Here is a 72,089-nt window from a genome sequence, read left to right on the forward strand (position 1 = left end):
TTGCCGATTGGTTTCAGAACGGGTTGCATCAAAATTAAGTATATTTTGCCAGACATTCATTGTGGGGAAAAAAGTGATTTTCTCGGCGAGTTAAGCATTTTGAGTAATATGCCGATTGGTTTCAGAACGGCTTGCATCACAATTAACTATTTTTTGCCAGGCATTCATTGTGGAACAAAAGTGATTTTCTCGGCGCGTTAAGCATTTTGAGTAATTTGCCGATTGGATTCAGAACGGCTTGCATTAAAATTTACTATTTTTTGCCAGGCATTCATTGTGGAACAAAAGTGATTTTCTCGGCGAGTTAAGCATTTTAAGTAATTTCCCGAATGGTTTCAGAACGGCTTGCATTAAAATTTACTATTTTTTGCCAGACATTCATTGTTGACAGAATGTGATTTTCTCGGCGAGTTAAGCATTTTGAGTAATTTGCCGATTGGTTTCAGAACGGGTTGCATCACAATTAAGTATATTTTACAAGACATTGATTGTGGAACAAAAGTGATTTTCTCGGCGAGATAAGCATTTTGAGTAATATGCCGATTGGTTTCAGAATGGCTTGCATTGAAATATACTAATTTTGCCAGACATTCATTGTGGGAAAAAAGTGATTTTCTCGGCGAGTTAAGCATTTTGAGTAATTTGCCGATTGGTTTCAGAACGGCTTGCATCACAATTAACAATTTTTTGCCAGGCATTCATTGTGGAACAAAAGTGATTTTCTCGGCGCGTTAAGCATTTTGAGTAATTTGCCGATTGGATTCAGAACGGCTTGCATTAAAATTTACTATTTTTTGCCAGACATTGATTGTGGAACAAAAGTGATTTTCTCGGCGAGTTAAGCATTTTGAGTAATTTCCCGATTGGTTTCAGAACGGCTTGCATTAAAATTTACTATTTTTTGCCAGACATTCATTGTTGAAAGAATGTAATTTTCTCGGCGAGTTAAGCATTTTGAGTAATTTGCCGATTGGTTTCAGAACGGCTTGCATCACAATTAACTATTTTTTGCCAGGCATTCATTGTAGAACAAAAGTGATTTTCACGGCGCGTTAAGCATTTTGAGTAATTTCCCGATTGGTTTCAGAACGTCTTGCATCAAAATGAACTATTTCTTGCCAGGTATTCATTGTGGAACAAAAGCGATTTTCTCGGCGAGTTAAGCATTTTGAGTAATTTGCCGATTGTTTTCAGAACGGGTTGCTTCAAAATTAACTATATTTTGCAAGACATTCATTGTGGAACATAAGTGATTTTCTCGGCGAGTTAAGCATTTTGAATAATTTGCCGATTGGTTTCAGAACGGGTTGCATCAAAATTAAGTATATTTTGCAAGACATTCATTGTGGAACAAAAGTGATTTTCTAGTCGAGTTAAGCATTTTGAGTAATATGCCGATTGGTTTCAGAACGGCTTGCATTGAAATTTCCTATTTTTGCCAGACATTCATTGTGGGAAAAAATGTGATTTTCTGGGCGAGTTAAGCATTTTGAGTAATTTGCCGATTGGTTTCAGAACGGCTTGCATCACAATTAACTATTTTTTGCCAGGCATTCATTGTGGAACAGAAGTGCTTTTCTCGGCGTGTTAAGCATTTTGAGTAATTTGCCGATTGGTTTCAGAACTGCTTGCATCACAATTAACTATTTTTTGCCAGGCATTCATTGTGGAACAAAAGTGATTTTCTCGGCGAGTTCAGCATTTTGAGTAATTTGCCGATTGCTTTCAGAACGGCTTGCAAAATGAACTATTTTGACCCAGAGATTCATTGTGGAACAAAAATGATTTTCTCGGCGAGTTAAGCATTTTGAGTAATTTGCCGATTGCTTTCAGAACGGCTTGCATTGAAATTTACTATTTTTTGCCAGACATTCATTGTGGGAAAAAAGTATTTTTCTCGGCGAGTTACGCATTTTGAGTAATTTGCCGATCTGTTTCAGAACGGCTTGCATTGGAATTTACTATTTTTTGCCAGACATTCATTGTGGAACAAAAGTGATTTTCTCGGCGAGTTAAGCATTTTGAGTAATTTGCCGATTGGTTTCAGAACGGCTTGCTTTGAAATTAACTATTTTTGCCAGACATTCATTGTGGAACAAAAGTGATTTTCTAATGCGAGTTAAGCATTTTCAGTAATTTGCCGATTGGTTTCAGAACGGCTTGCATCACAATTAACTATTTTTTGCCAGACATTCATTGTGGAACAAAAGTGATTTTCTAGTCGAGTTAAGCATTTTGAGTAATATGCCGATTGGTTTCAGAACGGCTTGCATTGAAATTTCCTATTTTTGCCAGACATTCATTGTGGGAAAAAACGTGATTTTCTGGACGAGTTAAGCATTTTGAGTAATTTGCCGATTGGTTTCAGAACGGCTTGCATCACAATTAACTATTTTTTGCCAGGCATTCATTGTGGAACAGAAGTGATTTTCTCGGCGTGTTAAGCATTTTGAGTAATTTGCCGATTGGTTTCAGAACTGCTTGCATCACAATTAACTATTTTTTGCCAGGCATTCATTGTGGAACAAAAGTGATTTTCTCGGCGAGTTCAGCATTTTGAGTAATTTGCCGATTGCTTTCAGAACGGCTTGCAAAATGAACTATTTTGACCCAGACATTCATTGTGGAACAAAAGTGATTTTCTCGGCGAGTTAAGCATTTTGAGTAATTTGCCGATTGGTTTCAGAACGGCTTGCATTGAAATTTACTATTTTTTGCCAGACATTCATTGTGGGAAAAAAGTATTTTTCTCGGCGAGTTACGCATTTTGAGTAATTTGCCGATCTGTTTCAGAACGTCTTGCATTGGAATTTACTATTTTTTGCCAGACATTCATTGTGGAACAAAAGTGATTTTCTCGGCGTGTTAAGCATTTTGAGTAATTTGCCGATTGGTTTCAGAACGGCTTGCTTTGAAATTAACTATTTTTTGCCAGACATTCATTGTGGAACAAAAGTGATTTTGTAATGCGAGTTAAGCATTTTCAGTAATTTGCCGATTGGTTTCAGAACGGCTTGCATCACAATTAACTATTTTTTGCCAGGCAGTCATTGTGGAACAAAAGTGATTTTCTCGGCGAGTTCAGCATTTTGAGTAATTTGCCGATTGGTTTCAGAACGGCTTGCATCAAAATGAACTACTTTTTGCCAGACATTCATTGTGGAACAAAAGTGATTTTCTCGGCGAGTTAAGCATTTTGAGTAATTTGCCGATTGCTTTCAGAACGGCTTGCATTAAAACTAACTATTTTTTGCCAGACATTCTTTGTGGAACATAAGTGATTTCTCGGCGAGTTAAGCATGTTGAGTAATTTGCCGATCGGTTTCAGAACGGCTTGCATTGAAATTTACTATTTTTTGCCAGACATTCATTGTGGAACAAAAGTGATTTTCTCGGCGAGTTAAGCATTTTCAGTAATTTGCCGATTGGTTTCAGAACGGCTTGCTTTGAAATTAACCATTTTTTGCCAGACATTCATTGTGGAACAAAAGTGATTCACTCGGCGAGTTAAGCATTTTGAGTAATTTGCCTATTGGTTACAGAACGGCTTGCATCACAATTAACTATTTTTTGCCAGGCATTTATTGTGGAACAAAAGTGATTTTCTCGGCGATTTCAGCATTTTGAGTAATTTGCCGATTGGTTTCAGAACTGCTTGCATTGAAATTTACTATTTTTTGCCAGACATTCATTGTGGAACAAAAGTGATTTTCTCGGCGAGTTAAGCATTTTGAGTAATTTGCCGATTGGTTTCAGAACGGCTTGCAACAAAATGAACTACTTTTTGTCAGACATTCATTGTGGAACAAAAGTGATTTCTCGGCGAGTTAAGCATGTTGAGTAATTTGCCGATCGGTTTCAGAACGGCTTGCATTGAAATTTACTATTTTTTGCCAGACATTCATTGTGGAACAAAAGTGATTTTCTCGGCGAGTTAAGCATTTTCAGTAATTTGCCGATTGGTTTCAGAACGGCTTGCTTTGAAATTAACCATTTTTTGCCAGACATTCATTGTGGAACAAAAGTGATTTACTCGGCGAGTTAAGCATTTTGAGTAATTTGCCTATTGGTTACAGAACGGCTTGCATCACAATTAACTATTTTTTGCCAGGCATTCATTGTGGAACAAAAGTGATTTTCTCGGCGATTTCAGCATTTTGAGTAATTTGCCGATTGGTTTCAGAACTGCTTGCATTGAAATTTACTATTTTTTGCCAGACATTCATTGTGGAACAAAAGTGATTTTCTCGGCGAGTTAAGCATTTTGAGTAATTTGCCGATTGGTTTCAGAACGGCTTGCATCACAATTAACTATTTTTTGCCAGGCATTCATTGTGGAACATAAGTGATTTTCTCGGCGTGTTAAGCATTTTGACTAATTTGCCGATTGGTTTCAGAACTGCTTGCATCACAATTAACTATTTTTTGCCAGGCATTCATTGTGGAACAAAAGTGATTTTCTCGGCGAGTTCAGCATTTTGAGTAATTTGCCGATTGCTTTCAGAACGGCTTGCAAAATGAACTATTTTGACCCAGACATTCATTGTGGAACAAAAGTGATTTTCTCGGCGAGTTAAGCATTTTGAGTAATTTGCCGATTGGTTTCAGAACGGCTTGCATTGAAATTTACTATTTTTTGCCAGACATTCATTGTGGGGAAAAAAGTATTTTTCTCGGCGAGTTACGCATTTTGAGTAATTTGCCGATCTGTTTCAGAACGGCTTGCATTGGAATTTACTATTTTTTGCCAGACATTCATTGTGGAACAAAAGTGATTTTCTCGATGAGTTAAGCATTTTGAGTAATTTGCCGATTGGTTTCAGAACGGCTTGCTTTGAAATTAACTATTTTTTGCCAGACATTCATTGTGGAACAAAAGTGATTTTCTAATGCGAGTTAAGCATTTTCAGTAATTTGCCGATTGCTTTCAGAACGGCTTGCATCAAAATGAACTACTTTTTGCCAGACATTCATTGTGGAACAAAAGTGATTTTCTCGGCGAGTTAAGCATTTTGAGTAATTTGCCGATTGCTTTCAGAACGGCTTGCATTAAAACTAACTATTTTTTGCCAGACATTCTTTGTGGAACATAAGTGATTTCTCGGCGAGTTAAGCATGTTGAGTAATTTGCCGATCGGTTTCAGAACGGCTTGCATTGAAATTTACTATTTTTTGCCAGACATTCATTGTGGAACAAAAGTGATTTTCTGGGCGAGTTAAGCATTTTCAGTAATTTGCCGATTGGTTTCAGAACGGCTTGCTTTGAAATTAACCATTTTTTGCCAGACATTCATTGTGGAACAAAAGTGATTTACTCGGCGAGTTAAGCATTTTGAGTAATTTGCCTATTGGTTACAGAACGGCTTGCATCACAATTAACTATTTTTTGCCAGGCATTCATTGTGGAACAAAAGTGATTTTCTCGGCGATTTCAGCATTTTGAGTAATTTGCCGATTGGTTTCAGAACTGCTTGCATTGAAATTTACTATTTTTTGCCAGACATTCATTGTGGAACAAAAGTGATTTTCTCGGCGAGTTAAGCATTTTGAGTAATTTGCCGATTGGTTTCAGAACGGCTTGCGACAAAATGAACTACTTTTTGTCAGACATTCATTGTGGAACAAAAGTGATTTCTCGGCGAGTTAAGCATGTTGAGTAATTTGCCGATCGGTTTCAGAACGGCTTGCATTGAAATTTACTATTTTTTGCCAGACATTCATTGTGGAACAAAAGTGATTTTCTCGGCGAGTTAAGCATTTTCAGTAATTTGCCTATTGGTTACAGAACGGCTTGCATCACAATTAACTATTTTTTGCCAGGCATTCATTGTGGAACAAAAGTGATTTTCTCGGCGATTTCAGCATTTTGAGTAATTTGCCGATTGGTTTCAGAACTGCTTGCATTGAATTTACTATTTTTTGCCAGACATTCATTGTGGAACAAAAGTGATTTTCTAGTCGAGTTAAGCATTTTGAGTAATATGCCGATTGGTTTCAGAACGGCTTGCATTGAAATTTCCTATTTTTGCCAGACATTCATTGTGGGAAAAAATGTGATTTTCTCGGCGAGTTAAGCATTTTGAGTAATTTGCCGATTGGTTTCAGAACGGGTTGCATCAAAATTAAGTATATTTTGCCAGACATTCATTGTGGGGAAAAAAGTGATTTTCTCGGCGAGTTAAGCATTTTGAGTAATATGCCGATTGGTTTCAGAACGGCTTGCATCACAATTAACTATTTTTTGCCAGGCATTCATTGTGGAACAAAAGTGATTTTCTCGGCGCGTTGAGCATTTTGAGTAATTTGCCGATTGGATTCAGAACGGCTTGCATTAAAATTTACTATTTTTTGCCAGGCATTCATTGTGGAACAAAAGTGATTTTCTCGGCGAGTTAAGCATTTTGAGTAATTTCCCGAATGGTTTCAGAACGGCTTGCATTAAAATTTACTATTTTTTGCCAGACATTCATTGTTGAAAGAATGTGATTTTCTCGGCGAGTTAAGCATTTTGAGTAATTTGCCGATTGGTTTCAGAACGGGTTGCATCACAATTAAGTATATTTTACAAGACATTGATTGTGGAACAAAAGTGATTTTCTCGGCGAGATAAGCATTTTGAGTAATATGCCGATTGGTTTCAGAATGGCTTGCATTGAAATTTACTAATTTTGCCAGACATTCATTGTGGGAAAAAAGTGATTTTCTCGGCGAGTTAAGCATTTTGAGTAATTTGCCGATTGGTTTCAGAACGGCTTGCATCACAATTAACAATTTTTTGCCAGGCATTCATTGTGGAACAAAAGTGATTTTCTCGGCGCGTTAAGCATTTTGAGTAATTTGCCGATTGGATTCAGAACGGCTTGCATTGAAATTTCCTATTTTTGCCAGACATTCATTGTGGGAAAAAATGTGATTTTCTGGGCGAGTTAAGCATTTTGAGTAATTTGCCGATTGGTTTCAGAACGGCTTGCATCACAATTAACTATTTTTTTGCCAGGCATTCATTGTGGAACAAAAGTGATTTTCTCGGCGAGTTCAGCATTTTGAGTAATTTGCCGATTGCTTTCAGAACGGCTTGCAAAATGAACTATTTTGACCCAGACATTCATTGTGGAACAAAAGTGATTTTCTCGGCGAGTTAAGCATTTTGAGTAATTTGCCGATTGGTTTCAGAACGGCTTGCATTGAAATTTACTATTTTTTGCCAGACATTCATTGTGGGAAAAAAGTATTTTTCTTGACGAGTTACGCATTTTGAGTAATTTGCCGATCTGTTTCAGAACGGCTTGCATTGGAATTTACTATTTTTTGCCAGACATTCATTGTGGAACAAAAGTGATTTTCTCGGCGAGTTAAGCATTTTGAGTAATTTGCCGATTGGTTTCAGAACGGCTTGCTTTGAAATTAATTATTTTTTGCCAGACATTCATTGTGGAACAAAAGTGATTTTCTAATGCGAGTTAAGCATTTTCAGTAATTTGCCGATTGGTTTCAGAACGGCTTGCATCCCATTAAATTATTTTTTGCCAGGCAGTCATTGTGGAACAAAAGTGATTTTCTCGGCGAGTTCAGCATTTTGAGTAATTTGCCGATTGGTTTCAGAACGGCTTGCATCAAAATGAACTACTTTTTGCCAGACATTCATTGTGGAACAAAAGTGATTTTCTCGGCGAGTTCAGCATTTTGAGTAATTTGCCGATTGCTTTCAGAACGGCTTGCATTAAAACTAACTATTTTTTGCCAGACCTTCTTTGTGGAACATAAGTGATTTCTCGGCGAGTTAAGCATGTTGAGTAATTTGCCGATCGGTTTCAGAACGGCTTGCATTGAAATTTACTATTTTTTGCCAGACATTCATTGTGGAACAAAAGTGATTTTCTCGGCGAGTTAAGCATTTTCAGTAATTTGCCGATTGGTTTCAGAACGGCTTGCTTTGAAATTAACCATTTTTTGCCAGACATTCATTGTGGAACAAAAGTGATTTACTCGGCGAGTTAAGCATTTTGAGTAATTTGCCTATTGGTTACAGAACGGCTTGCATCACAATTAACTATTTTTTGCCAGGCATTCATTGTGGAACAAAAGTGATTTTCTCGGCGATTTCAGCATTTTGAGTAATTTGCCGATTGGTTTCAGAACTGCTTGCATTGAAATTTACTATTTTTTGCCAGACATTCATTGTGGAACAAAAGTGATTTTCTCGGCGAGTTAAGCATTTTGAGTAATTTGCCGATTGGTTTCAGAACGGCTTGCAACAAAATGAACTACTTTTTGTCAGACATTCATTGTGGAACAAAAGTGATTTTCTCGGCGAGTTAATCATTTTGAGTAATTTGCCGATTGCTTTCAGAACGGCTTGCATTGAAACTAACTATTTTTTGCCAGACATTCATTGTGGAACAAAAGTGATTTTCTCGACGAGTTAAGCAGTTTGAGTAATTTGCCGATTGGTTTCAGAACGGCTTGCATTGAAATTAACTATTTTTTCCAGAAATTCATTGTGGAACATAAGTGATTTTCTCGGCGAGTTCAGCATTTTGAGTAATTTGCCGATTGGTTTCAGAACGGCTTGCATCAAGATGAACTACTTTTTGCTAGGCATTCATTGTGGGGAAAAAAGTGATTTTCTCGGCGAGTTATGCATTTTGGGTAATTTGCCGATTGGTTTCAGAACGGCTTGCATTGAAATTTACATTTTTTGCCAGACATTCATTGTGGAACAAAAGTGATTTTCTCGACGAGTTAAGCAGTTTGAGTAATTTGCCGATTGGTTTCAGAACGGCTTGCATTGAAATTAACTATTTTTTCCAGAAATTCATTGTGGAACATAAGTGATTTTCTCGGCGCGTTGAGCATTTTGAGTAATTTGCCGATTGGATTCAGAACGGCTTGCATTAAAATTTACTATTTTTTGCCAGGCATTCATTGTGGAACAAAAGTGATTTTCTCGGCGAGTTAAGCATTTTGAGTAATTTCCCGAATGGTTTCAGAACGGCTTGCATTAAAATTTACTATTTTTTGCCAGACATTCATTGTTGAAAGAATGTGATTTTCTCGGCGAGTTAAGCATTTTGAGTAATTTGCCGATTGGTTTCAGAACGGGTTGCATCACAATTAAGTATATTTTACAAGACATTGATTGTGGAACAAAAGTGATTTTCTCGGCGAGATAAGCATTTTGAGTAATATGCCGATTGGTTTCAGAATGGCTTGCATTGAAATTTACTAATTTTGCCAGACGTTCATTGTGGGAAAAAAGTGATTTTCTCGGCGAGTTAAGCATTTTGAGTAATTTGCCGATTGGTTTCAGAACGGCTTGCATCACAATTAACAATTTTTTGCCAGGCATTCATTGTGGAACAAAAGTGATTTTCTCGGCGCGTTAAGCATTTTGAGTAATTTGCCGATTGGATTCAGAACGGCTTGCATTGAAATTTCCTATTTTTGCCAGACATTCATTGTGGGAAAAAATGTGATTTTCTGGGCGAGTTAAGCATTTTGAGTAATTTGCCGATTGGTTTCAGAACGGCTTGCATCACAATTAACTATTTTTTGCCAGGCATTCATTGTGGAACAAAAGTGATTTTCTCGGCGAGTTCAGCATTTTGAGTAATTTGCCGATTGCTTTCAGAACGGCTTGCAAAATGAACTATTTTGACCCAGACATTCATTGTGGAACAAAAGTGATTTTCTCGGCGAGTTAAGCATTTTGAGTAATTTGCCGATTGGTTTCAGAACGGCTTGCATTGAAATTTACTATTTTTTGCCAGACATTCATTGTGGGAAAAAAGTATTTTTCTTGACGAGTTACGCATTTTGAGTAATTTGCCGATCTGTTTCAGAACGGCTTGCATTGGAATTTACTATTTTTTGCCAGACATTCATTGTGGAACAAAAGTGATTTTCTCGGCGAGTTAAGCATTTTGAGTAATTTGCCGATTGGTTTCAGAACGGCTTGCTTTGAAATTAATTATTTTTTGCCAGACATTCATTGTGGAACAAAAGTGATTTTCTAATGCGAGTTAAGCATTTTCAGTAATTTGCCGATTGGTTTCAGAACGGCTTGCATCCCATTAAACTATTTTTTGCCAGGCAGTCATTGTGGAACAAAAGTGATTTTCTCGGAGAGTTCAGCATTTTGAGTAATTTGCCGATTGGTTTCAGAACGGCTTGCATCAAAATGAACTACTTTTTGCCAGACATTCATTGTGGAACAAAAGTGATTTTCTCGGCGAGTTCAGCATTTTGAGTAATTTGCCGATTGCTTTCAGAACGGCTTGCATTAAAACTAACTATTTTTTGCCAGACCTTCTTTGTGGAACATAAGTGATTTCTCGGCGAGTTAAGCATGTTGAGTAATTTGCCGATCGGTTTCAGAACGGCTTGCATTGAAATTTACTATTTTTTGCCAGACATTCATTGTGGAACAAAAGTGATTTTCTCGGCGAGTTAAGCATTTTCAGTAATTTGCCGATTGGTTTCAGAACGGCTTGCTTTGAAATTAACCATTTTTTGCCAGACATTCATTGTGGAACAAAAGTGATTTACTCGGCGAGTTAAGCATTTTGAGTAATTTGCCTATTGGTTACAGAACGGCTTGCATCACAATTAACTATTTTTTGCCAGGCATTCATTGTGGAACAAAAGTGATTTTCTCGGCGATTTCAGCATTTTGAGTAATTTGCCGATTGGTTTCAGAACTGCTTGCATTGAAATTTACTATTTTTTGCCAGACATTCATTGTGGAACAAAAGTGATTTTCTCGGCGAGTTAAGCATTTTGAGTAATTTGCCGATTGGTTTCAGAACGGCTTGCAACAAAATGAACTACTTTTTGTCAGACATTCATTGTGGAACAAAAGTGATTTTCTCGGCGAGTTAATCATTTTGAGTAATTTGCCGATTGCTTTCAGAACGGCTTGCATTGAAACTAACTATTTTTTGCCAGACATTCATTGTGGAACAAAAGTGATTTTCTCGACGAGTTAAGCAGTTTGAGTAATTTGCCGATTGGTTTCAGAACGGCTTGCATTGAAATTAACTATTTTTTCCAGAAATTCATTGTGGAACATAAGTGATTTTCTCGGCGAGTTCAGCATTTTGAGTAATTTGCCGATTGGTTTCAGAACGGCTTGCATCAAGATGAACTACTTTTTGCTAGGCATTCATTGTGGGGAAAAAAGTGATTTTCTCGGCGAGTTATGCATTTTGGGTAATTTGCCGATTGGTTTCAGAACGTCTTGCATTGAAATTTACTATTTTTTGCCAGAAATTCATTGTGAAACAAAAGTGATTTTCTCGGCGAGTTAAGCATGTTGAGTAATTTGCCGATCGGTTTCAGAACGGCTTGCATTGAAATTTACTATTTTTTGCCAGACATTCATTGTGGAACAAAAGTGATTTTCTCGGCGAGTTAAGCATTTTCAGTAATTTGCCGATTGGTTTCAGAACGGCTTGCTTTGAAATTAACCATTTTTTGCCAGACATTCATTGTGGAACAAAAGTGATTTACTCGGCGAGTTAAGCATTTTGAGTAATTTGCCTATTGGTTACAGAACGGCTTGCATCACAATTAACTATTTTTTGCCAGGCATTCATTGTGGAACAAAAGTGATTTTCTCGGCGATTTCAGCATTTTGAGTAATTTGCCGATTGGTTTCAGAACTGCTTGCATTGAAATTTACTATTTTTTGCCAGACATTCATTGTGGAACAAAAGTGATTTTCTCGGCGAGTTAAGCATTTTGAGTAATTTGCCGATTGGTTTCAGAACGGCTTGCAACAAAATGAACTACTTTTTGTCAGACATTCATTGTGGAACAAAAGTGATTTTCTCGGCGAGTTAATCATTTTGAGTAATTTGCCGATTGCTTTCAGAACGGCTTGCATTGAAACTAACTATTTTGTGCCAGGCATTCATTGTGGAACAAAAGTGATTTTCTCGGCGCGTTAAGCATTTTGAGTAATTTGCCGATTGCTTCCAGAACGGCTGGCATTGAAATTTACTATTTTTTGCCAGACATTCATTGTGGAACAAAAGTGATTTTCTCGACGAGTTAAGCAGTTTGAGTAATTTGCCGATTGGTTTCAGAACGGCTTGCATTGAAATTAACTATTTTTTCCAGAAATTCATTGTGGAACATAAGTGATTTTCTCGGCGAGTTAAGCATTTTGAGTAATTTGACGATTGGTTTCAGAACGGGTTGCATCACAATTAAGTATATTTTACAAGACATTGATTGTGGAACAAAAGTGATTTTCTCGGCGAGATAAGCATTTTGAGTAATATGCCGATTGGTTTCAGAATGGCTTGCATTGAAATTTACTAATTTTGCCAGACATTCATTGTGGGAAGAAAGTGATTTTCTCGGCGAGTTAAGCATTTTGAGTAATTTGCCGATTGGTTTCAGAACGGCTTGCATCACAATTAACAATTTTTTGCCAGGCATTCATTGTGGAACAAAAGTGATTTTCTCGGCGCGTTAAGCATTTTGAGTAATTTGCCGATTGGATTCAGAACGGCTTGCATTAAAATTTACTATTTTTTGCCAGACATTCATTGTGGAACAAAAGTGATTTTCTCGGCGAGTTAAGCATTTTGAGTAATTTCCCGATTGGTTTCAGAAGGGCTTGCATTAAAATTTACTATTTTTTGCCAGACATTCATTGTTGAAAGAATGTGATTTTCTCGGCGAGTTAAGCATTTTGAGTAATTTGCCGATTGGTTTCAGAACGGCTTGCATCACAATTAACTATTTTTTGCCAGGCATTCATTGTAGAACAAAAGTGATTTTCACGGCGCGTTAAGCATTTTGAGTAATTTCCCGATTGGTTTCAGAACGTCTTGCATCAAAATGAACTATTTCTTGCCAGGTGTTCATTGTGGAACAAAAGCGATTTTCTCGGCGAGTTAAGCATTTTGAGTAATTTGCCGATTGAATTCAGAACGGGTTGCTTCAAAATTAACTATATTTTGCAAGACATTCATTGTGGAACAAAAGTGATTTTCTCGGCGAGTTAAGCATTTTGAATAATTTGCCGATTGGTTTCAGAACGGGTTGCTTCAAAATTAAGTATATTTTGCAAGACATTCATTGTGGAACAAAAGTGATTTTCTAGTCGAGTTAAGCATTTTGAGTAATATGCCGATTGGTTTCAGAACGGCTTGCATTGAAATTTACTATTTTTGCCAGACATTCATTGTGGAACAAAAGTGATTTTCTCGGCGAGTTAAGCATTTTGAGTAATTTGCCGATTGTTTTCAGAACGGCTTGCAACAAAATGAACTACTTTTTGTCAGACATTCATTGTGGAACAAAAGTGATTTTCTCGGCGAGTTAATCATTTTGAGTAATTTGCCGATTGCTTTCAGAACGGCTTGCATTGAAACTAACTATTTTGTGCCAGGCATTCATTGTGGAACAAAAGTGATTTTCTCGGCGCGTTAAGCATTTTGAGTAATTTGCCGATTGCTTCCAGAACGGCTGGCATTGAAATTTACTATTTTTTGCCAGACATTCATTGTGGAACAAAAGTGATTTTCTCGACGAGTTAAGCAGTTTGAGTAATTTGCCGATTGGTTTCAGAACGGCTTGCATTGAAATTAACTATTTTTTCCAGAAATTCATTGTGGAACATAAGTGATTTTCTCGGCGAGTTCAGCATTTTGAGTAATTTGCCGATTGGTTTCAGAACGGCTTGCATCAAGATGAACTACTTTTTGCTAGGCATTCATTGTGGGGAAAAAAGTGATTTTCTCGGCGAGTTATGCATTTTGGGTAATTTGCCGATTGGTTTCAGAACGGCTTGCATTGAAATTTACATTTTTTGCCAGACATTTAATGTGGGAAAAAAATGATTTTCTCGGCGAGTTAAGCATTTTGAGTAATTTGCCGATTGGTTTCAGAACGTCTTGCATAGAAATTTACTATTTTTTGCCAGAAATTCATTGTGAAACAAAAGTGATTTTCTCGGCGAGTTAAGCATTTTGAGTAATTTGCCGATTGCTTTCAGAACGTCTTCCATTGAAATTTACTATTTTTTGCCAGGCATTCATTGTGGGAAAAAAGTGATTTTCTCGGCGAGTTAAGCATTTTGAGTAATTTGCCGATTGGTTTCAGAACGGGTTGCATCACAATTAAGTATATTTTACATGACATTGATTGTGGAACAAAAGTGATTTTCTCGGCGAGATAAGCATTTTGAGTAATATGCCGATTGGTTTCAGAATGGCTTGCATTGAAATTTACTAATTTTGCCAGACATTCATTGTGGGAAATAAGTGATTTTCTCGGCGAGTTAAGCATTTTGAGTAATTTGCCGATTGGTTTCAGAACGGCTTGCATCACAATTAACAATTTTTTGCCAGGCATTCATTGTGGAACAAAAGTGATTTTCTCGGCGCGTTAAGCATTTTGAGTAATTTGCCGATTGGATTCAGAACGGCTTGCATTAAAATTTACTATTTTTTGCCAGACATTCATTGTGGAACAAAAGTGATTTTCTCGGCGAGTTAAGCATTTTGAGTAATTTCCCGATTGGTTTCAGAACGGCTTGCATTAAAATGTACCATTTTTTGCCAGACATTCATTGTTGAAAGAATGTGATTTTCTCGGCGAGTTAAGCATTTTGAGTAATTTGCCGATTGGTTTCAGAACGGCTTGCATCACAATTAACTATTTTTTGCCAGGCATTCATTGTAGAACAAAAGTGATTTTCACGGCGCGTTAAGCATTTTGAGTAATTTCCCGATTGGTTTCAGAACGTCTTGCATCAAAATGAACTATTTCTTGCCAGGTGTTCATTGTGGAACAAAAGCGATTTTCTCGGCGAGTTAAGCATTTTGAGTAATTTGCCGATTGAATTCAGAACGGGTTGCTTCAAAATTAACTATATTTTGCAAGACATTCATTGTGGAACAAAAGTGATTTTCTCGGCGAGTTAAGCATTTTGAATAATTTGCCGATTGGTTTCAGAACGGGTTGCGTCAAAATTAAGTATATTTTGCAAGACATTCATTGTGGAACAAAAGTGATTTTCTAGTCGAGTTAAGCATTTTGAGTAATATGCCGATTGGTTTCAGAACGGCTTGCATTGAAATTTCCTATTTTTGCCAGACATTCATTGTGGGAAAAAATGTGATTTTCTCGGCGAGTTAAGCATTTTGAGTAATTTGCCGATTGGTTTCAGAACGGCTTGCATTGAAATTTACTATCTTTTGCCAGACATTCATTGTGGAACAAAAGTGATTTTCTCGGCGAGTTAAGCATTTTGAGTAATTTGCCGATTGGTTTCAGAACGGGTTGCATCAAAATTAAGTATATTTTGCCAGACATTCATTGTGGGGAAAAAAGTGATTTTCTCGGCGAGTTAAGCATTTTGAGTAATATGCCGATTGGTTTCAGAACGGCTTGCATCACAATTAACTATTTTGTGCCAGGCATTCATTGTGGAACAAAAGTGATTTTCTCGGCGCGTTAAGCATTTTGAGTAATTTGCCGATTGGATTCAGAACGGCTGGCATTGAAATTTACTATTTTTTGCCAGACATTCATTGTGGAACAAAAGTGATTTTCTCGACGAGTTAAGCAGTTTGAGTAATTTGCCGATTGGTTTCAGAACGGCTTGCATTGAAATTAACTATTTTTTCCAGAAATTCATTGTGGAACATAAGTGATTTTCTCGGCGAGTTCAGCATTTTGAGTAATTTGCCGATTGGTTTCAGAACGGCTTGCATCAAGATGAACTACTTTTTGCTAGGCATTCATTGTGGGGAAAAAAGTGATTTTCTCGGCGAGTTATGCATTTTGGGTAATTTGCCGATTGGTTTCAGAACGGCTTGCATTGAAATTTACATTTTTTGCCAGACATTTAATGTGGGAAAAAAATGATTTTCTCGGCGAGTTAAGCATTTTGAGTAATTTGCCGATTGGTTTCAGAACGTCTTGCATTGAAATTTACTATTTTTTGCCAGAAATTCATTGTGAAACAAAAGTGATTTTCTCGGCGAGTTAAGCATTTTGAGTAATTTGCCGATTGCTTTCAGAACGGCTTACATTGAAATTTACTATTTTTTGCCAGGCATTCATTGTGGGAAAAAAGTGATTTTCTCGGCGAGTTAAGCATTTTGAGTAATTTGCCGATTGGTTTCAGAACGGGTTGCATCACAATTAAGTATATTTTACAAGACATTGATTGTGGAACAAAAGTGATTTTCTCGGCGAGATAAGCATTTTGAGTAATATGCCGATTGGTTTCAGAATGGCTTGCATTGAAATTTACTAATTTTGCCAGACATTCATTGTGGGAAAAAAGTGATTTTCTCGGCGAGTTAAGCATTTTGAGTAATTTGCCGATTGGTTTCAGAACGGCTTGCATCACAATTAACAATTTTTTGCCAGGCATTCATTGTGGAACAAAAGTGATTTTCTCGGCGCGTTAAGCATTTTGAGTAATTTGCCGATTGGATTCAGAACGGCTTGCATTAAAATTTACTATTTTTTGCCAGACATTCATTGTGGAACAAAAGTGATTTTCTCGGCGAGTTAAGCATTTTGAGTAATTTCCCGATTGGTTTCAGAACGGCTTGCATTAAAATGTACTATTTTTTGCCAGACATTCATTGTTGAAAGAATGTGATTTTCTCGGCGAGTTAAGCATGTTGAGTAATATGCCGATTGGTTTCAGAACGGCTTGCATCACAATTAACTATTTTGTGCCAGGCATTCATTGTGGAACAAAAGTGATTTTCTCGGCGCGTTCAGCATTTTGAGTAATTTGCCGATTGGATTCAGAACGGCTTGCATTAAAATTAAGTATATTTTACAAGACATTGATTGTGGAACAAAAGTGATTTTCTCGGCGAGATAAGCATTTTGAGTAATATGCCGATTGGTTTCAGAATGGCTTGCATTGAAATTTACTAATTTTGCCAGACATTCATTGTGGGAAAAAAGTGATTTTCTCGGCGAGTTAAGCATTTTGAGTAATTTGCCGATTGGTTTCAGAACGGCTTGCATTAAAATTAACAATTTTTTGCCAGGCATTCATTGTGGAACAAAAGTGATTTACTCGGCGAGTTAAGCATTTTGAGTAATTTGCCTATTGGTTACAGAACGGCTTGCATCACAATTAACTATTTTTTGCCAGGCATTCATTGTGGAACAAAAGTGATTTTCTCGGCGATTTCAGCATTTTGAGTAATTTGCCGATTGGTTTCAGAACTGCTTGCATTGAAATTTACTATTTTTTGCCAGACATTCATTGTGGAACAAAAGTGACTTTCTCGGCGAGTTAAGCATTTTGAGTAATTTGCCGATTGGTTTCAGAACGGCTTGCAACAAAATGAACGACTTTTTGTCAGACATTCATTGTGGAACAAAAGTGATTTCTCGGCGAGTTAAGCATGTTGAGTAATTTGCCGATCGGTTTCAGAACGGCTTGCATTGAAATTTACTATTTTTTGCCAGACATTCATTGTGGAACAAAAGTGATTTTCTCGGCGAGTTAAGCATTTTCAGTAATTTGCCGATTGGTTTCAGAACGGCTTGCTTTGAAATTAACCATTTTTTGCCAGACATTCATTGTGGAACAAAAGTGATTTACTCGGCGAGTTAAGCATTTTGAGTAATTTGCCTATTGGTTACAGAACGGCTTGCATCACAATTAACTATTTTTTGCCAGGCATTCATTGTGGAACAAAAGTGATTTTCTCGGCGATTTCAGCATTTTGAGTAATTTGCCGATTGGTTTCAGAACTGCTTGCATTGAAATTTACTATTTTTTGCCAGACAGTCATTGTGGAACAAAAGTGATTTTCTCGGCGAGTTAAGCATTTTGAGTAATTTGCCGATTGGTTTCAGAACGGCTTGCAACAAAATGAACTACTTTTTGTCAGACATTCATTGTGGAACAAAAGTGATTTTCTCGGCGAGTTAAGCATTTTGAGTAATTTGCCTATTGGTTACAGAACGGCTTGCATCACAATTAACTATTTTTTGCCAGGCATTCATTGTGGAACAAAAGTGATTTTCTCGGCGATTTCAGCATTTTGAGTAATTTGCCGATTGGTTTCAGAACTGCTTGCATTGAAATTTACTATTTTTTGCCAGACATTCATTGTGGAACAAAAGTGATTTTCTAGTCGAGTTACGCATTTTGAGTAATACGCCGATTGGTTTCAGAACGGCTTGCATTGAAATTTCCTATTTTTGCCAGACATTCATTGTGGGAAAAAATGTGGTTTTCTCGGCGAGTTAAGCATTTTGAGTAATTTGCCGATTGGTTCCAGAACGGCTTGCATTGAAATTTACTATCTTTTGCCAGACATTCATTGTGGAACAAAAGTGATTTTCTCGGCGAGTTAAGCATTTTGAGTAATTTGCCGATTGGTTTCAGAACGGGTTGCATCAAAATTAAGTATATTTTGCCAGACATTCATTGTGGGGAAAAAAGTGATTTTCTCGGCGAGTTAAGCATTTTGAGTAATATGCCGATTGGTTTCAGAACGGCTTGCATCACAATTAACTATTTTTTGCCAGGCATTCATTGTGGAACAAAAGTGATTTTCTCGGCGCGTTAAGCATTTTGAGTAATTTGCCGATTGGATTCAGAACGGCTTGCATTAAAATTTACTATTTTTTGCCAGGCATTCATTGTGGAACAAAAGTGATTTTCTCGGCGAGTTAAGCATTTTGAGTAATTTCCCGAATGGTTTCAGAACGGCTTGCATTAAAATTTACTATTTTGTGCCAGACATTCATTGTTGAAATAATGTGATTTTCTCGGCGAGTTAAGCATTTTGAGTAATTTGCCGATTGGTTTCAGAACGGGTTGCATCACAATTAAGTATATTTTACAAGACATTGATTGTGGAACAAAAGTGATTTTCTCGGCGAGATAAGCATTTTGAGTAATATGCCGATTGGTTTCAGAATGGCTTGCATTGAAATTTACTAATTTTGCCAGACATTCATTGTGGGAAAAAAGTGATTTTCTCGGCGAGTTAAGCATTTTGAGTAATTTGCCGATTGGTTTCAGAACGGCTTGCATCACAATTAACAATTTTTTGCCAGGCATTCATTGTGGAACAAAAGTGATTTTCTCGGCGCGTTAAGCATTTTGAGTAATTTGCCGATTGGATTCAGAACGGCTTGCATTGAAATTTCCTATTTTTGCCAGACATTCATTGTGGGAAAAAAAGTGATTTTCTGGGCGAGTTAAGCATTTTGAGTAATTTGCAGATTGGTTTCAGAACGGCTTGCATTAAAATTAACAATTTTTTGCCAGGCATTCATTGTGGAACAAAAGTGATTTACTCGGCGAGTTAAGCATTTTGAGTAATTTGCCTATTGGTTACAGAACGGCTTGCATCACAATTAACTATTTTTTGCCAGGCATTCATTGTGGAACAAAAGTGATTTTCTCGGCGATTTCAGCATTTTGAGTAATTTGCCGATTGGTTTCAGAACTGCTTGCATTGAAATTTACTATTTTTTGCCAGACATTCATTGTGGAACAAAAGTGACTTTCTCGGCGAGTTAAGCATTTTGAGTAATTTGCCGATTGGTTTCAGAACGGGTTGCATCAAAATTAAGTATATTTTGCCAGACATTCATTGTGGGGAAAAAAGTGATTTTCTCGGCGAGTTAAGCATTTTGAGTAATATGCCGATTGGTTTCAGAACGGCTTGCATCACAATTAACTATTTTGTGCCAGGCATTCATTGTGGAACAAAAGTGATTTTCTCGGCGCGTTAAGCATTTTGAGTAATTTGCCGATTGGATTCAGAACGGCTGGCATTGAAATTTACTATTTTTTGCCAGACATTCATTGTGGAACAAAAGTGATTTTCTCGACGAGTTAAGCAGTTTGAGTAATTTGCCGATTGGTTTCAGAACGGCTTGCATTGAAATTAACTATTTTTTCCAGAAATTCATTGTGGAACATAAGTGATTTTCTCGGCGAGTTCAGCATTTTGAGTAATTTGCCGATTGGTTTCAGAACGGCTTGCATCAAGATGAACTACTTTTTGCTAGGCATTCATTGTGGGGAAAAAAGTGATTTTCTCGGCGAGTTATGCATTTTGGGTAATTTGCCGATTGGTTTCAGAACGGCTTGCATTGAAATTTACATTTTTTGCCAGACATTTAATGTGGGAAAAAAATGATTTTCTCGGCGAGTTAAGCATTTTGAGTAATTTGCCGATTGGTTTCAGAACGTCTTGCATTGAAATTTACTATTTTTTGCCAGAAATTCATTGTGAAACAAAAGTGATTTTCTCGGCGAGTTAAGCATTTTGAGTAATTTGCCGATTGCTTTCAGAACGGCTTACATTGAAATTTACTATTTTTTGCCAGGCATTCATTGTGGGAAAAAAGTGATTTTCTCGGGAAGTTAAGCATTTTGAGTAATTTGCCGATTGGTTTCAGAACGGGTTGCATCACAATTAAGTATATTTTACAAGACATTGATTGTGGAACAAAAGTGATTTTTTCGGCGAGATAAGCATTTTGAGTAATATGCCGATTGGTTTCAGAATGGCTTGCATTGAAATTTACTAATTTTGCCAGACATTCATTGTGGGAAAAAAGTGATTTTCTCGGCGAGTTAAGCATTTTGAGTAATTTGCCGATTGGTTTCAGAACGGCTTGCATCACAATTAACAATTTTTTGCCAGGCATTCATTGTGGAACAAAAGTGATTTTCTCGGCGCGTTAAGCATTTTGAGTAATTTGCCGATTGGATTCAGAACGGCTTGCATTAAAATTTACTATTTTTTGCCAGACATTCATTGTGGAACAAAAGTGATTTTCTCGGCGAGTTAAGCATTTTGAGTAATTTCCCGATTGGTTTCAGAACGGCTTGCATTAAAATGTACTATTTTTTGCCAGACATTCATTGTTGAAAGAATGTGATTTTCTCGGCGAGTTAAGCATTTTGAGTAATATGCCGATTGGTTTCAGAACGGCTTGCATCACAATTAACTATTTTGTGCCAGGCATTCATTGTGGAACAAAAGTGATTTTCTCGGCGCGTTCAGCATTTTGAGTAATTTGCCGATTGGATTCAGAACGGCTTGCATTAAAATTAAGTATATTTTACAAGACATTGATTGTGGAACAAAAGTGATTTTCTCGGCGAGATAAGCATTTTGAGTAATATGCCGATTGGTTTCAGAATGGCTTGCATTGAAATTTACTAATTTTGCCAGACATTCATTGTGGGAAAAAAGTGATTTTCTCGGCGAGTTAAGCATTTTGAGTAATTTGCCGATTGGTTTCAGAACGGCTTGCATTAAAATTAACAATTTTTTGCCAGGCATTCATTGTGGAACAAAAGTGATTTACTCGGCGAGTTAAGCATTTTGAGTAATTTGCCTATTGGTTACAGAACGGCTTGCATCACAATTAACTATTTTTTGCCAGGCATTCATTGTGGAACAAAAGTGATTTTCTCGGCGATTTCAGCATTTTGAGTAATTTGCCGATTGGTTTCAGAACTGCTTGCATTGAAATTTACTATTTTTTGCCAGACATTCATTGTGCAACAAAAGTGACTTTCTCGGCGAGTTAAGCATTTTGAGTAATTTGCCGATTGGTTTCAGAACGGCTTGCAACAAAATGAACGACTTTTTGTCAGACATTCATTGTGGAACAAAAGTGATTTCTCGGCGAGTTAAGCATGTTGAGTAATTTGCCGATCGGTTTCAGAACGGCTTGCATTGAAATTTACTATTTTTTGCCAGACATTCATTGTGGAACAAAAGTGATTTTCTCGGCGAGTTAAGCATTTTCAGTAATTTGCCGATTGGTTTCAGAACGGCTTGCTTTGAAATTAACCATTTTTTGCCAGACATTCATTGTGGAACAAAAGTGATTTACTCGGCGAGTTAAGCATTTTGAGTAATTTGCCTATTGGTTACAGAACGGCTTGCATCACAATTAACTATTTTTTGCCAGGCATTCATTGTGGAACAAAAGTGATTTTCTCGGCGATTTCAGCATTTTGAGTAATTTGCCGATTGGTTTCAGAACTGCTTGCATTGAAATTTACTATTTTTTGCCAGACAGTCATTGTGGAACAAAAGTGATTTTCTCGGCGAGTTAAGCATTTTGAGTAATTTGCCGATTGGTTTCAGAACGGCTTGCAACAAAATGAACTACTTTTTGTCAGACATTCATTGTGGAACAAAAGTGATTTTCTCGGCGAGTTAAGCATTTTGAGTAATTTGCCTATTGGTTACAGAACGGCTTGCATCACAATTAACTATTTTTTGCCAGGCATTCATTGTGGAACAAAAGTGATTTTCTCGGCGATTTCAGCATTTTGAGTAATTTGCCGATTGGTTTCAGAACTGCTTGCATTGAAATTTACTATTTTTTGCCAGACATTCATTGTGGAACAAAAGTGATTTTCTAGTCGAGTTACGCATTTTGAGTAATACGCCGATTGGTTTCAGAACGGCTTGCATTGAAATTTCCTATTTTTGCCAGACATTCATTGTGGGAAAAAATGTGGTTTTCTCGGCGAGTTAAGCATTTTGAGTAATTTGCCGATTGGTTCCAGAACGGCTTGCATTGAAATTTACTATCTTTTGCCAGACATTCATTGTGGAACAAAAGTGATTTTCTCGGCGAGTTAAGCATTTTGAGTAATTTGCCGATTGGTTTCAGAACGGGTTGCATCAAAATTAAGTATATTTTGCCAGACATTCATTGTGGGGAAAAAAGTGATTTTCTCGGCGAGTTAAGCATTTTGAGTAATATGCCGATTGGTTTCAGAACGGCTTGCATCACAATTAACTATTTTTTGCCAGGCATTCATTGTGGAACAAAAGTGATTTTCTCGGCGCGTTAAGCATTTTGAGTAATTTGCCGATTGGATTCAGAACGGCTTGCATTAAAATTTACTATTTTTTGCCAGGCATTCATTGTGGAACAAAAGTGATTTTCTCGGCGAGTTAAGCATTTTGAGTAATTTCCCGAATGGTTTCAGAACGGCTTGCATTAAAATTTACTATTTTGTGCCAGACATTCATTGTTGAAATAATGTGATTTTCTCGGCGAGTTAAGCATTTTGAGTAATTTGCCGATTGGTTTCAGAACGGGTTGCATCACAATTAAGTATATTTTACAAGACATTGATTGTGGAACAAAAGTGATTTTCTCGGCGAGATAAGCATTTTGAGTAATATGCCGATTGGTTTCAGAATGGCTTGCATTGAAATTTACTAATTTTGCCAGACATTCATTGTGGGAAAAAAGTGATTTTCTCGGCGAGTTAAGCATTTTGAGTAATTTGCCGATTGGTTTCAGAACGGCTTGCATCACAATTAACAATTTTTTGCCAGGCATTCATTGTGGAACAAAAGTGATTTTCTCGGCGCGTTAAGCATTTTGAGTAATTTGCCGATTGGATTCAGAACGGCTTGCATTGAAATTTCCTATTTTTGCCAGACATTCATTGTGGGAAAAAAAGTGATTTTCTGGGCGAGTTAAGCATTTTGAGTAATTTGCAGATTGGTTTCAGAACGGCTTGCATTAAAATTAACAATTTTTTGCCAGGCATTCATTGTGGAACAAAAGTGATTTACTCGGCGAGTTAAGCATTTTGAGTAATTTGCCTATTGGTTACAGAACGGCTTGCATCACAATTAACTATTTTTTGCCAGGCATTCATTGTGGAACAAAAGTGATTTTCTCGGCGATTTCAGCATTTTGAGTAATTTGCCGATTGGTTTCAGAACTGCTTGCATTGAAATTTACTATTTTTTGCCAGACATTCATTGTGGAACAAAAGTGACTTTCTCGGCGAGTTAAGCATTTTGAGTAATTTGCCGATTGGTTTCAGAACGGGTTGCATCAAAATTAAGTATATTTTGCCAGACATTCATTGTGGGGAAAAAAGTGATTTTCTCGGCGAGTTAAGCATTTTGAGTAATATGCCGATTGGTTTCAGAACGGCTTGCATCACAATTAACTATTTTGTGCCAGGCATTCATTGTGGAACAAAAGTGATTTTCTCGGCGCGTTAAGCATTTTGAGTAATTTGCCGATTGGATTCAGAACGGCTGGCATTGAAATTTACTATTTTTTGCCAGACATTCATTGTGGAACAAAAGTGATTTTCTCGACGAGTTAAGCAGTTTGAGTAATTTGCCGATTGGTTTCAGAACGGCTTGCATTGAAATTAACTATTTTTTCCAGAAATTCATTGTGGAACATAAGTGATTTTCTCGGCGAGTTCAGCATTTTGAGTAATTTGCCGATTGGTTTCAGAACGGCTTGCATCAAGATGAACTACTTTTTGCTAGGCATTCATTGTGGGGAAAAAAGTGATTTTCTCGGCGAGTTATGCATTTTGGGTAATTTGCCGATTGGTTTCAGAACGGCTTGCATTGAAATTTACATTTTTTGCCAGACATTTAATGTGGGAAAAAAATGATTTTCTCGGCGAGTTAAGCATTTTGAGTAATTTGCCGATTGGTTTCAGAACGTCTTGCATTGAAATTTACTATTTTTTGCCAGAAATTCATTGTGAAACAAAAGTGATTTTCTCGGCGAGTTAAGCATTTTGAGTAATTTGCCGATTGCTTTCAGAACGGCTTACATTGAAATTTACTATTTTTTGCCAGGCATTCATTGTGGGAAAAAAGTGATTTTCTCGGGAAGTTAAGCATTTTGAGTAATTTGCCGATTGGTTTCAGAACGGGTTGCATCACAATTAAGTATATTTTACAAGACATTGATTGTGGAACAAAAGTGATTTTTTCGGCGAGATAAGCATTTTGAGTAATATGCCGATTGGTTTCAGAATGGCTTGCATTGAAATTTACTAATTTTGCCAGACATTCATTGTGGGAAAAAAGTGATTTTCTCGGCGAGTTAAGCATTTTGAGTAATTTGCCGATTGGTTTCAGAACGGCTTGCATCACAATTAACAATTTTTTGCCAGGCATTCATTGTGGAACAAAAGTGATTTTCTCGGCGCGTTAAGCATTTTGAGTAATTTGCCGATTGGATTCAGAACGGCTTGCATTAAAATTTACTATTTTTTGCCAGACATTCATTGTGGAACAAAAGTGATTTTCTCGGCGAGTTAAGCATTTTGAGTAATTTCCCGATTGGTTTCAGAACGGCTTGCATTAAAATGTACTATTTTTTGCCAGACATTCATTGTTGAAAGAATGTGATTTTCTCGGCGAGTTAAGCATTTTGAGTAATATGCCGATTGGTTTCAGAACGGCTTGCATCACAATTAACTATTTTGTGCCAGGCATTCATTGTGGAACAAAAGTGATTTTCTCGGCGCGTTCAGCATTTTGAGTAATTTGCCGATTGGATTCAGAACGGCTTGCATTAAAATTAAGTATATTTTACAAGACATTGATTGTGGAACAAAAGTGATTTTCTCGGCGAGATAAGCATTTTGAGTAATATGCCGATTGGTTTCAGAATGGCTTGCATTGAAATTTACTAATTTTGCCAGACATTCATTGTGGGAAAAAAGTGATTTTCTCGGCGAGTTAAGCATTTTGAGTAATTTGCCGATTGGTTTCAGAACGGCTTGCATTAAAATTAACAATTTTTTGCCAGGCATTCATTGTGGAACAAAAGTGATTTACTCGGCGAGTTAAGCATTTTGAGTAATTTGCCTATTGGTTACAGAACGGCTTGCATCACAATTAACTATTTTTTGCCAGGCATTCATTGTGGAACAAAAGTGATTTTCTCGGCGATTTCAGCATTTTGAGTAATTTGCCGATTGGTTTCAGAACTGCTTGCATTGAAATTTACTATTTTTTGCCAGACATTCATTGTGGAACAAAAGTGACTTTCTCGGCGAGTTAAGCATTTTGAGTAATTTGCCGATTGGTTTCAGAACGGCTTGCAACAAAATGAACGACTTTTTGTCAGACATTCATTGTGGAACAAAAGTGATTTCTCGGCGAGTTAAGCATGTTGAGTAATTTGCCGATCGGTTTCAGAACGGCTTGCATTGAAATTTACTATTTTTTGCCAGACATTCATTGTGGAACAAAAGTGATTTTCTCGGCGAGTTAAGCATTTTCAGTAATTTGCCGATTGGTTTCAGAACGGCTTGCTTTGAAATTAACCATTTTTTGCCAGACATTCATTGTGGAACAAAAGTGATTTACTCGGCGAGTTAAGCATTTTGAGTAATTTGCCTATTGGTTACAGAACGGCTTGCATCACAATTAACTATTTTTTGCCAGGCATTCATTGTGGAACAAAAGTGATTTTCTCGGCGATTTCAGCATTTTGAGTAATTTGCCGATTGGTTTCAGAACTGCTTGCATTGAAATTTACTATTTTTTGCCAGACAGTCATTGTGGAACAAAAGTGATTTTCTCGGCGAGTTAAGCATTTTGAGTAATTTGCCGATTGGTTTCAGAACGGCTTGCAACAAAATGAACTACTTTTTGTCAGACATTCATTGTGGAACAAAAGTGATTTTCTCGGCGAGTTAAGCATTTTGAGTAATTTGCCTATTGGTTACAGAACGGCTTGCATCACAATTAACTATTTTTTGCCAGGCATTCATTGTGGAACAAAAGTGATTTTCTCGGCGATTTCAGCATTTTGAGTAATTTGCCGATTGGTTTCAGAACTGCTTGCATTGAAATTTACTATTTTTTGCCAGACATTCATTGTGGAACAAAAGTGATTTTCTAGTCGAGTTACGCATTTTGAGTAATACGCCGATTGGTTTCAGAACGGCTTGCATTGAAATTTCCTATTTTTGCCAGACATTCATTGTGGGAAAAAATGTGGTTTTCTCGGCGAGTTAAGCATTTTGAGTAATTTGCCGATTGGTTCCAGAACGGCTTGCATTGAAATTTACTATCTTTTGCCAGACATTCATTGTGGAACAAAAGTGATTTTCTCGGCGAGTTAAGCATTTTGAGTAATTTGCCGATTGGTTTCAGAACGGGTTGCATCAAAATTAAGTATATTTTGCCAGACATTCATTGTGGGGAAAAAAGTGATTTTCTCGGCGAGTTAAGCATTTTGAGTAATATGCCGATTGGTTTCAGAACGGCTTGCATCACAATTAACTATTTTTTGCCAGGCATTCATTGTGGAACAAAAGTGATTTTCTCGGCGCGTTAAGCATTTTGAGTAATTTGCCGATTGGATTCAGAACGGCTTGCATTAAAATTTACTATTTTTTGCCAGGCATTCATTGTGGAACAAAAGTGATTTTCTCGGCGAGTTAAGCATTTTGAGTAATTTCCCGAATGGTTTCAGAACGGCTTGCATTAAAATTTACTATTTTGTGCCAGACATTCATTGTTGAAATAATGTGATTTTCTCGGCGAGTTAAGCATTTTGAGTAATTTGCCGATTGGTTTCAGAACGGGTTGCATCACAATTAAGTATATTTTACAAGACATTGATTGTGGAACAAAAGTGATTTTCTCGGCGAGATAAGCATTTTGAGTAATATGCCGATTGGTTTCAGAATGGCTTGCATTGAAATTTACTAATTTTGCCAGACATTCATTGTGGGAAAAAAGTGATTTTCTCGGCGAGTTAAGCATTTTGAGTAATTTGCCGATTGGTTTCAGAACGGCTTGCATCACAATTAACAATTTTTTGCCAGGCATTCATTGTGGAACAAAAGTGATTTTCTCGGCGCGTTAAGCATTTTGAGTAATTTGCCGATTGGATTCAGAACGGCTTGCATTGAAATTTCCTATTTTTGCCAGACATTCATTGTGGGAAAAAAAGTGATTTTCTGGGCGAGTTAAGCATTTTGAGTAATTTGCAGATTGGTTTCAGAACGGCTTGCATTAAAATTAACAATTTTTTGCCAGGCATTCATTGTGGAACAAAAGTGATTTACTCGGCGAGTTAAGCATTTTGAGTAATTTGCCTATTGGTTACAGAACGGCTTGCATCACAATTAACTATTTTTTGCCAGGCATTCATTGTGGAACAAAAGTGATTTTCTCGGCGATTTCAGCATTTTGAGTAATTTGCCGATTGGTTTCAGAACTGCTTGCATTGAAATTTACTATTTTTTGCCAGACATTCATTGTGGAACAAAAGTGACTTTCTCGGCGAGTTAAGCATTTTGAGTAATTTGCCGATTGGTTTCAGAACGGCTTGCAACAAAATGAACGACTTTTTGTCAGACATTCATTGTGGAACAAAAGTGATTTCTCGGCGAGTTAAGCATGTTGAGTAATTTGCCGATCGGTTTCAGAACGGCTTGCATTGAAATTTACTATTTTTTGCCAGACATTCATTGTGGAACAAAAGTGATTTTCTCGGCGAGTTAAGCATTTTCAGTAATTTGCCGATTGGTTTCAGAACGGCTTGCTTTGAAATTAACCATTTTTTGCCAGACATTCATTGTGGAACAAAAGTGATTTACTCGGCGAGTTAAGCATTTTGAGTAATTTGCCTATTGGTTACAGAACGGCTTGCATCACAATTAACTATTTTTTGCCAGGCATTCATTGTGGAACAAAAGTGATTTTCTCGGCGATTTCAGCATTTTGAGTAATTTGCCGATTGGTTTCAGAACTGCTTGCATTGAAATTTACTATTTTTTGCCAGACATTCATTGTGGAACAAAAGTGATTTTCTCGGCGAGTTAAGCATTTTGAGTAATTTGCCGATTGGTTTCAGAACGGCTTGCAACAAAATGAACTACTTTTTGTCAGACATTCATTGTGGAACAAAAGTGATTTTCTCGGCGAGTTAAGCATTTTGAGTAATTTGCCTATTGGTTACAGAACGGCTTGCATCACAATTAACTATTTTTTGCCAGGCATTCATTGTGGAACAAAAGTGATTTTCTCGGCGATTTCAGCATTTTGAGTAATTTGCCGATTGGTTTCAGAACTGCTTGCATTGAAATTTACTATTTTTTGCCAGACATTCATTGTGGAACAAAAGTGATTTTCTAGTCGAGTTACGCATTTTGAGTAATATGCCGATTGGTTTCAGAACGGCTTGCATTGAAATTTCCTATTTTTGCCAGACATTCATTGTGGGAAAAAATGTGGTTTTCTCGGCGAGTTAAGCATTTTGAGTAATTTGCCGATTGGTTCCAGAACGGCTTGCATTGAAATTTACTATCTTTTGCCAGACATTCATTGTGGAACAAAAGTGATTTTCTCGACGAGTTAAGCAGTTTGAGTAATTTGCCGATTGGTTTCAGAACGGCTTGCATTGAAATTAACTATTTTTTCCAGAAATTCATTGTGGAACATAAGTGATTTTCTCGGCGAGTTCAGCATTTTGAGTAATTTGCCGATTGGTTTCAGAACGGCTTGCATCAAGATGAACTACTTTTTGCTAGGCATTCATTGTGGGGAAAAAAGTGATTTTCTCGGCGAGTTATGCATTTTGGGTAATTTGCCGATTGGTTTCAGAACGGCTTGCATTGAAATTTACATTTTTTGCCAGACATTTAATGTGGGAAAAAAATGATTTTCTCGGCGAGTTAAGCATTTTGAGTAATTTGCCGATTGGTTTCAGAACGTCTTGCATTGAAATTTACTATTTTTTGCCAGAAATTCATTGTGAAACAAAAGTGATTTTCTCGGCGAGTTAAGCATTTTGAGTAATTTGCCGATTGCTTTCAGAACGTCTTACATTGAAATTTACTATTTTTTGCCAGGCATTCATTGTGGGAAAAAAGTGATTTTCTCGGCGAGTTAAGCATTTTGAGTAATTTGCCGATTGGTTTCAGAACGGGTTGCATCACAATTAAGTATATTTTACATGACATTGATTGTGGAACAAAAGTGATTTTCTCGGCGAGATAAGCATTTTGAGTAATATGCCGATTGGTTTCAGAATGGCTTGCATTGAAATTTACTAATTTTGCCAGACATTCATTGTGGGAAAAAAGTGATTTTCTCGGCGAGTTAAGCATTTTGAGTAATTTGCCGATTGGTTTCAGAACGGCTTGCATCACAATTAACAATTTTTTGCCAGGCATTCATTGTGGAACAAAAGTGATTTTCTCGGCGCGTTAAGCATTTTGAGTAATTTGCCGATTGGATTCAGAACGGCTTGCATTAAAATTTACTATTTTTTGCCAGACATTCATTGTGGAACAAAAGTGATTTTCTCGGCGAGTTAAGCATTTTGAGTAATTTCCCGATTGGTTTCAGAACGGCTTGCATTAAAATGTACCATTTTTTGCCAGACATTCATTGTTGAAAGAATGTGATTTTCTCGGCGAGTTAAGCATTTTGAGTAATTTGCCGATTGGTTTCAGAACGGCTTGCATCACAATTAACTATTTTTTGCCAGGCATTCATTGTAGAACAAAAGTGATTTTCACGGCGCGTTAAGCATTTTGAGTAATTTCCCGATTGGTTTCAGAACGTCTTGCATCAAAATGAACTATTTCTTGCCAGGTGTTCATTGTGGAACAAAAGCGATTTTCTCGGCGAGTTAAGCATTTTGAGTAATTTGCCGATTGAATTCAGAACGGGTTGCTTCAAAATTAACTATATTTTGCAAGACATTCATTGTGGAACAAAAGTGATTTTCTCGGCGAGTTAAGCATTTTGAATAATTTGCCGATTGGTTTCAGAACGGGTTGCGTCAAAATTAAGTATATTTTGCAAGACATTCATTGTGGAACAAAAGTGATTTTCTAGTCGAGTTAAGCATTTTGAGTAATATGCCGATTGGTTTCAGAACGGCTTGCATTGAAATTTCCTATTTTTGCCAGACATTCATTGTGGGAAAAAATGTGATTTTCTCGGCGAGTTAAGCATTTTGAGTAATTTGCCGATTGGTTTCAGAACGGCTTGCATTGAAATTTACTATCTTTTGCCAGACATTCATTGTGGAACAAAAGTGATTTTCTCGGCGAGTTAAGCATTTTGAGTAATTTGCCGATTGGTTTCAGAACGGGTTGCATCAAAATTAAGTATATTTTGCCAGACATTCATTGTGGGGAAAAAAGTGATTTTCTCGGCGAGTTAAGCATTTTGAGTAATATGCCGATTGGTTTCAGAACGGCTTGCATCACAATTAACTATTTTGTGCCAGGCATTCATTGTGGAACAAAAGTGATTTTCTCGGCGCGTTAAGCATTTTGAGTAATTTGCCGATTGGATTCAGAACGGCTGGCATTGAAATTTACTATTTTTTGCCAGACATTCATTGTGGAACAAAAGTGATTTTCTCGACGAGTTAAGCAGTTTGAGTAATTTGCCGATTGGTTTCAGAACGGCTTGCATTGAAATTAACTATTTTTTCCAGAAATTCATTGTGGAACATAAGTGATTTTCTCGGCGAGTTCAGCATTTTGAGTAATTTGCCGATTGGTTTCAGAACGGCTTGCATCAAGATGAACTACTTTTTGCTAGGCATTCATTGTGGGGAAAAAAGTGATTTTCTCGGCGAGTTATGCATTTTGGGTAATTTGCCGATTGGTTTCAGAACGGCTTGCATTGAAATTTACATTTTTTGCCAGACATTTAATGTGGGAAAAAAATGATTTTCTCGGCGAGTTAAGCATTTTGAGTAATTTGCCGATTGGTTTCAGAACGTCTTGCATTGAAATTTACTATTTTTTGCCAGAAATTCATTGTGAAACAAAAGTGATTTTCTCGGCGAGTTAAGCATTTTGAGTAATTTGCCGATTGCTTTCAGAACGGCTTACATTGAAATTTACTATTTTTTGCCAGGCATTCATTGTGGGAAAAAAGTGATTTTCTCGGCGAGTTAAGCATTTTGAGTAATTTGCCGATTGGTTTCAGAACGGGTTGCATCACAATTAAGTATATTTTACAAGACATTGATTGTGGAACAAAAGTGATTTTCTCGGCGAGATAAGCATTTTGAGTAATATGCCGATTGGTTTCAGAATGGCTTGCATTGAAATTTACTAATTTTGCCAGACATTCATTGTGGGAAAAAAGTGATTTTCTCGGCGAGTTAAGCATTTTGAGTAATTTGCCGATTGGTTTCAGAACGGCTTGCATCACAATTAACAATTTTTTGCCAGGCATTCATTGTGGAACAAAAGTGATTTTCTCGGCGCGTTAAGCATTTTGAGTAATTTGCCGATTGGATTCAGAACGGCTTGCATTAAAATTTACTATTTTTTGCCAGACATTCATTGTGGAACAAAAGTGATTTTCTCGGCGAGTTAAGCATTTTGAGTAATTTCCCGATTGGTTTCAGAACGGCTTGCATTAAAATGTACTATTTTTTGCCAGACATTCATTGTTGAAAGAATGTGATTTTCTCGGCGAGTTAAGCATTTTGAGTAATATGCCGATTGGTTTCAGAACGGCTTGCATCACAATTAACTATTTTGTGCCAGGCATTCATTGTGGAACAAAAGTGATTTTCTCGGCGCGTTCAGCATTTTGAGTAATTTGCCGATTGGATTCAGAACGGCTTGCATTAAAATTAAGTATATTTTACAAGACATTGATTGTGGAACAAAAGTGATTTTCTCGGCGAGATAAGCATTTTGAGTAATATGCCGATTGGTTTCAGAATGGCTTGCATTGAAATTTACTAATTTTGCCAGACATTCATTGTGGGAAAAAAGTGATTTTCTCGGCGAGTTAAGCATTTTGAGTAATTTGCCGATTGGTTTCAGAACGGCTTGCATTAAAATTAACAATTTTTTGCCAGGCATTCATTGTGGAACAAAAGTGATTTACTCGGCGAGTTAAGCATTTTGAGTAATTTGCCTATTGGTTCCAGAACGGCTTGCATCACAATTAACTATTTTTTGCCAGGCATTCATTGTGGAACAAAAGTGATTTTCTCGGCGATTTCAGCATTTTGAGTAATTTGCCGATTGGTTTCAGAACTGCTTGCATTGAAATTTACTATTTTTTGCCAGACATTCATTGTGGAACAAAAGTGACTTTCTCGGCGAGTTAAGCATTTTGAGTAATTTGCCGATTGGTTTCAGAACGGCTTGCAACAAAATGAACGACTTTTTGTCAGACATTCATTGTGGAACAAAAGTGATTCCTCGGCGAGTTAAGCATGTTGAGTAATTTGCCGATCGGTTTCAGAACGGCTTGCATTGAAATTTACTATTTTTTGCCAGACATTCATTGTGGAACAAAAGTGATTTTCTCGGCGAGTTAAGCATTTTCAGTAATTTGCCGATTGGTTTCAGAACGGCTTGCTTTGAAATTAACCATTTTTTGCCAGACATTCATTGTGGAACAAAAGTGATTTACTCGGCGAGTTAAGCATTTTGAGTAATTTGCCTATTGGTTACAGAACGGCTTGCATCACAATTAACTATTTTTTGCCAGGCATTCATTGTGGAACAAAAGTGATTTTCTCGGCGATTTCAGCATTTTGAGTAATTTGCCGATTGGTTTCAGAACTGCTTGCATTGAAATTTACTATTTTTTGCCAGACAGTCATTGTGGAACAAAAGTGATTTTCTCGGCGAGTTAAGCATTTTGAGTAATTTGCCGATTGGTTTCAGAACGGCTTGCAACAAAATGAACTACTTTTTGTCAGACATTCATTGTGGAACAAAAGTGATTTTCTCGGCGAGTTAAGCATTTTGAGTAATTTGCCTATTGGTTACAGAACGGCTTGCATCACAATTAACAATTTTTTGCCAGGCATTCATTGTGGAACAAAAGTGATTTTCTCGGCGATTTCAGCATTTTGAGTAATTTGCCGATTGGTTTCAGAACTGCTTGCATTGAAATTTACTATTTTTTGCCAGACATTCATTGTGGAACAAAAGTGATTTTCTAGTCGAGTTACGCATTTTGAGTAATACGCCGATTGGTTTCAGAACGGCTTGCATTGAAATTTCCTATTTTTGCCAGACATTCATTGTGGGAAAAAATGTGGTTTTCTCGGCGAGTTAAGCATTTTGAGTAATTTGCCGATTGGTTCCAGAACGGCTTGCATTGAAATTTACTATCTTTTGCCAGACATTCATTGTGGAACAAAAGTGATTTTCTCGGCGAGTTAAGCATTTTGAGTAATTTGCCGATTGGTTTCAGAACGGGTTGCATCAAAATTAAGTATATTTTGCCAGACATTCATTGTGGGGAAAAAAGTGATTTTCTCGGCGAGTTAAGCATTTTGAGTAATATGCCGATTGGTTTCAGAACGGCTTGCATCACAATTAACTATTTTTTGCCAGGCATTCATTGTGGAACAAAAGTGATTTTCTCGGCGCGTTAAGCATTTTGAGTAATTTGCCGATTGGATTCAGAACGGCTTGCATTAAAATTTACTATTTTTTGCCAGGCATTCATTGTGGAACAAAAGTGATTTTCTCGGCGAGTTAAGCATTTTGAGTAATTTCCCGAATGGTTTCAGAACGGCTTGCATTAAAATTTACTATTTTGTGCCAGACATTCATTGTTGAAATAATGTGATTTTCTCGGCGAGTTAAGCATTTTGAGTAATTTGCCGATTGGTTTCAGAACGGGTTGCATCACAATTAAGTATATTTTACAAGACATTGATTGTGGAACAAAAGTGATTTTCTCGGCGAGATAAGCATTTTGAGTAATATGCCGATTGGTTTCAGAATGGCTTGCATTGAAATTTACTAATTTTGCCAGACATTCATTGTGGGAAAAAAGTGATTTTCTCGGCGAGTTAAGCATTTTGAGTAATTTGCCGATTGGTTTCAGAACGGCTTGCATCACAATTAACAATTTTTTGCCAGGCATTCATTGTGGAACAAAAGTGATTTTCTCGGCGCGTTAAGCATTTTGAGTAATTTGCCGATTGGATTCAGAACGGCTTGCATTGAAATTTCCTATTTTTGCCAGACATTCATTGTGGGAAAAAAAGTGATTTTCTGGGCGAGTTAAGCATTTTGAGTAATTTGCAGATTGGTTTCAGAACGGCTTGCATTAAAATTAACAATTTTTTGCCAGGCATTCATTGTGGAACAAAAGTGATTTACTCGGCGAGTTAAGCATTTTGAGTAATTTGCCTATTGGTTACAGAACGGCTTGCATCACAATTAACTATTTTTTGCCAGGCATTCATTGTGGAACAAAAGTGATTTTCTCGGCGATTTCAGCATTTTGAGTAATTTGCCGATTGGTTTCAGAACTGCTTGCATTGAAATTTACTATTTTTTGCCAGACATTCATTGTGGAACAAAAGTGACTTTCTCGGCGAGTTAAGCATTTTGAGTAATTTGCCGATTGGTTTCAGAACGGGTTGCATCAAAATTAAGTATATTTTGCCAGACATTCATTGTGGGGAAAAAAGTGATTTTCTCGGCGAGTTAAGCATTTTGAGTAATATGCCGATTGGTTTCAGAACGGCTTGCATCACAATTAACTATTTTGTGCCAGGCATTCATTGTGGAACAAAAGTGATTTTCTCGGCGCGTTAAGCATTTTGAGTAATTTGCCGATTGGATTCAGAACGGCTGGCATTGAAATTTACTATTTTTTGCCAGACATTCATTGTGGAACAAAAGTGATTTTCTCGACGAGTTAAGCAGTTTGAGTAATTTGCCGATTGGTTTCAGAACGGCTTGCATTGAAATTAACTATTTTTTCCAGAAATTCATTGTGGAACATAAGTGATTTTCTCGGCGAGTTCAGCATTTTGAGTAATTTGCCGATTGGTTTCAGAACGGCTTGCATCAAGATGAACTACTTTTTGCTAGGCATTCATTGTGGGGAAAAAAGTGATTTTCTCGGCGAGTTATGCATTTTGGGTAATTTGCCGATTGGTTTCAGAACGGCTTGCATTGAAATTTACATTTTTTGCCAGACATTTAATGTGGGAAAAAAATGATTTTCTCGGCGAGTTAAGCATTTTGAGTAATTTGCCGATTGGTTTCAGAACGTCTTGCATTGAAATTTACTATTTTTTGCCAGAAATTCATTGTGAAACAAAAGTGATTTTCTCGGCGAGTTAAGCATTTTGAGTAATTTGCCGATTGCTTTCAGAACGGCTTACATTGAAATTTACTATTTTTTGCCAGGCATTCATTGTGGGAAAAAAGTGATTTTCTCGGGAAGTTAAGCATTTTGAGTAATTTGCCGATTGGTTTCAGAACGGGTTGCATCACAATTAAGTATATTTTACAAGACATTGATTGTGGAACAAAAGTGATTTTTTCGGCGAGATAAGCATTTTGAGTAATATGCCGATTGGTTTCAGAATGGCTTGCATTGAAATTTACTAATTTTGCCAGACATTCATTGTGGGAAAAAAGTGATTTTCTCGGCGAGTTAAGAATTTTGAGTAATTTGCCGATTGGTTTCAGAACGGCTTGCATCACAATTAACAATTTTTTGCCAGGCATTCATTGTGGAACAAAAGTGATTTTCTCGGCGAGTTAAGCATTTTGAGTAATTTCCCGATTGGTTTCAGAACGGCTTGCATTAAAATGTACTATTTTTTGCCAGACATTCATTGTTGAAAGAATGTGATTTTCTCGGCGAGTTAAGCATTTTGAGTAATATGCCGATTGGTTTCAGAACGGCTTGCATCACAATTAACTATTTTGTGCCAGGCATTCATTGTGGAACAAAAATGATTTTCTCGGCGCGTTCAGCATTTTGAGTAATTTGCCGATTGGATTCAGAACGGCTTGCATTAAAATTAAGTATATTTTACAAGACATTGATTGTGGAACAAAAGTGATTTTCTCGGCGAGATAAGCATTTTGAGTAATATGCCGATTGGTTTCAGAATGGCTTGCATTGAAATTTACTAATTTTGCCAGACATTCATTGTGGGAAAAAAGTGATTTTCTCGGCGAGTTAAGCATTTTGAGTAATTTGCCGATTGGTTTCAGAACGGCTTGCATTAAAATTAACAATTTTTTGCCAGGCATTCATTGTGGAACAAAAGTGATTTACTCGGCGAGTTAAGCATTTTGAGTAATTTGCCTATTGGTTACAGAACGGCTTGCATCACAATTAACTATTTTTTGCCAGGCATTCATTGTGGAACAAAAGTGATTTTCTCGGCGATTTCAGCATTTTGAGTAATTTGCCGATTGGTTTCAGAACTGCTTGCATTGAAATTTACTATTTTTTGCCAGACATTCATTGTGGAACAAAAGTGACTTTCTCGGCGAGTTAAGCATTTTGAGTAATTTGCCGATTGGTTTCAGAACGGCTTGCAACAAAATGAACGACTTTTTGTCAGACATTCATTGTGGAACAAAAGTGATTTCTCGGCGAGTTAAGCATGTTGAGTAATTTGCCGATCGGTTTCAGAACGGCTTGCATTGAAATTTACTATTTTTTGCCAGACATTCATTGTGGAACAAAAGTGATTTTCTCGGCGAGTTAAGCATTTTCAGTAATTTGCCGATTGGTTTCAGAACGGCTTGCTTTGAAATTAACCATTTTTTGCCAGACATTCATTGTGGAACAAAAGTGATTTACTCGGCGAGTTAAGCATTTTGAGTAATTTGCCTATTGGTTACAGAACGGCTTGCATCACAATTAACTATTTTTTGCCAGGCATTCATTGTGGAACAAAAGTGATTTTCTCGGCGATTTCAGCATTTTGAGTAATTTGCCGATTGGTTTCAGAACTGCTTGCATTGAAATTTACTATTTTTTGCCAGACAGTCATTGTGGAACAAAAGTGATTTTCTCGGCGAGTTAAGCATTTTGAGTAATTTGCCGATTGGTTTCAGAACGGCTTGCAACAAAATGAACTACTTTTTGTCAGACATTCATTGTGGAACAAAAGTGATTTTCTCGGCGAGTTAAGCATTTTGAGTAATTTGCCTATTGGTTACAGAACGGCTTGCATCACAATTAACTATTTTTTGCCAGGCATTCATTGTGGAACAAAAGTGATTTTCTCGGCGATTTCAGCATTTTGAGTAATTTGCCGATTGGTTTCAGAACTGCTTGCATTGAAATTTACTATTTTTTGCCAGACATTCATTGTGGAACAAAAGTGATTTTCTAGTCGAGTTACGCATTTTGAGTAATACGCCGATTGGTTTCAGAACGGCTTGCATTGAAATTTCCTATTTTTGCCAGACATTCATTGTGGGAAAAAATGTGGTTTTCTCGGCGAGTTAAGCATTTTGAGTAATTTGCCGATTGGTTCCAGAACGGCTTGCATTGAAATTTACTATCTTTTGCCAGACATTCATTGTGGAACAAAAGTGATTTTCTCGGCGAGTTAAGCATTTTGAGTAATTTGCCGATTGGTTTCAGAACGGGTTGCATCAAAATTAAGTATATTTTGCCAGACATTCATTGTGGGGAAAAAAGTGATTTTCTCGGCGAGTTAAGCATTTTGAGTAATATGCCGATTGGTTTCAGAACGGCTTGCATCACAATTAACTATTTTTTGCCAGGCATTCATTGTGGAACAAAAGTGATTTTCTCGGCGCGTTAAGCATTTTGAGTAATTTGCCGATTGGATTCAGAACGGCTTGCATTAAAATTTACTATTTTTTGCCAGGCATTCATTGTGGAACAAAAGTGATTTTCTCGGCGAGTTAAGCATTTTGAGTAATTTCCCGAATGGTTTCAGAACGGCTTGCATTAAAATTTACTATTTTGTGCCAGACATTCATTGTTGAAATAATGTGATTTTCTCGGCGAGTTAAGCATTTTGAGTAATTTGCCGATTGGTTTCAGAACGGGTTGCATCACAATTAAGTATATTTTACAAGACATTGATTGTGGAACAAAAGTGATTTTCTCGGCGAGATAAGCATTTTGAGTAATATGCCGATTGGTTTCAGAATGGCTTGCATTGAAATTTACTAATTTTGCCAGACATTCATTGTGGGAAAAAAGTGATTTTCTCGGCGAGTTAAGCATTTTGAGTAATTTGCCGATTGGTTTCAGAACGGCTTGCATCACAATTAACAATTTTTTGCCAGGCATTCATTGTGGAACAAAAGTGATTTTCTCGGCGCGTTAAGCATTTTGAGTAATTTGCCGATTGGATTCAGAACGGCTTGCATTGAAATTTCCTATTTTTGCCAGACATTCATTGTGGGAAAAAAAGTGATTTTCTGGGCGAGTTAAGCATTTTGAGTAATTTGCAGATTGGTTTCAGAACGGCTTGCATTAAAATTAACAATTTTTTGCCAGGCATTCATTGTGGAACAAAAGTGATTTACTCGGCGAGTTAAGCATTTTGAGTAATTTGCCTATTGGTTACAGAACGGCTTGCATCACAATTAACTATTTTTTGCCAGGCATTCATTGTGGAACAAAAGTGATTTTCTCGGCGATTTCAGCATTTTGAGTAATTTGCCGATTGGTTTCAGAACTGCTTGCATTGAAATTTACTATTTTTTGCCAGACATTCATTGTGGACTAAAGTGACTTTCTCGGCGAGTTAAGCATTTTGAGTAATTTGCCGATTGGTTTCAGAACGGCTTGCAACAAAATGAACGACTTTTTGTCAGACATTCATTGTGGAACAAAAGTGATTTCTCGGCGAGTTAAGCATGTTGAGTAATTTGCCGATCGGTTTCAGAACGGCTTGCATTGAAATTTACTATTTTTTGCCAGACATTCATTGTGGAACAAAAGTGATTTTCTCGGCGAGTTAAGCATTTTCAGTAATTTGCCGATTGGTTTCAGAACGGCTTGCTTTGAAATTAACCATTTTTTGCCAGACATTCATTGTGGAACAAAAGTGATTTACTCGGCGAGTTAAGCATTTTGAGTAATTTGCCTATTGGTTACAGAACGGCTTGCATCACAATTAACTATTTTTTGCCAGGCATTCATTGTGGAACAAAAGTGATTTTCTCGGCGATTTCAGCATTTTGAGTAATTTGCCGATTGGTTTCAGAACTGCTTGCATTGAAATTTACTATTTTTTGCCAGACATTCATTGTGGAACAAAAGTGATTTTCTCGGCGAGTTAAGCATTTTGAGTAATTTGCCGATTGGTTTCAGAACGGCTTGCAACAAAATGAACTACTTTTTGTCAGACATTCATTGTGGAACAAAAGTGATTTTCTCGGCGAGTTAAGCATTTTGAGTAATTTGCCTATTGGTTACAGAACGGCTTGCATTACAATTAACTATTTTTTGCCAGGCATTCATTGTGGAACAAAAGTGATTTTCTCGGCGATTTCAGCATTTTGAGTAATTTGCCGATTGGTTTCAGAACTGCTTGCATTGAAATTTACTATTTTTTGCCAGACATTCATTGTGGAACAAAAGTGATTTTCTAGTCGAGTTACGCATTTTGAGTAATATGCCGATTGGTTTCAGAACGGCTTGCATTGAAATTTCCTATTTTTGCCAGACATTCATTGTGGGAAAAAATGTGGTTTTCTCGGCGAGTTAAGCATTTTGAGTAATTTGCCGATTGGTTCCAGAACGGCTTGCATTGAAATTTACTATCTTTTGCCAGACATTCATTGTGGAACAAAAGTGATTTTCTCGGCGAGTTAACCATTTTGAGTAATTTGCCGATTGGTTTCAGAACGGGTTGCATCAAAATTAAGTATATTTTGCCAGACATTCATTGTGGGGAAAAAAGTGATTTTCTCGGCGAGTTAAGCATTTTGAGTAATATGCCGATTGGTTTCAGAACGGCTTGCATCACAATTAACTATTTTTTGCCAGGCATTCATTGTGGAACAAAAGTGATTTTCTCGGCGCGTTAAGCATTTTGAGTAATTTGCCGATTGGATTCAGAACGGCTTGCATTAAAATTTACTATTTTTTGCCAGGCATTCATTGTGGAACAAAAGTGATTTTCTCGGCGAGTTAAGCATTTTGAGTAATTTCCCGAATGGTTTCAGAACGGCTTGCATTAAAATTTACTATTTTGTGCCAGACATTCATTGTTGAAATAATGTGATTTTCTCGGCGAGTTAAGCATTTTGAGTAATTTGCCGATTGGTTTCAGAACGGGTTGCATGACAATTAAGTATATTTTACAAGACATTGATTGTGGAACAAAAGTGATTTTCTCGGCGAGATAAGCATTTTCAGTAATATGCCGATTGGTTTCAGAATGGCTTGCATTGAAATTTACTAATTTTGCCAGACATTCATTGTGGGAAAAAAGTGATTTTCTCGGCGAGTTAAGCATTTTGAGTAATTTGCCGATTGGTTTCAGAACGGCTTGCATCACAATTAACAATTTTTTGCCAGGCATTCATTGTGGAACAAAAGTGATTTTCTCGGCGCGTTAAGCATTTTGAGTAATTTGCCGATTGGATTCAGAACGGCTTGCATTGAAATTTCCTATTTTTGCCAGACATTCATTGTGGGAAAAAATGTGATTTTCTGGGCGAGTTAAGCATTTTGAGTAATTTGCCGATTGGTTTCAGAACGGCTTGCATCACAATTAACTATTTTTTGCAGGCATTCATTGTGGAACAGAAGTGATTTTCTCGGCGTGTTAAGCATTTTGAGTAATTTGCCGATTGGTTTCAGAACTGCTTGCATCACAATTAACTATTTTTTGCCAGGCATTCATTGTGGAACAAAAGTGATTTTCTCGGCGAGTTCAGCATTTTGAGTAATTTGCCGATTGCTTTCAGAACGGCTTGCAAAATGAACTATTTTGACCCAGACATTCATTATGGAACAAAAGTGATTTTCTCGGCGAGTTAAGCATTTTGAGTAATTTGCCGATTGGTTTCAGAACGGCTTGCATTGAAATTTACTATTTTTTGCCAGACATTCATTGTGGGAAAAAAGTATTTTTCTCGGCGAGTTACGCATTTTGAGTAATTTGCCGATCTGTTTCAGAACGGCTTGCATTGGAATTTACTATTTTTTGCCAGACATTCATTGTGGAACAAAAGTGATTTTCTCGGCGAGTTAAGCATTTTGAGTAATTTGCCCATTGGTTTCAGAACGGCTTGCTTTGAAATTAATTATTTTTTGCCAGACATTCATTGTGGAACAAAAGTGACTTTCTAATGCGAGTTAAGCATTTTCAGTAATTTGCCGATTGGTTTCAGAACGGCTTGCATCACAATTAACTATTTTTTGCCAGGCAGTCATTGTGGAACAAAAGTGATTTTCTCGGCGAGTTCAGCATTTTGAGTAATTTGCCGATTGGTTTCAGAACGGCTTGCATCAAAATGAACTACTTTTTGCCAGACATTCATTGTGGAACAAAAGTGATTTTCTCGGCGAGTTAAGCATTTTGAGTAATTTGCCGATTGCTTTCAGAACGGCTTGCATTAAAACTAACTATTTTTTGCCAGACATTCTTTGTGGAACATAAGTGATTTCTCGGCGAGTTAAGCATGTTGAGTAATTTGCCGATCGGTTTCAGAACGGCTTGCATTGAAATTTACTATTTTTTGCCAGACATTCATTGTGGAACAAAAGTGATTTTCTCGGCGACTTAAGCATTTTCAGTAATTTGCCGATTGGTTTCAGAACGGCTTGCTTTGAAATTAACTATTTTTTGCCAGACATTCATTGTGGATCAAAAGTGATTTACTCGGCGAGTTAAGCATTTTGAGTAATTTGCCTATTGGTTACAGAACGGCTTGCATCACAATTAACTATTTTTTGCCAGGCATTCATTGTGGAACAAAAGTGATTTTCTCGGCGAGTTAAGCATTTTGAGTAATTTGCCGATTGGTTTCAGAACGGCTTGCAACAAAATGAACTACTTTTTGTCAGACATTCATTGTGGAACAAAAGTGATTTTCTCGGCGAGTTAATCATTTTGAGTAATTTGCCGATTGCTTTCAGAACGGCTTGCATTGAAACTAACTATTTTGTGCCAGGCATTCATTGTGGAACAAAAGTGATTTTCTCGGCGCGTTAAGCATTTTGAGTAATTTGCCGATTGCTTCCAGAACGGCTGGCATTGAAATTTACTATTTTTTGCCAGAGATTCATTGTGGAACAAAAGTGATTTTCTCGACGAGTTAAGCAGTTTGAGTAATTTGCCGATTGGTTTCAGAACGGCTTGCATTGAAATTAACTATTTTTTCCAGAAATTCATTGTGGAACATAAGTGATTTTCTCGGCGAGTTCAGCATTTTGAGTAATTTGCCGATTGGTTTCAGAACGGCTTGCATCAAGATGAACTACTTTTTGCTAGGCATTCATTGTGGGGAAAAAAGTGATTTTCTCGGCGAGTTATGCATTTTGGGTAATTTGCCGATTGGTTTCAGAACGGCTTGCATTGAAATTTACATTTTTTGCCAGACATTTAATGTGGGAAAAAAATGATTTTCTCGGCGAGTTAAGCATTTTGAGTAATTTGCCGATTGGTTTCAGAACGGGTTGCATCACAATTAAGTATATTTTACAAGACATTGATTGTGGAACAAAAGTGATTTTCTCGGCGAGATAATCATTTTGAGTAATATGCCGATTGGTTTCAGAATGGCTTGCATTGAAATTTACTAATTTTGCCAGACATTCATTGTGGGAAAAAAGTGATTTTCTCGGCGAGTTAAGCATTTTGAGTAATTTGCCGATTGGTTTCAGAACGGCTTGCATCACAATTAACAATTTTTTGCCAGGCATTCATTGTGGAACAAAAGTGATTTTCTCGGCGCGTTAAGCATTTTGAGTAATTTGCCGATTGGATTCAGAACGGCTTGCATTAAAATTTACTATTTTTTGCCAGACATTCATTGTGGAACAAAAGTGATTATCTCGGCGAGTTAAGCATTTTGAGTAATTTCCCGATTGGTTTCAGAACGGCTTGCATTAAAATGTACTATTTTTTGCCAGACATTCATTGTTGAAAGAATGTGATTTTCTCGGCGAGTTAAGCATTTTGAGTAATTTGCCGATTGGTTTCAGAACGGCTTGCATCACAATTAACTATTTTTTGCCAGGCATTCATTGTAGAGCAAAAGTGATTTTCACGGCGCGTTAAGCATTTTGAGTAATTTCCCGATTGGTTTCAGAACGTCTTGCATCAAAATGAACTATTTCTTGCCAGGTGTTCATTGTGGAACAAAAGCGATTTTCTCGGCGAGTTAAGCATTTTGAGTAATTTGCCGATTGAATTCAGAACGGGTTGCTTCAAAATTAACTATATTTTGCAAGACATTCATTGTGGAACAAAAGTGATTTTCTCGGCGAGTTAAGCATTTTGAATAATTTGCCGATTGGTTTCAGAACGGGTTGCGTCAAAATTAAGTATATTTTGCAAGACATTCATTGTGGAACAAAAGTGATTTTCTAGTCGAGTTAAGCATTTTGAGTAATATGCCGATTGGTTTCAGAACGGCTTGCATTGAAATTTCCTATTTTTGCCAGACATTCATTGTGGGAAAAAATGTGATTTTCTCGGCGAGTTAAGCATTTTGAGTAATTTGCCGATTGGTTTCAGAACGGCTTGCATTGAAATTTACTATCTTTTGCCAGACATTCATTGTGGAACAAAAGTGATTTTCTCGGCGAGTTAAGCATTTTGAGTAATTTGCCGATTGGTTTCAGAACGGGTTGCATCAAAATTAAGTATATTTTGCCAGACATTCATTGTGGGGAAAAAAGTGATTTTCTCGGCGAGTTAAGCATTTTGAGTAATATGCCGATTGGTTTCAGAACGGCTTGCATCACAATTAACTATTTTTTGCTAGGCATTCATTGTGGAACAAAAGTGATTTTCTCGGCGCGTTAAGCATTTTGAGTAATTTGCCGATTGGATTCAGAACGGCTTGCATTAAAATTAAGTATATTTTACAAGACATTGATTGTGGAACAAAAGTGATTTTCTCGGCGAGATAAGCATTTTGAGTAATATGCCGATTGGTTTCAGAATGGCTTGCATTGAAATTTACTAATTTTGCCAGACATTCATTGTGGGAAAAAAGTGATTTTCTCGGCGAGTTAAGCATTTTGAGTAATTTGCCGATTGGTTTCAGAACGGCTTGCATTAAAATTAACAATTTTTTGCCAGGCATTCATTGTGGAACAAAAGTGATTTTCTCGGCGCGTTAAGCATTTTGAGTAATTTCCCGATTGGTTTCAGAACGGCTTGCATTAAAATTTACTATTTTTTGCCAGACATTCATTGTTGAAAGAATGTAATTTTCTCGGCGAGTTAAGCATTTTGAGTAATTTGCCGATTGGTTTCAGAACGGCTTGCATCACAATTAACTATTTTTTGCCAGGCATTCATTGTAGAACAAAAGTGATTTTCTCGGCGAGATAAGCATTTTGAGTAATTTCCCGATTGGTTTCAGAACGTCTTGCATCAAAATGAACTATTTCTTGCCAGGTATTCATTGTGGAACAAAAGCGATTTTCTCGGCGAGTTAAGCATTTTGAGTAATTTGCCGATTGTTTTCAGAACGGGTTGCTTCAAAATTAACTATATTTTGCAAGACATTCATTGTGGAACAAAAGTGATTTTCTCGCCGAGTTAAGCATTTTGAATAATTTGCCGATTGGTTTCAGAACGGGTTGCATCAAAATTAAGTATATTTTGCAAGACATTCATTGTGGAACAAAAGTGATTTTCTAGTCGAGTTAAGCATTTTGAGTAATATGCCGATTGGTTTCAGAACGGCTTGCATTGAAATTTCCTATTTTTGCCAGACATTCGTTGTGGGAAAAAATGTGATTTTCTGGGCGAGTTAAGCATTTTGAGTAATTTGCCGAGTAGTTTCAGAACGGCTTGCATCACAATTAACTATTTTTTGCCAGGCATTCATTGTGGAACAGAAGTGATTTTCTCGGCGTGTTAAGCATTTTGAGTAATTTGCCGATTGGTTTCAGAACTGCTTGCATCACAATTAACTATTTTTTGCCAGGCATTCATTGTGGAACAAAAGTGATTTTCTCGGCGTGTTCAGCATTTTGAGTAATTTGCCGATTGCTTTCAGAACGGCTTGCAAAATGAACTATTTTGACCCAGACATTCATTGTGGAACAAAAGTGATTTTCTCGGCGAGTTAAGCATTTTGAGTAATTTGCCGATTGGTTTCAGAACGGCTTGCATAGAAATTTACTATTTTTTGCCAGACATTCATTGTGGGAAAAAAGTATTTTTCTCGGCGAGTTTCGCATTTTGAGTAATTTGCCGATCTGTTTCAGAACGGCTTGCATTGGAATTTACTATTTTTTGCCAGACATTCATTGTGGAACAAAAGTGATTTTCTCGGCGAGTTAAGCATTTTGAGTAATTTGCCGATTGGTTTCAGAACGGCTTGCTTTGAAATTAACTATTTTTTGCCAGACATTCATTGTGGAACAAAAGTGATTTTCTAATGCGAGTTAAGCATTTTCAGTAATTTGCCGATTGGTTTCAGAACGGCTTGCATCACAATTAACTATTTTTTGCCAGGCAGTCATTGTGGAACAAAAGTGATTTTCTCGGCGAGTTCAGCATTTTGAGTAATTTGCCGATTGGTTTCAGAACGGCTTGCATCAAAATGAACTACTTTTTGCCAGACATTCATTGTGGAACAAAAGTGATTTTCTCGGCGAGTTAAGCATTTTGAGTAATTTCCCGATTGGTTTCAGAACGGCTTGCATCACAATTAACAATTTTTTGCCAGGCATTCATTGTGGAACAAAAGTGATTTTCTCGGCGCGTTAAGCATTTTGAGTAATTTGCCGATTGGATTCAGAACGGCTTGCATTAAAATTTACTATTTTTTGCCAGACATTCATTGTGGAACAAAAGTGATTATCTCGGCGAGTTAAGCATTTTGAGTAATTTCCCGATTGGTTTCAGAACGGCTTGCATTAAAATGTACTATTTTTTGCCAGACATTCATTGTTGAAAGAATGTGATTTTCTCGGCGAGTTAAGCATTTTGAGTAATTTGCCGATTGGTTTCAGAACGGCTTGCATCACAATTAACTATTTTTTGCCAGGCATTCATTGTAGAGCAAAAGTGATTTTCACGGCGCGTTAAGCATTTTGAGTAATTTCCCGATTGGTTTCAGAACGTCTTGCATCAAAATGAACTATTTCTTGCCAGGTGTTCATTGTGGAACAAAAGCGATTTTCTCGGCGAGTTAAGCATTTTGAGTAATTTGCCGATTGAATTCAGAACGGGTTGCTTCAAAATTAACTATATTTTGCAAGACATTCATTGTGGAACAAAAGTGATTTTCTCGGCGAGTTAAGCATTTTGAATAATTTGCCGATTGGTTTCAGAACGGGTTGCGTCAAAATTAAGTATATTTTGCAAGACATTCATTGTGGAACAAAAGTGATTTTCTAGTCGAGTTAAGCATTTTGAGTAATATGCCGATTGGTTTCAGAACGGCTTGCATTGAAATTTCCTATTTTTGCCAGACATTCATTGTGGGAAAAAATGTGATTTTCTCGGCGAGTTAAGCATTTTGAGTAATTTGCCGATTGGTTTCAGAACGGCTTGCATTGAAATTTACTATCTTTTGCCAGACATTCATTGTGGAACAAAAGTGATTTTCTCGGCGAGTTAAGCATTTTGAGTAATTTGCCGATTGGTTTCAGAACGGGTTGCATCAAAATTAAGTATATTTTGCCAGACATTCATTGTGGGGAAAAAAGTGATTTTCTCGGCGAGTTAAGCATTTTGAGTAATATGCCGATTGGTTTCAGAACGGCTTGCATCACAATTAACTATTTTTTGCTAGGCATTCATTGTGGAACAAAAGTGATTTTCTCGGCGCGTTAAGCATTTTGAGTAATTTGCCGATTGGATTCAGAACGGCTTGCATTAAAATTAAGTATATTTTACAAGACATTGATTGTGGAACAAAAGTGATTTTCTCGGCGAGATAAGCATTTTGAGTAATATGCCGATTGGTTTCAGAATGGCTTGCATTGAAATATACTAATTTTGCCAGACATTCATTGTGGGAAAAAAGTGATTTTCTCGGCGAGTTAAGCATTTTGAGTAATTTGCCGATTGGTTTCAGAACGGCTTGCATTAAAATTAACAATTTTTTGCCAGGCATTCATTGTGGAACAAAAGTGATTTTCTCGGCGCGTTAAGCATTTTGAGTAATTTCCCGATTGGTTTCAGAACGGCTTGCATTAAAATTTACTATTTTTTGCCAGACATTCATTGTTGAAAGAATGTAATTTTCTCGGCGAGTTAAGCATTTTGAGTAATTTGCCGATTGGTTTCAGAACGGCTTGCATCACAATTAACTATTTTTTGCCAGGCATTCATTGTAGAACAAAAGTGATTTTCTCGGCGAGATAAGCATTTTGAGTAATTTCCCGATTGGTTTCAGAACGTCTTGCATCAAAATGAACTATTTCTTGCCAGGTATTCATTGTGGAACAAAAGCGATTTTCTCGGCGAGTTAAGCATTTTGAGTAATTTGCCGATTGTTTTCAGAACGGGTTGCTTCAAAATTAACTATATTTTGCAAGACATTCATTGTGGAACAAAAGTGATTTTCTCGCCGAGTTAAGCATTTTGAATAATTTGCCGATTGGTTTCAGAACGGGTTGCATCAAAATTAAGTATATTTTGCAAGACATTCATTGTGGAACAAAAGTGATTTTCTAGTCGAGTTAAGCATTTTGAGTAATATGCCGATTGGTTTCAGAACGGCTTGCATTGAAATTTCCTATTTTTGCCAGACATTCGTTGTGGGAAAAAATGTGATTTTCTGGGCGAGTTAAGCATTTTGAGTAATTTGCCGAGTAGTTTCAGAACGGCTTGCATCACAATTAACTATTTTTTGCCAGGCATTCATTGTGGAACAGAAGTGATTTTCTCGGCGTGTTAAGCATTTTGAGTAATTTGCCGATTGGTTTCAGAACTGCTTGCATCACAATTAACTATTTTTTGCCAGGCATTCATTGTGGAACAAAAGTGATTTTCTCGGCGTGTTCAGCATTTTGAGTAATTTGCCGATTGCTTTCAGAACGGCTTGCAAAATGAACTATTTTGACCCAGACATTCATTGTGGAACAAAAGTGATTTTCTCGGCGAGTTAAGCATTTTGAGTAATTTGCCGATTGGTTTCAGAACGGCTTGCATAGAAATTTACTATTTTTTGCCAGACATTCATTGTGGGAAAAAAGTATTTTTCTCGGCGAGTTTCGCATTTTGAGTAATTTGCCGATCTGTTTCAGAACGGCTTGCATTGGAATTTACTATTTTTTGCCAGACATTCATTGTGGAACAAAAGTGATTTTCTCGGCGAGTTAAGCATTTTGAGTAATTTGCCGATTGGTTTCAGAACGGCTTGCTTTGAAATTAACTATTTTTTGCCAGACATTCATTGTGGAACAAAAGTGATTTTCTAATGCGAGTTAAGCATTTTCAGTAATTTGCCGATTGGTTTCAGAACGGCTTGCATCACAATTAACTATTTTTTGCCAGGCAGTCATTGTGGAACAAAAGTGATTTTCTCGGCGAGTTCAGCATTTTGAGTAATTTGCCGATTGGTTTCAGAACGGCTTGCATCAAAATGAACTACTTTTTGCCAGACATTCATTGTGGAACAAAAGTGATTTTCTCGGCGAGTTAAGCATTTTGAGTAATTTCCCGATTGGTTTCAGAACGGCTTGCATTAAAATGTACCATTTTTTGCCAGACATTCATTGTTGAAAGAATGTGATTTTCTCGGCGAGTTAAGCATTTTGAGTAATTTGCCGATTGGTTTCAGAACGGCTTGCATCACAATTAACTATTTTTTGCCAGGCATTCATTGTAGAACAAAAGTGATTTTCACGGCGCGTTAAGCATTTTGAGTAATTTCCCGATTGGTTTCAGAACGTCTTGCATCAAAATGAACTATTTCTTGCCAGGTGTTCATTGTGGAACAAAAGCAATTTTCTCGGCGAGTTAAGCATTTTGAGTAATTTGCCGATTGAATTCAGAACGGGTTGCTTCAAAATTAACTATATTTTGCAAGACATTCATTGTGGAACAAAAGTGATTTTCTCGGCGAGTTAAGCATTTTGAATAATTTGCCGATTGGTTTCAGAACGGGTTGCGTCAAAATTAAGTATATTTTGCAAGACATTCATTGTGGAACAAAAGTGATTTTCTAGTCGAGTTAAGCATTTTGAGTAATATGCCGATTGGTTTCAGAACGGCTTGCATTGAAATTTCCTATTTTTGCCAGACATTCATTGTGGGAAAAAATGTGATTTTCTGGGCGAGTTAAGCATTTTGAGTAATTTGCCGATTGGTTTCAGAACGGCTTGCATTGAAATTTACTATCTTTTGCCAGACATTCATTGTGGAACAAAAGTGATTTTCTCGGCGAGTTAAGCATTTTGAGTAATTTGCCGATTGGTTTCAGAACGGGTTGCATCAAAATTAAGTATATTTTGCCAGACATTCATTGTGGGGAAAAAAGTGATTTTCTCGGCGAGTTAAGCATTTTGAGTAATATGCCGATTGGTTTCAGAACGGCTTGCATCACAATTAACTATTTTGTGCCAGGCATTCATTGTGGAACAAAAGTGATTTTCTCGGCGCGTTAAGCATTTTGAGTAATTTGCCGATTGGATTCAGAACGGCTGGCATTGAAATTTACTATTTTTTGCCAGACATTCATTGTGGAACAAAAGTGATTTTCTCGACGAGTTAAGCAGTTTGAGTAATTTGCCGATTGGTTTCAGAACGGCTTGCATTGAAATTAACTATTTTTTCCAGAAATTCATTGTGGAACATAAGTGATTTTCTCGGCGAGTTCAGCATTTTGAGTAATTTGCCGATTGGTTTCAGAACGGCTTGCATCAAGATGAACTACTTTTTGCTAGGCATTCATTGTGGGGAAAAAAGTGATTTTCTCGGCGAGTTATGCATTTTGGGTAATTTGCCGATTGGTTTCAGAACGGCTTGCATTGAAATTTACATTTTTTGCCAGACATTTAATGTGGGAAAAAAATGATTTTCTCGGCGAGTTAAGCATTTTGAGTAATTTGCCGATTGGTTTCAGAACGTCTTGCATTGAAATTTACTATTTTTTGCCAGAAATTCATTGTCAAACAAAAGTGATTTTCTCGGCGAGTTAAGCATTTTGAGTAATTTGCCGATTGCTTTCAGAACGGCTTACATTGAAATTTACTATTTTTTGCCAGGCATTCATTGTGGGAAAAAAGTGATTTTCTCGGCGAGTTAAGCATTTTGAGTAATTTGCCGATTGGTTTCAGAACGGGTTGCATCACAATTAAGTATATTTTACAAGACATTGATTGTGGAACAAAAGTGATTTTCTCGGCGAGATAAGCATTTTGAGTAATATGCCGATTGGTTTCAGAATGGCTTGCATTGAAATTTACTAATTTTGCCAGACATTCATTGTGGGAAAAAAGTGATTTTCTCGGCGAGTTAAGCATTTTGAGTAATTTGCCGATTGGTTTCAGAACGGCTTGCATCACAATTAACAATTTTTTGCCAGGCATTCATTGTGGAACAAAAGTGATTTTCTCGGCGCGTTAAGCATTTTGAGTAATTTGCCGATTGGATTCAGAACGGCTTGCATTAAAATTTACTATTTTTTGCCAGACATTCATTGTGGAACAAAAGTGATTTTCTCGGCGAGTTAAGCATTTTGAGTAATTTCCCGATTGGTTTCAGAACGGCTTGCATTAAAATGTACTATTTTTTGCCAGACATTCATTGTTGAAAGAATGTGATTTTCTCGGCGAGTTAAGCATTTTGAGTAATATGCCGATTGGTTTCAGAACGGCTTGCATCACAATTAACTATTTTGTGCCAGGCATTCATTGTGGAACAAAAGTGATTTTCTCGGCGCGTTAAGCATTTTGAGTAATTTGCCGATTGGATTCAGAACGGCTTGCATTAAAATTAAGTATATTTTACAAGACATTGATTGTGGAACAAAAGTGATTTTCTCGGCGAGATAAGCATTTTGAGTAATATGCCGATTGGTTTCAGAATGGCTTGCATTGAAATTTACTAATTTTGCCAGACATTCATTGTGGGAAAAAAGTGATTTTCTCGGCGAGTTAAGCATTTTGAGTAATTTGCCGATTGGTTTCAGAACGGCTTGCATTAAAATTAACAATTTTTTGCCAGGCATTCATTGTGGAACAAAAGTGATTTACTCGGCGAGTTAAGCATTTTGAGTAATTTGCCTATTGGTTACAGAACGGCTTGCATCACAATTAACTATTTTTTGCCAGGCATTCATTGTGGAACAAAAGTGATTTTCTCGGCGATTTCAGCATTTTGAGTAATTTGCCGATTGGTTTCAGAACTGCTTGCATTGAAATTTACTATTTTTTGCCAGACATTCATTGTGGAACAAAAGTGACTTTCTCGGCGAGTTAAGCATTTTGAGTAATTTGCCGATTGGTTTCAGAACGGCTTGCAACAAAATGAACGACTTTTTGTCAGACATTCATTGTGGAACAAAAGTGATTTCTCGGCGAGTTAAGCATGTTGAGTAATTTGCCGATCGGTTTCAGAACGGCTTGCATTGAAATTTACTATTTTTTGCCAGACATTCATTGTGGAACAAAAGTGATTTTCTCGGCGAGTTAAGCATTTTCAGTAATTTGCCGATTGGTTTCAGAACGGCTTGCTTTGAAATTAACCATTTTTTGCCAGACATTCATTGTGGAACAAAAGTGATTTACTCGGCGAGTTAAGCATTTTGAGTAATTTGCCTATTGGTTACAGAACGGCTTGCATCACAATTAACTATTTTTTGCCAGGCATTCATTGTGGAACAAAAGTGATTTTCTCGGCGATTTCAGCATTTTGAGTAATTTGCCGATTGGTTTCAGAACTGCTTGCATTGAAATTTACTATTTTTTGCCAGACAGTCATTGTGGAACAAAAGTGATTTTCTCGGCGAGTTAAGCATTTTGAGTAATTTGCCGATTGGTTTCAGAACGGCTTGCAACAAAATGAACTACTTTTTGTCAGACATTCATTGTGGAACAAAAGTGATTTTCTCGGCGAGTTAAGCATTTTGAGTAATTTGCCTATTGGTTACAGAACGGCTTGCATCACAATTAACTATTTTTTGCCAGGCATTCATTGTGGAACAAAAGTGATTTTCTCGGCGATTTCAGCATTTTGAGTAATTTGCCGATTGGTTTCAGAACTGCTTGCATTGAAATTTACTATTTTTTGCCAGACATTCATTGTGGAACAAAAGTGATTTTCTAGTCGAGTTACGCATTTTGAGTAATATGCCGATTGGTTTCAGAACGGCTTGCATTGAAATTTCCTATTTTTGCCAGACATTCATTGTGGGAAAAAATGTGGTTTTCTCGGCGAGTTAAGCATTTTGAGTAATTTGCCGATTGGTTCCAGAACGGCTTGCATTGAAATTTACTATCTTTTGCCAGACATTCATTGTGGAACAAAAGTGATTTTCTCGGCGAGTTAAGCATTTTGAGTAATTTGCCGATTGGTTTCAGAACGGGTTGCATCAAAATTAAGTATATTTTGCCAGACATTCATTGTGGGGAAAAAAGTGATTTTCTCGGCGAGTTAAGCATTTTGAGTAATATGCCGATTGGTTTCAGAACGGCTTGCATCACAATTAACTATTTTTTGCTAGGCATTCATTGTGGAACAAAAGTGATTTTCTCGGCGCGTTAAGCATTTTGAGTAATTTGCCGATTGGATTCAGAACGGCTTGCATTAAAATTAAGTATATTTTACAAGACATTGATTGTGGAACAAAAGTGATTTTCTCGGCGAGATAAGCATTTTGAGTAATATGCCGATTGGTTTCAGAATGGCTTGCATTGAAATTTACTAATTTTGCCAGACATTCATTGTGGGAAAAAAGTGATTTTCTCGGCGAGTTAAGCATTTTGAGTAATTTGCCGATTGGTTTCAGAACGGCTTGCATTAAAATTAACAATTTTTTGCCAGGCATTCATTGTGGAACAAAAGTGATTTTCTCGGCGCGTTAAGCATTTTGAGTAATTTCCCGATTGGTTTCAGAACGGCTTGCATTAAAATTTACTATTTTTTGCCAGGCATTCATTGTGGAACAAAAGTGATTTTCTCGGCGATTTCAGCATTTTGAGTAATTTGCCGATTGGTTTCAGAACTGCTTGCATTGAAATTTACTATTTTTTGCCAGACATTCATTGTGGAACAAAAGTGATTTTCTAGTCGAGTTACGCATTTTGAGTAATACGCCGATTGGTTTCAGAACGGCTTGCATTGAAATTTCCTATTTTTGCCAGACAATCATTGTGGGAAAAAATGTGGTTTTCTCGGCGAGTTAAGCATTTTGAGTAATTTGCCGATTGGTTCCAGAACGGCTTGCATTGAAATTTACTATCTTTTGCCAGACATTCATTGTGGAACAAAAGTGATTTTCTCGGCGAGTTAAGCATTTTGAGTAATTTGCCGATTGGTTTCAGAACGGGTTGCATCAAAATTAAGTATATTTTGCCAGACATTCATTGTGGGGAAAAAAGTGATTTTCTCGGCGAGTTAAGCATTTTGAGTAATATGCCGATTGGTTTCAGAACGGCTTGCATCACAATTAACTATTTTTTGCCAGGCATTCATTGTGGAACAAAAGTGATTTTCTCGGCGCGTTAAGCATTTTGAGTAATTTGCCGATTGGATTCAGAACGGCTTGCATTAAAATTTACTATTTTTTGCCAGGCATTCATTGTGGAACAAAAGTGATTTTCTCGGCGAGTTAAGCATTTTGAGTAATTTCCCGAATGGTTTCAGAACGGCTTGCATTAAAATTTACTATTTTGTGCCAGACATTCATTGTTGAAATAATGTGATTTTCTCGGCGAGTTAAGCATTTTGAGTAATTTGCCGATTGGTTTCAGAACGGGTTGCATCACAATTAAGTATATTTTACAAGACATTGATTGTGGAACAAAAGTGATTTTCTCGGCGAGATAAGCATTTTGAGTAATATGCCGATTGGTTTCAGAATGGCTTGCATTGAAATTTACTAATTTTGCCAGACATTCATTGTGGGAAAAAAGTGATTTTCTCGGCGAGTTAAGCATTTTGAGTAATTTGCCGATTGGTTTCAGAACGGCTTGCATCACAATTAACAATTTTTTGCCAGGCATTCATTGTGGAACAAAAGTGATTTTCTCGGCGCGTTAAGCATTTTGAGTAATTTGCCGATTGGATTCAGAACGGCTTGCATTGAAATTTCCTATTTTTGCCAGACATTCATTGTGGGAAAAAAAGTGATTTTCTGGGCGAGTTAAGCATTTTGAGTAATTTGCAGATTGGTTTCAGAACGGCTTGCATTAAAATTAACAATTTTTTGCCAGGCATTCATTGTGGAACAAAAGTGATTTACTCGGCGAGTTAAGCATTTTGAGTAATTTGCCTATTGGTTACAGAACGGCTTGCATCACAATTAACTATTTTTTGCCAGGCATTCATTGTGGAACAAAAGTGATTTTCTCGGCGATTTCAGCATTTTGAGTAATTTGCCGATTGGTTTCAGAACTGCTTGCATTGAAATTTACTATTTTTTGCCAGACATTCATTGTGGAACAAAAGTGATTTTCTCGGCGAGTTAAGCATTTTGAGTAATTTGCCGATTGGTTTCAGAACGGCTTGCAACAAAATGAACTACTTTTTGTCAGACATTCATTGTGGAACAAAAGTGATTTTCTCGGCGAGTTAAGCATTTTGAGTAATTTGCCTATTGGTTACAGAACGGCTTGCATCACAATTAACTATTTTTTGCCAGGCATTCATTGTGGAACAAAAGTGATTTTCTCGGCGATTTCAGCATTTTGAGTAATTTGCCGATTGGTTTCAGAACTGCTTGCATTGAAATTTACTATTTTTTGCCAGACATTCATTGTGGAACAAAAGTGATTTTCTAGTCGAGTTACGCATTTTGAGTAATATGCCGATTGGTTTCAGAACGGCTTGCATTGAAATTTCCTATTTTTGCCAGACATTCATTGTGGGAAAAAATGTGGTTTTCTCGGCGAGTTAAGCATTTTGAGTAATTTGCCGATTGGTTCCAGAACGGCTTGCATTGAAATTTACTATCTTTAGCCAGACATTCATTGTGGAACAAAAGTGATTTTCTCGGCGAGTTAAGCATTTTGAGTAATTTGCCGATTGGTTTCAGAACGGGTTGCATCAAAATTAAGTATATTTTGCCAGACATTCATTGTGGGGAAAAAAGTGATTTTCTCGGCGAGTTAAGCATTTTGAGTAATATGCCGATTGGTTTCAGAACGGCTTGCATCACAATTAACTATTTTTTGCCAGGCATTCATTGTGGAACAAAAGTGATTTTCTCGGCGCGTTAAGCATTTTGAGTAATTTGCCGATTGGATTCAGAACGGCTTGCATTAAAATTTACTATTTTTTGCCAGGCATTCATTGTGGAACAAAAGTGATTTTCTCGGCGAGTTAAGCATTTTGAGTAATTTCCCGAATGGTTTCAGAACGGCTTGCATTAAAATTTACTATTTTGTGCCAGACATTCATTGTTGAAATAATGTGATTTTCTCGGCGAGTTAAGCATTTTGAGTAATTTGCCGATTGGTTTCAGAACGGGTTGCATGACAATTAAGTATATTTTACAAGACATTGATTGTGGAACAAAAGTGATTTTCTCGGCGAGATAAGCATTTTGAGTAATATGCCGATTGGTTTCAGAATGGCTTGCATTGAAATTTACTAATTTTGCCAGACATTCATTGTGGGAAAAAAGTGATTTTCTCGGCGAGTTACGCATTTTGAGTAATTTGCCGATCTGTTTCAGAACGGCTTGCATTGGAATTTACTATTTTTTGCCAGACATTCATTGTGGAACAAAAGTGATTTTCTCGGCGAGTTAAGCATTTTGAGTAATTTGCCCATTGGTTTCAGAACGGCTTGCTTTGAAATTAATTATTTTTTGCCAGACATTCATTGTGGAACAAAAGTGATTTTCTAATGCGAGTTAAGCATTTTCAGTAATTTGCCGATTGGTTTCAGAACGGCTTGCATCACAATTAACTATTTTTTGCCAGGCAGTCATTGTGGAACAAAAGTGATTTTCTCGGCGAGTTCAGCATTTTGAGTAATTTGCCGATTGGTTTCAGAACGGCTTGCATCAAAATGAACTACTTTTTGCCAGACATTCATTGTGGAACAAAAGTGATTTTCTCGGCGAGTTAAGCATTTTGAGTAATTTGCCGATTGCTTTCAGAACGGCTTGCATTAAAACTAACTATTTTTTGCCAGACATTCTTTGTGGAACATAAGTGATTTCTCGGCGAGTTAAGCATGTTGAGTAATTTGCCGATCGGTTTCAGAACGGCTTGCATTGAAATTTACTATTTTTTGCCAGACATTCATTGTGGAACAAAAGTGATTTTCTCGGCGACTTAAGCATTTTCAGTAATTTGCCGATTGGTTTCAGAACGGCTTGCTTTGAAATTAACTATTTTTTGCCAGACATTCATTGTGGATCAAAAGTGATTTACTCGGCGAGTTAAGCATTTTGAGTAATTTGCCTATTGGTTACAGAACGGCTTGCATCACAATTAACTATTTTTTGCCAGGCATTCATTGTGGAACAAAAGTGATTTTCTCGGCGAGTTAAGCATTTTGAGTAATTTGCCGATTGGTTTCAGAACGGCTTGCAACAAAATGAACTACTTTTTGTCAGACATTCATTGTGGAACAAAAGTGATTTTCTCGGCGAGTTAATCATTTTGAGTAATTTGCCGATTGCTTTCAGAACGGCTTGCATTGAAACTAACTATTTTGTGCCAGGCATTCATTGTGGAACAAAAGTGATTTTCTCGGCGCGTTAAGCATTTTGAGTAATTTGCCGATTGCTTCCAGAACGGCTGGCATTGAAATTTACTATTTTTTGCCAGACATTCATTGTGGAACAAAAGTGATTTTCTCGACGAGTTAAGCAGTTTGAGTAATTTGCCGATTGGTTTCAGAACGGCTTGCATTGAAATTAACTATTTTTTCCAGAAATTCATTGTGGAACATAAGTGATTTTCTCGGCGAGTTCAGCATTTTGAGTAATTTGCCGATTGGTTTCAGAACGGCTTGCATCAAGATGAACTACTTTTTGCTAGGCATTCATTGTGGGGAAAAAAGTGATTTTCTCGGCGAGTTATGCATTTTGGGTAATTTGCCGATTGGTTTCAGAACGGCTTGCATTGAAATTTACATTTTTTGCCAGACATTTAATGTGGGAAAAAAATGATTTTCTCGGCGAGTTAAGCATTTTGAGTAATTTGCCGATTGGTTTCAGAACGGGTTGCATCACAATTAAGTATATTTTACAAGACATTGATTGTGGAACAAAAGTGATTTTCTCGGCGAGATAATCATTTTGAGTAATATGCCGATTGGTTTCAGAATGGCTTGCATTGAAATTTACTAATTTTGCCAGGCATTCATTGTGGGAAAAAAGTGATTTTCTCGGCGAGTTAAGCATTTTGAGTAATTTGCCGATTGGTTTCAGAACGGCTTGCATCACAATTAACAATTTTTTGCCAGGCATTCATTGTGGAACAAAAGTGATTTTCTCGGCGCGTTAAGCATTTTGAGTAATTTGCCGATTGGATTCAGAACGGCTTGCATTAAAATTTACTATTTTTTGCCAGACATTCATTGTGGAACAAAAGTGATTTTCTCGGCGAGTTAAGCATTTTGAGTAATTTCCCGATTGGTTTCAGAACGGCTTGCATTAAAATGTACTATTTTTTGCCAGACATTCATTGTTGAAAGAATGTGATTTTCTCGGCGAGTTAAGCATTTTGAGTAATTTGCCGATTGGTTTCAGAACGGCTTGCATCACAATTAACTATTTTTTGCCAGGCATTCATTGTAGAGCAAAAGTGATTTTCACGGCGCGTTAAGCATTTTGAGTAATTTCCCGATTGGTTTCAGAACGTCTTGCATCAAAATGAACTATTTCTTGCCAGGTGTTCATTGTGGAACAAAAGCGATTTTCTCGGCGAGTTAAGCATTTTGAGTAATTTGCCGATTGAATTCAGAACGGGTTGCTTCAAAATTAACTATATTTTGCAAGACATTCATTGTGGAACAAAAGTGATTTTCTCGGCGAGTTAAGCATTTTGAATAATTTGCCGATTGGTTTCAGAACGGGTTGCGTCAAAATTAAGTATATTTTGCAAGACATTCATTGTGGAACAAAAGTGATTTTCTAGTCGAGTTAAGCATTTTGAGTAATATGCCGATTGGTTTCAGAACGGCTTGCATTGAAATTTCCTATTTTTGCCAGACATTCATTGTGGGAAAAAATGTGATTTTCTCGGCGAGTTAAGCATTTTGAGTAATTTGCCGATTGGTTTCAGAACGGCTTGCATTGAAATTTACTATCTTTTGCCAGACGTTCATTGTGGAACAAAAGTGATTTTCTCGGCGAGTTAAGCATTTTGAGTAATTTGCCGATTGGTTTCAGAACGGGTTGCATCAAAATTAAGTATATTTTGCCAGACATTCATTGTGGGGAAAAAAGTGATTTTCTCGGCGAGTTAAGCATTTTGAGTAATATGCCGATTGGTTTCAGAACGGCTTGCATCACAATTAACTATTTTTTGCTAGGCATTCATTGTGGAACAAAAGTGATTTTCTCGGCGCGTTAAGCATTTTGAGTAATTTGCCGATTGGATTCAGAACGGCTTGCATTAAAATTAAGTATATTTTACAAGACATTGATTGTGGAACAAAAGTGATTTTCTCGGCGAGATAAGCATTTTGAGTAATATGCCGATTGGTTTCAGAATGGCTTGCATTGAAATTTACTAATTTTGCCAGACATTCATTGTGGGAAAAAAGTGATTTTCTCGGCGAGTTAAGCATTTTGAGTAATTTGCCGATTGGTTTCAGAACGGCTTGCATTAAAATTAACAATTTTTTGCCAGGCATTCATTGTGGAACAAAAGTGATTTTCTCGGCGCGTTAAGCATTTTGAGTAATTTCCCGATTGGTTTCAGAACGGCTTGCATTAAAATTTACTATTTTTTGCCAGACATTCATTGTTGAAAGAATGTAATTTTCTCGGCGAGTTAAGCATTTTGAGTAATTTGCCGATTGGTTTCAGAACGGCTTGCATCACAATTAACTATTTTTTGCCAGGCATTCATTGTAGAACAAAAGTGATTTTCTCGGCGAGATAAGCATTTTGAGTAATTTCCCGATTGGTTTCAGAACGTCTTGCATCAAAATGAACTATTTCTTGCCAGGTATTCATTGTGGAACAAAAGCGATTTTCTCGGCGAGTTAAGCATTTTGAGTAATTTGCCGATTGTTTTCAGAACGGGTTGCTTCAAAATTAACTATATTTTGCAAGACATTCATTGTGGAACAAAAGTGATTTTCTCGCCGAGTTAAGCATTTTGAATAATTTGCCGATTGGTTTCAGAACGGGTTGCATCAAAATTAAGTATATTTTGCAAGACATTCATTGTGGAACAAAAGTGATTTTCTAGTCGAGTTAAGCATTTTGAGTAATATGCCGATTGGTTTCAGAACGGCTTGCATTGAAATTTCCTATTTTTGCCAGACATTCATTGTGGGCAAAAATGTGATTTTCTGGGCGAGTTAAGCATTTTGAGTAATTTGCCGAGTAGTTTCAGAACGGCTTGCATCACAATTAACTATTTTTTGCCAGGCATTCATTGTGGAACAGAAGTGATTTTCTCGGCGTGTTAAGCATTTTGAGTAATTTGCCGATTGGTTTCAGAACTGCTTGCATCACAATTAACTATTTTTTGCCAGGCATTCATTGTGGAACAAAAGTGATTTTCTCGGCGAGTTCAGCATTTTGAGTAATTTGCCGATTGCTTTCAGAACGGCTTGCAAAATGAACTATTTTGACCCAGACATTCATTGTGGAACAAAAGTGATTTTCTCGGCGAGTTAAGCATTTTGAGTAATTTGCCGATTGGTTTCAGAACGGCTTGCATAGAAATTTACTATTTTTTGCCAGACATTCATTGTGGGAAAAAAGTATTTTTCTCGGCGAGTTTCGCATTTTGAGTAATTTGCCGATCTGTTTCAGAACGGCTTGCATTGGAATTTACTATTTTTTGCCAGACATTCATTGTGGAACAAAAGTGATTTTCTCGGCGAGTTAAGCATTTTGAGTAATTTGCCGATTGGTTTCAGAACTGCTTGCATTGAAATTTACTATTTTTTGCCAGACATTCATTGTGGAACAAAAGTGATTTTCTAGTCGAGTTAAGCATTTTGAGTAATATGCCGATTGGTTTCAGAACGGCTTGCATTGAAATTTCCTATTTTTGCCAGACATTCATTGTGGGAAAAAATGTGATTTTCTCGGCGAGTTAAGCATTTTGAGTAATTTGCCGATTGGTTTCAGAACGGCTTGCATTTAAATTTACTATCTTTTGCCAGATATTCATTGTGGAACAAAAGTGATTTTCTCGGCGAGTTAAGCATTTTGAGTAATTTGCCGATTGGTTTCAGAACGGGTTGCATAAAAATTAAGTATATTTTGCCAGACATTCATTGTGGGGAAAAAAGTGATTTTCTCGGCGAGTTAAGCATTTTGAGTAATATGCCGATTGGTTTCAGAACGGCTTGCATCACAATTAACTATTTTTTGCCAGGCATTCATTGTGGAACAAAAGTGATTTTCTCGGCGCGTTAAGCATTTTGAGTAATTTGCCGATTGGATTCAGAACGGCTTGCATTTAAATTAAGTATATTTTACAAGACATTGATTGTGGAACAAAAGTGATTTTCTCGGCGAGATAAGCATTTTGAGTAATATGCCGATTGGTTTCAGAATGGCTTGCATTGAAATTTACTAATTTTGCCAGACATTCATTGTGGGAAAAAAGTGATTTTCTCGGCGAGTTAAGCATTTTGAGTAATTTGCCGATTGGTTTCAGAACGGCTTGCATTAAAATTAACAATTTTTTGCCAGGCATTCATTGTGGAACAAAAGTGATTTTCTCGGCGCGTTAAGCATTTTGAGTAATTTCCCGATTGGTTTCAGAACGGCTTGCATTAAAATTTACTATTTTTTGCCTGACATTCATTGTTGAAAGAATGTAATTTTCTCGGCGAGTTAAGCATTTTGAGTAATTTGCCGATTGGTTTCAGAACGGCTTGCATCACAATTAACTATTTTTTGCCAGGCATTCATTGTAGAACAAAAGTGATTTTCTCGGCGAGATAAGCATTTTGAGTAATTTCCCGATTGGTTTCAGAACGTCTTGCATCAAAATGAACTATTTCTTGCCAGGTATTCATTGTGGAACAAAAGCGATTTTCTCGGCGAGTTAAGCATTTTGAGTAATTTGCCGATTGTTTTCAGAACGGGTTGCTTCAAAATTAACTATATTTTGCAAGACATTCATTGTGGAACAAAAGTGATTTTCTCGGCGAGTTAAGCATTTTGAATAATTTGCCGATTGGTTTCAGAACGGGTTGCATCAAAATTAAGTATATTTTGCAAGACATTCATTGTGGAACAAAAGTGATTTTCTAGTCGAGTTAAGCATTGTGGGAAAAAATGTGATTTTCTGGGCGAGTTAAGCATTTTGAGTAATTTGCCGAGTAGTTTCAGAACGGCTTGCATCACAATTAACTATTTTTTGCCAGGCATTCATTGTGGAACAGAAGTGATTTTCTCGGCGTGTTAAGCATTTTGAGTAATTTGCCGATTGGTTTCAGAACTGCTTGCATCACAATTAACTATTTTTTGCCAGGCATTCATTGTGGAACAAAAGTGATTTTCTCGGCGAGTTCAGCATTTTGAGTAATTTGCCGATTGGTTTCAGAACGGCTTGCATCACAATTAACTATTTTTTGCCAGGCATTCATTGTAGAGCAAAAGTGATTTTCACGGCGCGTTAAGCATTTTGAGTAATTTCCCGATTGGTTTCAGAACGTCTTGCATCAAAATGAACTATTTCTTGCCAGGTGTTCATTGTGGAACAAAAGCGATTTTCACGGCGAGTTAAGCATTTTGAGTAATTTGCCGATTGAATTCAGAACGGGTTGCTTCAAAATTAACTATATTTTGCAAGACATTCATTGTGGAACAAAAGTGATTTTCTCGGCGAGTTAAGCATTTTGAATAATTTGCCGATTGGTTTCAGAACGGGTTGCGTCAAAATTAAGTATATTTTGCAAGACATTCATTGTGGAACAAAAGTGATTTTCTAGTCGAGTTAAGCATTTTGAGTAATATGCCGATTGGTTTCAGAACGGCTTGCATTGAAATTTCCTATTTTTGCCAGACATTCATTGTGGGAAAAAATGTGATTTTCTCGGCGAGTTAAGCATTTTGAGTAATTTGCCGATTGGTTTCAGAACGGCTTGCATTGAAATTTACTATCTTTTGCCAGACATTCATTGTGGAACAAAAGTGATTTTCTCGGCGAGTTAAGCATTTTGAGTAATTTGCCGATTGGTTTCAGAACGGGTTGCATCAAAATTAAGTATATTTTGCCAGACATTCATTGTGGGGAAAAAAGTGATTTTCTCGGCGAGTTAAGCATTTTGAGTAATATGCCGATTGGTTTCAGAACGGCTTGCATCACAATTAACTATTTTTTGCTAGGCATTCATTGTGGAACAAAAGTGATTTTCTCGGCGCGTTAAGCATTTTGAGTAATTTGCCGATTGGATTCAGAACGGCTTGCATTAAAATTAAGTATATTTTACAAGACATTGATTGTGGAACAAAAGTGATTTTCTCGGCGAGATAAGCATTTTGAGTAATATGCCGATTGGTTTCAGAATGGCTTGCATTGAAATTTACTAATTTTGCCAGACATTCATTGTGGGAAAAAAGTGATTTTCTCGGCGAGTTAAGCATTTTGAGTAATTTGCCGATTGGTTTCAGAACGGCTTGCATTAAAATTAACAATTTTTTGCCAGGCATTCATTGTGGAACAAAAGTGATTTTCTCGGCGCGTTAAGCATTTTGAGTAATTTCCCGATTGGTTTCAGAACGGCTTGCATTAAAATTTACTATTTTTTGCCAGACATTCATTGTTGAAAGAATGTAATTTTCTCGGCGAGTTAAGCATTTTGAGTAATTTGCCGATTGGTTTCAGAACGGCTTGCATCACAATTAACTATTTTTTGCCAGGCATTCATTGTAGAACAAAAGTGATTTTCTCGGCGAGATAAGCATTTTGAGTAATTTCCCGATTGGTTTCAGAACGTCTTGCATCAAAATGAACTATTTCTTGCCAGGTATTCATTGTGGAACAAAAGCGATTTTCTCGGCGAGTTAAGCATTTTGAGTAATTTGCCGATTGTTTTCAGAACGGGTTGCTTCAAAATTAACTATATTTTGCAAGACATTCATTGTGGAACAAAAGTGATTTTCTCGCCGAGTTAAGCATTTTGAATAATTTGCCGATTGGTTTCAGAACGGGTTGCATCAAAATTAAGTATATTTTGCAAGACATTCATTGTGGAACAAAAGTGATTTTCTAGTCGAGTTAAGCATTGTGGGAAAAAATGTGATTTTCTGGGCGAGTTAAGCATTTTGAGTAATTTGCCGAGTAGTTTCAGAACGGCTTGCATCACAATTAACTATTTTTTGCCAGGCATTCATTGTGGAACAGAAGTGATTTTCTCGGCGTGTTAAGCATTTTGAGTAATTTGCCGATTGGTTTCAGAACTGCTTGCATCACAATTAACTATTTTTTGCCAGGCATTCATTGTGGAACAAAAGTGATTTTCTCGGCGAGTTCAGCATTTTGAGTAATTTGCCGATTGGTTTCAGAACGGCTTGCATCACAATTAACTATTTTTTGCCAGGCATTCATTGTAGAGCAAAAGTGATTTTCACGGCGCGTTAAGCATTTTGAGTAATTTCCCGATTGGTTTCAGAACGTCTTGCATCAAAATGAACTATTTCTTGCCAGGTGTTCATTGTGGAACAAAAGCGATTTTCTCGGCGAGTTAAGCATTTTGAGTAATTTGCCGATTGAATTCAGAACGGGTTGCTTCAAAATTAACTATATTTTGCAAGACATTCATTGTGGAACAAAAGTGATTTTCTCGGCGAGTTAAGCATTTTGAATAATTTGCCGATTGGTTTCAGAACGGGTTGCGTCAAAATTAAGTATATTTTGCAAGACATTCATTGTGGAACAAAAGTGATTTTCTAGTCGAGTTAAGCATTTTGAGTAATATGCCGATTGGTTTCAGAACGGCTTGCATTGAAATTTCCTATTTTTGCCAGACATTCATTGTGGGAAAAAATGTGATTTTCTCGGCGAGTTAAGCATTTTGAGTAATTTGCCGATTGGTTTCAGAACGGCTTGCATTGAAATTTACTATCTTTTGCCAGACATTCATTGTGGAACAAAAGTGATTTTCTCGGCGAGTTAAGCATTTTGAGTAATTTGCCGATTGGTTTCAGAACGGGTTTCATCAAAATTAAGTATATTTTGCCAGACATTCATTGTGGGGAAAAAAGTGATTTTCTCGGCGAGTTAAGCATTTTGAGTAATATGCCGATTGGTTTCAGAACGGCTTGCATCACAATTAACTATTTTTTGCTAGGCATTCATTGTGGAACAAAAGTGATTTTCTCGGCGCGTTAAGCATTTTGAGTAATTTGCCGATTGGATTCAGAACGGCTTGCATTAAAATTAAGTATATTTTACAAGACATTGATTGTGGAACAAAAGTGATTTTCTCGGCGAGATAAGCATTTTGAGTAATATGCCGATTGGTTTCAGAATGGCTTGCATTGAAATTTACTAATTTTGCCAGACATTCATTGTGGGAAAAAAGTGATTTTCTCGGCGAGTTAAGCATTTTGAGTAATTTGCCGATTGGTTTCAGAACGGCTTGCATTAAAATTAACAATTTTTTGCCAGGCATTCATTGTGGAACAAAAGTGATTTTCTCGGCGCGTTAAGCATTTTGAGTAATTTCCCGATTGGTTTCAGAACGGCTTGCATTAAAATTTACTATTTTTTGCCAGACATTCATTGTTGAAAGAATGTAATTTTCTCGGCGAGTTAAGCATTTTGAGTAATTTGCCGATTGGTTTCAGAACGGCTTGCATCACAATTAACTATTTTTTGCCAGGCATTCATTGTAGAACAAAAGTGATTTTCTCGGCGAGATAAGCATTTTGAGTAATTTCCCGATTGGTTTCAGAACGTCTTGCATCAAAATGAACTATTTCTTGCCAGGTATTCATTGTGGAACAAAAGCGATTTTCTCGGCGAGTTAAGCATTTTGAGTAATTTGCCGATTGTTTTCAGAACGGGTTGCTTCAAAATTAACTATATTTTGCAAGACATTCATTGTGGAACAAAAGTGATTTTCTCGCCGAGTTAAGCATTTTGAATAATTTGCCGATTGGTTTCAGAACGGGTTGCATCAAAATTAAGTATATTTTGCAAGACATTCATTGTGGAACAAAAGTGATTTTCTAGTCGAGTTAAGCATTTTGAGTAATATGCCGATTGGTTTCAGAACGGCTTGCATTGAAATTTCCTATTTTTGCCAGACATTCATTGTGGGAAAAAATGTGATTTTCTGGGCGAGTTAAGCATTTTGAGTAATTTGCCGAGTAGTTTCAGAACGGCTTGCATCACAATTAACTATTTTTTGCCAGGCATTCATTGTGGAACAGAAGTGATTTTCTCGGCGTGTTAAGCATTTTGAGTAATTTGCCGATTGGTTTCAGAACTGCTTGCATCACAATTAACTATTTTTTGCCAGGCATTCATTGTGGAACAAAAGTGATTTTCTCGGCGAGTTCAGCATTTTGAGTAATTTGCCGATTGCTTTCAGAACGGCTTGCAAAATGAACTATTTTGACCCAGACATTCATTGTGGAACAAAAGTGATTTTCTCGGCGAGTTAAGCATTTTGAGTAATTTGCCGATTGGTTTCAGAACGGCTTGCATAGAAATTTACTATTTTTTGCCAGACATTCATTGTGGGAAAAAAGTATTTTTCTCGGCGAGTTTCGCATTTTGAGTAATTTGCCGATCTGTTTCAGAACGGCTTGCATTGGAATTTACTATTTTTTGCCAGACATTCATTGTGGAACAAAAGTGATTTTCTCGGCGAGTTAAGCATTTTGAGTAATTTGCCGATTGGTTTCAGAACTGCTTGCATTGAAATTTACTATTTTTTGCCAGACATTCATTGTGGAACAAAAGTGATTTTCTAGTCGAGTTAAGCATTTTGAGTAATATGCCGATTGGTTTCAGAACGGCTTGCATTGAAATTTCCTATTTTTGCCAGACATTCATTGTGGGAAAAAATGTGATTTTCTCGGCGAGTTAAGCATTTTGAGTAATTTGCCGATTGGTTTCAGAACGGCTTGCATTTAAATTTACTATCTTTTGCCAGATATTCATTGTGGAACAAAAGTGATTTTCTCGGCGAGTTAAGCATTTTGAGTAATTTGCCGATTGGTTTCAGAACGGGTTGCATAAAAATTAAGTATATTTTGCCAGACATTCATTGTGGGGAAAAAAGTGATTTTCTCGGCGAGTTAAGCATTTTGAGTAATATGCCGATTGGTTTCAGAACGGCTTGCATCACAATTAACTATTTTTTGCCGGACATTCATTGTGGAACAAAAGTGATTTTCTCGGCGCGTTAAGCATTTTGAGTAATTTGCCGATTGGATTCAGAACGGCTTGCATTTAAATTAAGTATATTTTACAAGACATTGATTGTGGAACAAAAGTGATTTTCTCGGCGAGATAAGCATTTTGAGTAATATGCCGATTGGTTTCAGAATGGCTTGCATTGAAATTTACTAATTTTGCCAGACATTCATTGTGGGAAAAAAGTGATTTTTCTCGGCGAGTTAAGCATTTTGAGTAATTTGCCGATTGGTTTCAGAACGGCTTGCATTAAAATTAACAATTTTTTGCCAGGCATTCATTGTGGAACAAAAGTGATTTTCTCGGCGCGTTAAGCATTTTGAGTAATTTCCCGATTGGTTTCAGAACGGCTTGCATTAAAATTTACTATTTTTTGCCTGACATTCATTGTTGAAAGAATGTAATTTTCTCGGCGAGTTAAGCATTTTGAGTAATTTGCCGATTGGTTTCAGAACGGCTTGCATCACAATTAACTATTTTTTGCCAGGCATTCATTGTAGAACAAAAGTGATTTTCTCGGCGAGATAAGCATTTTGAGTAATTTCCCGATTGGTTTCAGAACGTCTTGCATCAAAATGAACTATTTCTTGCCAGGTATTCATTGTGGAACAAAAGCGATTTTCTCGGCGAGTTAAGCATTTTGAGTAATTTGCCGATTGTTTTCAGAACGGGTTGCTTTAAAATTAACTATATTTTGCAAGACATTCATTGTGGAACAAAAGTGATTTTCTCGGCGAGTTAAGCATTTTGAATAATTTGCCGATTGGTTTCAGAACGGGTTGCATCAAAATTAAGTATATTTTGCAAGACATTCATTGTGGAACAAAAGTGATTTTCTAGTCGAGTTAAGCATTGTGGGAAAAAATGTGATTTTCTGGGCGAGTTAAACATTTTGAGTAATTTGCCGAGTAGTTTCAGAACGGCTTGCATCACAATTAACTATTTTTTGCCAGGCATTCATTGTGGAACAGAAGTGATTTTCTCGGCGTGTTAAGCATTTTGAGTAATTTGCCGATTGGTTTCAGAACTGCTTGCATCACAATTAACTATTTTTTGCCAGGCATTCATTGTGGAACAAAAGTGATTTTCTCGGCGAGTTCAGCATTTTGAGTAATTTGCCGATTGCTTTCAGAACGGCTTGCAAAATTAACTATTTTGACCCAGACATTCATTGTGGAACAAAAGTGATTTTCTCGGCGAGTTAAGCATTTTGAGTAATTTGCCGATTGGTTTCAGAACGGCTTGCATAGAAATTTACTATTTTTTGCCACACATTCATTGTGGGAAAAAAGTATTTTTCTCGGCGAGTTTCGCATTTTGAGTAATTTGCCGATCTGTTTCAGAACGGCTTGCATTGGAATTTACTATTTTTTGCCAGACATTCATTGTGGAACAAAAGTGATTTTCTCGGCGATTTCAGCATTTTGAGTAATTTGCCGATTGGTTTCAGAACTGCTTGCATTGAAATTTACTATTTTTTGCCAGACATTCATTGTGGAACAAAAGTGATTTTCTAGTCGAGTTAAGCATTTTGAGTAATATGCCGATTGGTTTCAGAACGGCTTGCATTGAAATTTCCTATTTTTGCCAGACATTCATTGTGGGAAAAAATGTGATTTTCTCGGCGAGTTAAGCATTTTGAGTAATTTGCCGATTGGTTTCAGAACGGCTTGCATTTAAATTTACTATCTTTTGCCAGATATTCATTGTGGAACAAAAGTGATTTTCTCGGCGAGTTAAGCATTTTGAGTAATTTGCCGATTGGTTTCAGAACGGGTTGCATAAAAATTAAGTATATTTTGCCAGACATTCATTGTGGGGAAAAAAGTGATTTTCTCGGCGAGTTAAGCATTTTGAGTAATATGCCGATTGGTTTCAGAACGGCTTGCATCACAATTAACTATTTTTTGCCAGGCATTCATTGTGGAACAAAAGTGATTTTCTCGGCGCGTTAAGCATTTTGAGTAATTTGCCGATTGGATTCAGAACGGCTTGCATTTAAATTAAGTATATTTTACAAGACATTGATTGTGGAACAAAAGTGATTTTCTCGGCGAGATAAGCATTTTGAGTAATATGCCGATTGGTTTCAGAATGGCTTGCATTGAAATTTACTAATTTTGCCAGACATTCATTGTGGGAAAAAAGTGATTTTCTCGGCGAGTTAAGCATTTTGAGTAATTTGCCGATTGGTTTCAGAACGGCTTGCATTAAAATTAACAATTTTTTGCCAGGCATTCATTGTGGAACAAAAGTGATTTTCTCGGCGCGTTAAGCATTTTGAGTAATTTCCCGATTGGTTTCAGAACGGCTTGCATTAAAATTTACTATTTTTTGCCTGACATTCATTGTTGAAAGAATGTAATTTTCTCGGCGAGTTAAGCATTTTGAGTAATTTGCCGATTGGTTTCAGAACGGCTTGCATCACAATTAACTATTTTTTGCCAGGCATTCATTGTAGAACAAAAGTGATTTTCTCGGCGAGATAAGCATTTTGAGTAATTTCCCGATTGGTTTCAGAACGTCTTGCATCAAAATGAACTATTTCTTGCCAGGTATTCATTGTGGAACAAAAGCGATTTTCTCGGCGAGTTAAGCATTTTGAGTAATTTGCCGATTGTTTTCAGAACGGGTTGCTTCAAAATTAGTCGAGTTAAGCATTTTGAGTAATATGCCGATTGGTTTCAGAACGGCTTGCATTGAAATTTCCTATTTTTGCCAGACATTCATTGTGGGAAAAAATGTGATTTTCTCGGCGAGTTAAGCATTTTGAGTAATTTGCCGATTGGTTTCAGAACGGCTTGCATTGAAATTTACTATCTTTTGCCAGACATTCATTGTGGAACAAAAGTGATTTTCTCGGCGAGTTAAGCATTTTGAGTAATTTGCCGATTGGTTTCAGAACGGGTTGCATCAAAATTAAGTATATTTTGCCAGACATTCATTGTGGGGAAAAAAGTGATTTTCTCGGCGAGTTAAGCATTTTGAGTAATATGCCGATTGGTTTCAGAACGGCTTGCATCACAATTAACTATTTTGTGCCAGGCATTCATTGTGGAACAAAAGTGATTTTCTCGGCGCGTTAAGCATTTTGAGTAATTTGCCGATTGGATTCAGAACGGCTGGCATTGAAATTTACTATTTTTTGCCAGACATTCATTGTGGAACAAAAGTGATTTTCTCGACGAGTTAAGCAGTTTGAGTAATTTGCCGATTGGTTTCAGAACGGCTTGCATTGAAATTAACTATTTTTTCCAGAAATTCATTGTGGAACATAAGTGATTTTCTCGGCGAGTTCAGCATTTTGAGTAATTTGCCGATTGGTTTCAGAACGGCTTGCATCAAGATGAACTACTTTTTGCTAGGCATTCATTGTGGGGAAAAAAGTGATTTTCTCGGCGAGTTATGCATTTTGGGTAATTTGCCGATTGGTTTCAGAACGGCTTGCATTGAAATTTACATTTTTTGCCAGACATTTAATGTGGGAAAAAAATGATTTTCTCGGCGAGTTAAGCATTTTGAGTAATTTGCCGATTGGTTTCAGAACGTCTTGCATTGAAATTTACTATTTTTTGCCAGAAATTCATTGTGAAACAAAAGTGATTTTCTCGGCGAGTTAAGCATTTTGAGTAATTTGCCGATTGCTTTCAGAACGGCTTACATTGAAATTTACTATTTTTTGCCAGGCATTCATTGTGGGAAAAAAGTGATTTTCTCGGCGAGTTAAGCATTTTGAGTAATTTGCCGATTGGTTTCAGAACGGGTTGCATCACAATTAAGTATATTTTACAAGACATTGATTGTGGAACAAAAGTGATTTTCTCGGCGAGATAAGCATTTTGAGTAATATGCCGATTGGTTTCAGAATGGCTTGCATTGAAATTTACTAATTTTGCCAGACATTCATTGTGGGAATAAAGTGATTTTCTCGGCGAGTTAAGCATTTTGAGTAATTTGCCGATTGGTTTCAGAACGGCTTGCATCACAATTAACAATTTTTTGCCAGGCATTCATTGTGGAACAAAAGTGATTTTCTCGGCGCGTTAAGCATTTTGAGTAATTTGCCGATTGGATTCAGAACGGCTTGCATTAAAATTTACTATTTTTTGCCAGACATTCATTGTGGAACAAAAGTGATTTTCTCGGCGAGTTAAGCATTTTGAGTAATTTCCCGATTGGTTTCAGAACGGCTTGCATTAAAATGTACTATTTTTTGCCAGACATTCATTGTTGAAAGAATGTGATTTTCTCGGCGAGTTAAGCATGTTGAGTAATATGCCGATTGGTTTCAGAACGGCTTGCATCACAATTAACTATTTTGTGCCAGGCATTCATTGTGGAACAAAAGTGATTTTCTCGGCGCGTTCAGCATTTTGAGTAATTTGCCGATTGGATTCAGAACGGCTTGCATTAAAATTAAGTATATTTTACAAGACATTGATTGTGGAACAAAAGTGATTTTCTCGGCGAGATAAGCATTTTGAGTAATATGCCGATTGGTTTCAGAATGGCTTGCATTGAAATTTACTAATTTTGCCAGACATTCATTGTGGGAAAAAAGTGATTTTCTCGGCGAGTTAAGCATTTTGAGTAATTTGCCGATTGGTTTCAGAACGGCTTGCATTAAAATTAACAATTTTTTGCCAGGCATTCATTGTGGAACAAAAGTGATTT

The sequence above is a fragment of the Scyliorhinus torazame genome, chromosome 8 (genome assembly GCF_047496885.1).
Source record: "Scyliorhinus torazame isolate Kashiwa2021f chromosome 8, sScyTor2.1, whole genome shotgun sequence".
Classification (NCBI taxonomy): domain Eukaryota; kingdom Metazoa; phylum Chordata; class Chondrichthyes; order Carcharhiniformes; family Scyliorhinidae; genus Scyliorhinus; species Scyliorhinus torazame.